The sequence below is a fragment of the Ruditapes philippinarum genome, unplaced genomic scaffold (genome assembly GCF_026571515.1).
Source record: "Ruditapes philippinarum isolate M1 unplaced genomic scaffold, ASM2657151v2 ctg5760_1_1_1_1, whole genome shotgun sequence".
Lineage (NCBI taxonomy): Eukaryota > Metazoa > Mollusca > Bivalvia > Venerida > Veneridae > Ruditapes > Ruditapes philippinarum.
Window position 1 is genome coordinate 115,765 of NW_026860347.1, and position 72,089 is coordinate 187,853.

At 29.3% G+C, this 72,089-nt stretch overlaps 1 protein-coding gene across 1 annotated transcript; it reads left to right on the forward strand.

Moving 5' to 3' along the window:
• The first annotated feature begins 1,130 nt into the window (after nucleotides 1-1,130).
• Nucleotides 1,131-12,459, forward strand: LOC132759731 (uncharacterized). The gene is made up of 3 exons (XM_060751551.1): nucleotides 1,131-1,254; nucleotides 10,870-11,071; nucleotides 11,452-12,459. Exons 1-3 carry the CDS (start codon nucleotides 1,249-1,251, stop codon nucleotides 11,655-11,657), a joined length of 414 nt encoding a protein of 137 aa, XP_060607534.1. The 5' UTR covers nucleotides 1,131-1,248; the 3' UTR covers nucleotides 11,658-12,459.
• The last annotated feature ends 59,630 nt before the right edge of the window (nucleotides 12,460-72,089 follow it).

The window sequence follows — 72,089 nt, forward strand, 5'->3', positions numbered from 1 at the left end:
TTATAAAACCATGCCTTGCCAATCGAATTCCTAGAAAATGTTCAAAGCTACTTCCAATTTTGGCAGTCATATCTGTCCATCTCTTTGGATCATTAAAGCAGGACGCCTCCAGATTAATGCTTATTTTCATAAAAATTTTGAAAATGAAATTAAATGTATATCATTGTATAGTAACCGAAAGGAATCATTTTACACATTATCAATGGCACTTACATACCACGCTTATTACAAAAAGGCAAACATATGCAAGAAATGCCCTTACTCAGTTAGTAACGCAGTAGAGATATAGTTACACAAAATGAAAAATTCACCATTAATCTATCATAACATGTTAATTATTACTAGAATCTTTAATATTTTTACTTTGCCTAAAATCTTAACTCATTTTTCACAAATTTTGATTTATTGAAATATTTTCGCTCATCTGGAGGCATGCTGTTTTTACTACCTAGCGGTTGGAGACATGAATGTTGTACATTCTAGCTTTACTGTCTGTCTTTTAAGATGACCGGAGCAGTTTAAAAATCTTTTGTAAAGATTATTCATGTAAATATCAATAGAATTGGCTACAGAGTACAGAGTACAGCCACACGGTACACCGTCATCCAAATACCATATATCATATTTTTTGCGAGTATCTAATTTTCGCTTTATTTGCATGCAATGAATATCGCAAAAAATAACTTCGCTAAATTTTCCTTCTATTTAATATGGGGAATTCGCGAGTTTCTTTTATGTTTTAGATATGCAACACAGTTTAATTTTAGTTTCATACAAATCAATTTATCAAATACCAATCTGCGATATTCATGGCTGTTTAGAGTTCAATGTTTTTTGGGTTTTTTTATCGTTTGTTTTAAATATTCAATGACATTTTCTTATTATAAAAATTCTTAAGTGACGGGCTCATGAAGGGTATTTGTCTTAACGCCTTTTTTATTCAGCAAAAGATACACGCCCTTGCTTATGAAAGGTAACACCAAAAATGATGGTCACATACAAACTTTCGACATGTTTAACGTCTGTCCAATCTTCAATTCGTTTTATCCAACATAATATCATTGTATTACAATCATTGAATTAAATATTTTACCGTTACTTTGATACGTTATCAAATATGAGATAATACATAACTGATTACGTCAATGAGGCAAGAAACGGGTTAACATTGTTATTGATAGTTCATCATTGTTATCAGTTATTAAATTTTATTCCACATCTGAACATTGTTTCGGAAACACAGCGAAAATGGACGTAAGTTTATTGTTACAAGAACTTCTGTCTGTTTACATTTTAATCATTTGTAGGTAAAACTTTTCATTTTAATTTAAATTCATAATTCTATTTGCACTTAAGATACTGTTAGTCGTAATTAAGGGTGTATGAAACACTTAAGTGAACATTATCTTATATATGTATATAATTATTCTTCTAAAACTATTTTCAAAACATTTAAGAATATTTTTGATATGTACTGCACACGTTCATGCGTATTATAAGTAATTATTAAAATATGTGCATTCATTTCTGATTGAAAAATTTGGCTTAGCCTTAATAGAAAATAAATTTCTTATTATCTCATTTATTTATATGAAATGTTAATTCGGTAATATCTTTACAAATAATGCTTTTTGGAACTTACAATATTGATAAATCTTCATTTTATTATCAAATTTATTATATAAAACCATAAATAAATTTGAGTTACAGGATCTTTAATTGAAACCGTTGCTAGACAAAATAACAATTTTGCAAAATAACATGATGTTATCAATACAAATACGAAAAGTTAAGTAAAGTTGCCGGGCTCTGTATTATGCATATGCATGAAACAAATATCTTGAAATTTTTGCAACTTTCGACTATTACCTCAACATTCTTTGTATAAAGCGAATTATGTTATAAATATATCATAATTGTTTACATAGAATCATTTAAACTGAATTTAAAACTTAGTTCTGAGAACATCTTTCATTGATTTTTATTAATTTCCTGTTGTTAAGAGGGGCCCGTAAAGTGAGCGGATGATAAAAAAGTCTTGTTTAATTTATTGAGCAACAAGAAAAAGGAAAACGTTGACATTTGCAGACTCGGTTCACGTGAATTGAATTGCCTGTTGATCTTCATGTTGATTTTCGTATCTCCTGTTTTCTATCTTTACTATTTTAAAAGATGTGTAATTAAATTGTACAATTATTTTAAATTTTAAAATGTTAATGTTTTATATGATTTTTTTCCATGAACTATTAACTTTAACAAAGATTTTCCCTTAATTTTGTTTTGAAGTACCTTTTTCGACAGGGTAAAATTGTATTTTCATAAAGAATGGAATGTATAAAAACTTTATATTAAGATTTCTTATATACCTATATAATTTCTCCCCAAAATACACACAAATCTTGAAGCACGATTACGCTTAAACGGATAGAAAATTTCGTATTATGTAAGTGACAAATACGCTACCATATAGGGAAGTGCCGGACTATTTTTAACGTTGGTGGCGATTTTAGCTGTGAATCACGTAGCATTTGGAAACGGGAACCAAAATAATCAAAGGCGTGGCCGATTTTGCAAAAGTGACGTATTCATCCGTCATTCATGAATATATTACTTTATTTTCTGAAATAAATAATAGAAGTGAAGTTTATTAAAACTCATTTTTACTTAAAATAGGTATATAATAAAAGGGAAATTATGTTGTAGCAGCTTTCAGAGGCTATGTATTTTACTACTCAAAACGCTGGAAAATTAATGTCTCACTCGACCTTCGGTCTCGCAAGTTACCAATTAACCAACGCTGCTCGTAGCAAACTACAAAGCCTCAGAAACCTACCATAACATAATATTCCGTATATATTACGGCAATAATACTTGTAAATCTTGTAATCTACTGTATCAGAATTCCCTCGTCTCGAATAATTTTGATTTGGACTTTCATTTATTTTCATTTGCTTTTATTGAAAGAAGAACAGTTACCGAAAGTATTGATAAAAATAAGTACGCATACGCTTTAAATGTTATATTTTAAATTTTACAGATTAGGGTTTTTATGACTACAATGAGATAATGCCAGACAATTGTCAAGTATAATCTAAAATTCTATTTTAAACTATTTGTCGGCAATAAATGTCTGATAAGGTTATCTTTACAAACTTCACGTTGAGCATTTATATCTATTTTAAATGATTAAGCGATACATTGTAATATTTTAGGAACCAAAAATGTCCTCTTGTTAAATCAGAAAACTATCACACTATCTACGACGATCTTATTAATAGTAGTGATTGGTTATCATACGCATCGCTGGATGATATCAAATAAAGCGGTTTTTAAGGGATGATTGACCTGTTTGTACCCGTTTGTTCCCTATATGTCGTGGGTACTTTGAAGCATGTGGCAGCTATTGTGTAGCAGGCAATACAAAAATCATTAATATACTAACAAGCCATCTTTAATATAACTCAATAAAAAGTCAGCCACTGAAAAACCAACTAATTATGCCCATGATCAATCCTGTAGAGTTTCACTAAAATTGTCTAATTGTCTATGTCTAATATTGATTAAGTGAAAGTATAAACTATGTTTGGGAAGCTGTATTCTCTATTACTTGTCATATTTATTTTGTCTTTTCTCTTCTTTTTCTCTGGACCTACTTCTTTTAAAAATAACATTTTTAATCATAATTAGATTATCTGTAGTGTGTAGAGTTATCAACGTTTCATGTTTTTTCTGTGTGTATTCGAAACATTTTTATTTTATATTAAAAAAGACAAGAAACTATTGTTGTCTTCGTTAAAAATAAATACACGTGCAAGCAAGGTCTATATTTACAAACAAATAATATGAATAACCAAGATAAAGATATTGGAACTAAAACGTTTTTCTATAGGGATTGGTATGAAAAAGGAGTAAAGAATTTTGAACATTTTTTTGATTTCAGAACAAAATCTTCTTACCAATTTTTGGATTTCAAATATTTGTATTTAAATATTACAATCTTATTTCAAGTATACCATTCAGCATTAAAATCTCACTTGCACAGTATGGCATTATCTTTACATACAAAGAAAATGTTAATGATAAAATGTTTAAGTAAAAACCACCAAATAAACTACTTAATTTATGATATACAGCTGAGCAATCAACCAATCCCCAAAAAATCAAGTCGGAAAAATTAATGGCAATCTTTTTTTTATAAAAATACACCAGCAGTCAGGTCAGTTATATACTCACAATTAAGAAAAATGACAATAGATACAAAACTAAGAAAATTCCAATATAAATATCTGATGCAAATTTTTCCAACAATCTATTGCAGTTCCAAAGTAAAAAATAGCAAAATCTAATTTGTTTTATCTTTGCCATATGCACATTAAAAAACTAGAAAAAAACTAAAACACATGTTCTGGGAATGAAGTGTAGGTCAGCATTTGTGGAATAAACTAGGTAATTATTTACCTGAAAAACATATAAAAATCAAACTAAATTTACAGGTGGCTAGTTTTGCTATTACTGAGATAAATGTAAAAATTCAGAATGTCATTATTTTTATAATATTCCTTAAGAAATTTTATATTATGCCCTCAGAAATGCCAACATTTTTATTTTTCAAAGACTTTCTCATTTTTGCTTTTTTTTAATCAATCATCAATTATTAAAACATTATTTAACCATCATATTTTCGTTTATCTATAATGTAATTGGAAACGATTATAATCCCTCATGTTCGAAATAATATTTTCTTTTTTTCTTTTCATATTTAAAAACATATTATTTTCTCTTCACAAAAAACCCACTTATATAATAGAACGAAATAATAATTTAATGATACATATATTTCATTATGTTATATGTATTATGAAATTGTAAATTCATTGTATCTTAATATTTGAATTATGTGATAAAAGGAAGTAAATAATTAAAAAAAGGAATATCAACAATCAGAAATGAATTTCGGAAATAAACAATTAAATACATAATTAATTATTTTGAAACTGGGGTTGGGAAATGTCCGACTTTTTTATTGTCTTTATTGTAATTTACGAATCGAAATCTCTTGAAAGCAGAAAACCATGCCTATTTCTGTCCATGGACCTTTAACTTCTATACAACTCATACATATTTTTGCAATCTGCCATACTTTATTGAGTTCTTCAAGTGTCAGAGGAGTTATCTTAGGTTGTCGCAAATTCACTGACTCTTGTGATAAAATGAAATTTTTATTTGTAATAACTGTTCAATTCTAAAAACTAAATATCATATTTAAAATTCTTTACTTCAGAACTTAAAATAAATCATTTAATATTAAAATTATCATCAAATTATCTAAATAAATACATGTATAAATTGTCTTTCGAATATTGAAATAAAGACTGATTTTTTTGACAATCCCAAAATAAATGCAACAGAGTTTCCTCTTTGGCAATTGCAAAAAGAGTACACATTTTACTATAACCAATTTTTATTTTAAACAAAAGTGATTTAGTTGCTTAATTTTTATAAATATTTATTGTCCTTAACTACGGCGCCCCTTAACTGATATCCGTGACACTTTTTTTATTTCGTAAAAAAAAACGTAATGATATTTCGTGACGAGAACTGCCAGTACGACAGCGCTCCATACTATTCTGAGTCAATTTTTTTCGAAAAAATATAGGAATTTATAAAAAGGAAGTATTCAATTAAAATACATGATAAAGTTCAGTATTTTGGAAAATAATTGTTTATGGTTCAAAAAGGGTCTACGTCCATATACGAGTTATACGAACTTTGTAAATGGAAGTGAGTGATGACAAAGAATAATTAATAAAAAGAGTAGAGTAGATTAGTCCAGTCAATTTGTGAAAAATTACTTCAGAAAATGGAAAAAGCGCCAAACGTGGTACAACTTTGGGCTATATAGGAAAATAAATGTTTTGTTTACAATGTCAATTTATCAGAAAGATATATTTACTTAAACAGATGGAACGAATTAAATAAAAATTCTAGTTCATAATGTTACTTCAAAAATGTGTATTTTAATGGTTACATTGGGACATGTAGGCGGAAATCAATAGGCACATTATCTTATCTGTCCCTCTATAAATGGGCACGTTGTTGATCTTGTTGACCGTTGTGAAAAGGTATAAGGAAAATAAAATATATGAATCAGAGATATAAAAGCTAACTGGCGGAAGATTTTAACAGTTTTTAAGTACTTGAATTGTCATATCATAATAATATAAAATTTATCATTACAATACTTTTTATAGAATGTGCAAGAAAAAAACGATTTTCCCCATTGAACATAGAAAAACGGAAAGTGTGTGTTATTATGCAATAAAATCACAGTTTGACGTTCTATATTTAGACATGTGACGTAATCATTATACACGTGACGTAACCACTATAAATGTGACGTGCTGAAAATAAGTACGGAAACAAACAGGCACAATTTCAAACTCCACGCACCGGTTACGCTACGGCCAGTACACAAATCATGTGATGATAGTCTTATCACATGATCGTGTAAAAATGGCGTATACGCCGATGAAATCGTTGAAAAAATGTTTTATCTGTAATAAACAGCGACATTAAAACTTGAACTCTGGTCTCAAATATGTCGATATGATTGAAAAAAAAATCATTTTTGTAAAGCGTAGAGTCGAAATTAATAATTACTTGAATGATTTCTCTTTCGAGAGGGGCCATTGTTTTGGAAATAAACGGTGCGGTATTAAAATTTTTAAAAATTATTTTCATAATATTTATGTTTCCAAAATTATTTTTTATTTTAGTTCACATCTAACACCTAACGGTCTTGAAACATTAGCAAAACCGTGTTTACTTTTTAAAATAAATATTAAAATTGAAAAAATTCATATCGTCAAAAATCTTGACGAAAATGTTGTGATGGCCGAGATCTAATCCTGTAATCCGAGATCACTGCGGAGGAGATTGGCACAATTTAGGTTAATATCAGGTACGGCAGCATTTATTTTGTATATGTCGTGTTAGAATCGAAATTATATATCCAAATCGGTGATTTTATCGCTTGATAACATCACTGTTTGTCGTACAGCTGCGCATTATAATACACCCTCGTGATATAATTCCTCGCATCCGAACTCCAATATTTTCAATTATTCCGTGTTGGGCTTTCTGTAGGGATTATTTTTTTTTCTATTTGATTATTTAATAGAAATAATTGGTTTACAGATTTTGATTCAAACACACCTCTGATGAAATAACTAATTCTAAACATTACATATCGATTTTCGATTGATAAACTGCCAATATGACACCAAATTTCAAGACTAATTAGTTTGTAGTTGTTTACCCGTACATAATATTATGTCAAAAATTACATTATCTCATTATTGTGAATATGAAAACCCGACGTTACATTCTCAATGTATCCAAAATTTATTACGTACCTCCTCTTCCTTCGTTAACGCCACCGTCACCCTTAATTCTATGTCAAATTCCAAGTCGGTGCCCCATAGTGTGCCCTGTGCCACAAATAATTATATTTGGTTGCTGTGTTTCTCGACCGTTCCAAAAGGCATGTTCAGGCCACCCTGATAAGTTTTTATTTTAGAACATCAGCCATTAGCCTGTTTTATGAAAACTGGGCATTTTCACTTCATTACTAGATCAAATGAAAGAAAACAATGGACGGTCGTGCTTAATAATTTGCCGTCCCTTGACACCGTTTTTCTTCTGAGGACCTCAAAGTCAAGAACGCCACCAAATCAAATGCAGGGATGGAATTCGACATTGGAAATTATATAACTAGGCCTTACTGTCCTTAAACATCAGGTACATCGGGTATATCTCTTAATCCTGCAAGCTCTCGATCATGCAAATGAGCAAAAAACAACACCCGGGCCAATGTGTGATGTGTTGACTTGTCAACAAATTCCAAATTATCGTTAGCAGGTTTGAACAGAACTAGAGTAAAACGTTTATGATATGTAATGTGATTACGAATAATTCAATACAAAGATATTGCCAATGAGGGTATGGTTAAGACTTATTACAGTTTCGAAGCAAGAAACATGATAAATAGAACAGAACCTCTTTGCAGTAAGAAATGTCTTAAAAAGAAACTCTATGAAGATAAAGAGCAAATATGCTAAGGCTTGAATATTATGTTTTCCGTATTATATAAGTGACAGGTACACGCTGACAAACATGCTGAGCCTACCTATCCCAGTTCAGTTATTTTGTTTTAGAACAAGGTATAATTCTTTTCCTGTCTTGAGTTTTATTCGTAAGCAAACTTATATAACTGAACGTTGTTGATACTATATTACGTGAACGTTGTTCTCCGCGGTAGATCGTTGTCTTCATATTTTTGTTTCTTGTGTTTGATGGTGCATTGTTAGGGTTGTTATTGTAATTAAAGTTTTGTCTTAAGGCTGTCATTCCGACAATGTTCAACATAAACTTAATATAAAACCTTTACTTCAATAGCCTTTTGTCATATAGAAAGATATTTGATATCATTATATCATGTTATAAATACCAATGATGCATTGCACTGTCATAAAACATCTCATCGCGCAAAAAATTATTATTTTTAATTATCTATTTTTATTTTATGCTTTTTAGTGGATTACTGATTTATCCGTGAAAATTATACATGTATTTGATAATTTCACAGTGAAAATTATCAAAATATAATTTCACACTTTTCAATGACGAAACTACTTTTTTAAGATTTTCCCCATGTGGTACCTCAATTTTAATTTTGCTGACTATTCCGACAATGTCAGGCTGCTTAAAGAAAAGCAAAGCTGAAATTGATAAACAACTTACATATCAAAATTAAGAAAAAGAAGAAAACTTACAGTATGTCTCTTCTATTCATTCAAATTACCAATCACCAAATATCGTCTCTTTAATTTTTTGTTTAATTTCTACAGTCTGAAAAATACATCCCTTCAACATGCAAAACTGCTCTTGATGACATTTGGGAATATTTAAGTATCCTACGAGCAATAACTGCCGTATGCTTTATGAAAACTTGAAAAGCAATGGCAGCTTTTACTCGAAGAATATGTAAACAACCCAGCGTTCGTAAGGCTTCCAAGTTTTCCAATTTTCTATCCACTTTTTGAATGTTTACACATCTGTCAACACTTATTTATTGTCTGTTACAATCCTCCAATAAGTTTCTTTCTTTTAAAAAAGGTGTATCACTAACAAATCCAAATGATATCCCTCTGAATCAAACACAATTATTTTCCTCCAGTGAAATACACAACTTTAAAAATGGCGGCCGTTTACATTTAACAAAGCCAGGTCGAATATAAATTCGCAGTCAGTAACAGAAATATGGATGGATGGTTGGACTTTTTCTCCTACTAGAACTGTTTGTTTTTATTATTAAAACAAGCGATCAGACATATTTTTTTAATAAAATGAATACTATCACTACATTTTAACATTGATTGTTGAACTTATTTTTCAGCCCATGACTTCTTGTATTTAATGAGAATTCGACTTTTTTGAAACTCTCAATGGGGAAAACAGATTTTAATATTAACGTAAATATTAAGGAAATTTCGTTTTAACCTGTTTTTAAGCATAAAATAAAAAAAAAATGTTTGTTTGTTTGTTGTGTAAGATGTAATTTTATTTCATCTCGTCAACTTTAAAAACAGTATTCTCACTCGTGGCTACGCCACTCGTGAGAATACTGTTTTTAAAGCCCACTCGATGAAATAAAATTTCATCTTGCACACAAACAAACAAATATCCTCTATATCCTCTTCTTTTTTCTTTTTTTTAAGAAAAAGGAAAGAAGAAGAAGAAGAAGAAAGATTTACATTTTCCATAAAATAAGTCGGTTGATCGGTAAACCGAAAGATATAAAAATATCTGCATTAGTCACGCAGTTGAACAGATATATAGTTATATAATTATATTTTTAAAACGAACCATTATCACAGAGTTATAATTATATGTAAACTTCCAAAGGCACATTTCAAATATCCAAATCTTGTTTTTCTGTAAAAATAAGTCATACGAAAACAAATTAAGTGTTACGGACATTTATATGAAATAACATTTCTAAACATTTTTGGTCGTTTTCTTCTGATTTTGTACATCAAAAAATATGTTTGAATAAAACAGATACTAAAACTGAATTTTACACACGCTACGAAAATAAAAAAAGGAATGTAAGGAAAAGTTTTGTCTTCCGAAATAGATAATAAAAATGTATTTAATTTAATAATTTTCATATAACTGGCGCCCATCTAATGTCATATTGCATTTCTCAGCGAAACCTTTTAGCTTACCCTACGCACATCAAAATAATGTTATTTTAGCCAATACTAATCATTGCAAACATTATAAGTGAAACTAAAACAAAATTATAAGCTTTCAGAAAATTTAAAGATCCTGTATGTTTTGTGATTGATATTGTTACTGTGTGTATACCACACTTGCAAAAAGTTATTTATGTATATAATTATGCAAATAAAACAATTTTCAAACAGTGAAGAAAATTTAAAATGTGTACTGCAAATATGTGTGCACATTATATTTAATCCATAAATTACATGCATTCATTTCTTATTGGAAAAATTTGACTTAAAATTGATAGAAAATACATTTCTAATTACCTCCCTTTATTTACATGAAATGTTAAATTGGGAAATATCTTTATAAATAATGCTTATTGGAACTTACAATATTGACAAATCTTAATTTGAGCATCATATTTATGAAATAAAACCATGAAAAAATTGTGTTACAGGATCTTTAAGTTTAAATTCTGTGCAAGTATTGTCCGGGTATACTGAAGCAAAGACAATAAAGTATGACAAAGATTTACAAGTCATCAATAATATGTTTGCATTGTCCAATTATTTACAGGTACGCATTGACGATCAAATAAGACATTTAGATGAGGAAATCTTTGAAAAGGAGGAACAGGCTAATAAATTGGAAAGATGTGCGGACCAGCTTGATGAAAGAGCAAGAAATCTCCGGCAATTAGCGCACACACAGAGAGGCAATGGCATACTTTGGGGATTTTTTTCTACAGCTGCTGGACTAGCTTTAACACCATTTACAGGTATCAAAACATTTAGAATTTAGATTTTTCTGACCACTGTCTATTAATTATGAAGCTTATATTTACGTTTGAAATGAGTCACAGAAATATTTGACTTTAATGGATGGAAAGGCAGAGAAAATATATTAGCACCAGACGAACATCCTCAGTTAAAAATATTTACATAATATCCTGTCTGTAAGGTACCCTTTACGCTTTCTTTTCAATTGTTTGCTTTAGTCATATTTGAATCAAATTTTATCTTATTGATCGCTTATGCAATTACGGTTTGGGTTTACGATTAATTCCAGGAAGATTAACAAATGATTCATCTCGACATTCGTGTCATTATATTAGTGTTACAAAATACTATAGCATTTTATCCTTATTATTTTTTACAGGTGGTGCATCTCTCGTTGTAGGACTTGCGTCAGCTGGAATTGGTGCAAAAATCAGTTATGACTCATCTGAAGATTGTGAAAGAGCATCGGAAAAATTAAGGGAGAATGCAAAGACATTTCGACATGATGTAGCTGTGCTATCGGGGAAAAGAGATGAGCTTAAATTAAAAAAGAAAAATCTTAGTTCTTCTTTTTCTTTGTTTTAAACAAATGAGAACAAATATCATCAAGGCAAATGCAACGTTCACAGGACGCAGCCTATTGGAATGTCATGATTCGTCTTCTATCTTGAGGGTCTTAAATATAACTTTTAGTTTCTTACATTGTTCTTCTTTCTTAAGATTTAGCGACTGATATTTATGTGTTTCCAAATCTAACAGCATTTAAATGTTTTCGTTGATAACTTCCATTGCCAATGTATTATGCAAACCTTTTTTTCATGCAACAAGTTCTATCATAATTGCACCGACACAGACTTTATTTCCCTTTTTGATGTCTAATATATACATTTGTTTTACATAATCGAATATTTCTCTCTATTTCAATTTACATCTGAAACCACGTGGTAGAACTACTTTCTATTACAGACTGGTCCCATGCGCACTTCTAAACATATTTTCTTCCTCTTGTACCATTTAAAACGATTTACGTTTTGTTTTGTATATCTACAGAAAGATGGAGGGAAATCAGGGAACTGACAAATATATTGAGGTACAGTTAGCCTAGAAGAATAAAGTGCATTTTTATGTAAAAACAATTGAATATTGCCTCTGTATTTGTGTGTTTTGTTTGTTCGTTTTCTTTCGTTGTGTGAGTGGGTTTGTTGTCGTGTTATTCTTGTTATTTGACTTTCGTTTGAAAAGACATTATAATTTCCATACAACAGAAAAGTAAAGTAGATAAAAAGTATTTGTTCAATTGTTATTTTATTAGTACATTGTATAACCTCTCAGTTGATTGTGCAAACGTATTTATTCCGTGAATCTAAATAAAAACAACGCAATTGAAGTTACTTTTTCTTGTAAATATGTTCACAATAATGTGACCATTGAACTTATGTAGATGATGTTTATAATAATGTTTCTTTTTGTATTTTATTTACGAATATTTGCGATTCGTGGCATGTTTTTGATAATAATATTTGTTTTAACACGGCCTATAATTGAGATGAAATTATTGTGTTATAATACGACCAACATAATTGTATTCAGAAAAATCTGGCAGGCTTGTTTTCTCGTTTAGGGCACACGCATTTTTTTACTTGGGGACCATATGCCGCTTTTCATGGAATGGCACTAACGTGTCACATTGAAGGTTCCATGATAACCGCCATATGAACACATCTGCGGATGTTCCAAAATTCTAAATTTTACCAGTTCATCTTAAATGTTGAATTCTGCTTAACCCGGTGCTAGGGGGCGTGGACGGTAACTTGCACTTTCCAGTACCGTCCATGAATAGGCTCAATCAAACCGAGCCTGCAATATTTTCAATTTTGCCGTGTTGGGCTTTCTATAGGGATTCTGTATTTTATCTATTTTTTGGTAATAGGTATGGACAAATAGTTTTGAAGCAATCAAGTAATCGAAGTAGTAAATTCATTTGACTATTATGGTGTGGTATTCACGAGCGACAAATCTTACATTCAAGCTTGCAAATTCGTGACTACAAAGTACCAGTTCATAATTATTATCTAAAGTTTAATCTTTTTAACGCCTATGTTTACCGATTTTAATCTATGGCTATGAAGTATGGGGGTTAATAAATGCAGAAGTTTTTAAACGAGTGCATACAACTTTTTGTAGGTTTATTTCAAGTCTTTAACAGTTAAAAGATAATTGTATATACTGAGAACAATATTGTGTAGACAGAAATATGATGTTGATCATGATGCGGTACATTGTTCAACAAATTGGGCTTCGAAAGTGCAGAAACATTCTTCAGTCAACAGGATTTAAGAAATTCTGGTTATACAAAGTATCCCGATTCTGTAAATGTAAAGATATTTGTACGGGATATTTATATATATTGTTAGAATGGTGGTATTCAATCTTCATCATTGTTAGATGAAATAGGAATTCTAACACTCCTCGTGATTTTGTCACTATAGACAAAAAGAAGAAAAAACCCGTTGTGAAACTGCCAATAAATACTGGTAAGGGACTTCTTGTATATGCGGCTGTTATATTTTCTACGTGGATTATGTAGTTTACAAAGCCTTTTTAAAGCAACAATAAAAAAGCATTTTATTGATATTTTCAGTTCTTATTATGCGTTCTTTTCATACAATACCGAAATAATATCTCACATACACTAACGCCAAAGATTTGATCCATATCAGTTAATAAACATTTTGACAAAACGGCGCCAATCCGTAAGCAGCGTAATGACGTCATCCTAAGTATACAACTCATTCATAAACGCTGACGTCATTTCAAACATACAAGAATGATAAATTTGGCACTGATGTAACACAATACAATCCATTCTAAGAGTAAGTTTTTTATTGTTGAAAACTTGATAAAATAACTATTTTTCTTATTATTTCTTTTGTTTAATATATACTTTCAATATCTTAGCACCAGTAGGGTGCGAAATCGAACAGCGTTAAACGAAAATCGGCACCGGATGTAATTTCCGCTTGAAAAAATAACATTAGTGATCTTCCCTATTTTATCTTGTTAGAATCGAAATAATATCGGTCTGATCGGTGTTTATCGGCTATCACCGGTTTTGTTGTTTTCATGATAAAAAATAACCACTTAAATTTGGCCTACGGCCTTCGTGGTCAATTCCTACGCATCAAAACTCCGAACCGGTGTTAAATAGGCGATAAACACCGGTAAGACCGATATTATTTCTTAAATATATCATCACATTTGAAAACTCGTTATATATGAAATATAATGAACTGTAAAATATTGAAATATCTGAGTCAAAAACAAAAAGACTTTTTTCACCGAGTTAGGAAGACATAATTATTTACAAAATAATGAACGGAAGTGCACTCAATATTATATGAATGATAAAGAAGACGAATTTCAATTTATCCATAAATGTCCAAAATATTCTGAGCTAAGAACAAATACATTCCAATATACTATTTTGCAACACGAGTATGTGTAAAATAATTTCATTAATGCAAACCTATCGTAAGAAACAGCTTAAATATTGTGCTGTATTCTTTAATAAAACTTTTTTAATTTTATAAAATACTGACGAGTACATTTTTTTCTCTCTCTCTTTAGATAACTAACAGTAAGTAGTAACAGTTTTGTATAAATTAAGTTTATTAAAAAAACAAAGAAGTGAAAAAAATCAGTAAATCAAGCCATCTAACGTATTTCATTTATCATGAAGAAATGAATTTATTTATTGCTATTGTTATCGACCATAAATTATTAAAGGGAAGTAAATAAAACTGAAATATTTGTTATGTAAAGTAAATGAGTTGTTTCCCTTCATTTCTCACACTCCCTAATTTGCATTAAAACTGCAGTTTTCTTTTTATGGGTTCTATCCATAGGCTTTATCAAATTTCAAACAAAAAACAAAACTTATTGTAGCTTAATTTGAATATTAAGTAAAGATATACGAATTAACGCGCGTTATACATGTAATACATATTCAAATGCTTTTAAGACATTTCGTGTCTCATTAAACATCCCCAAATTTTCTTAAACCATTATTTGTCAGTAATATATGTTCATTGTTATGTATAATTTTTGTATTACATGTTGTATTTGTATATGTAATATGGTGATGAGCTTGTTATGCTTTAAACAAGTAATACAATTTCTGTTATGTTATGTTCTGTTATTAACACTAATTGATAGCACGTAAAATACAACGTTTGTTTCATCATATGACTAAACAAAATATGTTAAGAATGATTGTCATGTATTTTCCCAATTTGAATTACATCTAAGCAATTAAGAAGACGCAATGCTATGCTCGAATTATGTTTTAATTGTATTAAACATGAATATAAACATTTCAAGGTCAAAGAATGGGATTGACAGAAAATACTGTATAGAAACGCTCACATTATAACAATCAAAAATATATATAGTAACAAAATCTAGGGTACTTCACGGCCATTATGGCTAGATCTAGGTCATTATGCAAAGTTTAAATGACATAATTAATCACAATCAGCAAAACTTATCATTGAAGATTTATAAACTCAAGACAATACATGACCCTCAGAAATTCCAAAAGTGATTTTAGATTGACTGTACAAAACGGTCGGAGCCTAAACAGTCTCAACAGTCTCAGAAGCACAAAACTTTATAAAAAAAAAACCAGCACTAGATCTAAATGTAATTCTCATAAAAAAATGTCAAGAGTAGGGTTCTGTATTATCGATAGAAACAACAATAAAACAACATTGTCTTATATTTATTTTGTGTTGTCTTGTTTTTTAAGTTAAAATGAGTGTTAAACTGTACAGTATGACAGATATTTGTTTACATTGACAACTGTCCGTTTCTAAGAAAGGGCGACAACCAAGATTAGCGGCGATGTCTAAACGCCGTATTTCGGACATAGGTATTAAATACGTTAATTCTTGGTTGCTGCTCGACAGTATGCGATAATGGCCCTCAGGCCATTATGCACATCTTCGGACCATTATCGCATAATGGCGAGCAGCAACCAAGTATTAACCGCTAAGTAATTTGAATTGTATGCTGGCTTGTATTTACGTACGAGTAAATCGTAATGCTGAAGGCTCATTCAGCCTAAAACATTTCTTTCGACAGGGCAAACATGTTTCATAATGTAGTAATGATGAATTTTAAATACATTAGAAGCTTGTCAACTAATAGAAATAGCGCTTACTATGAATTTTTTTTCAGACTTCCGTACAAAATTATAAATCACTATACAACTACTAACGTATTATGAGAGTAAACAACAAGTGATTTTAGCATTATTTTATCATGTTATATCATAGTTTTAAGTCATTTAATATTTTATGTTCTGACCAAAAAAAAAAACTCGAAAAAAATCTTCAAAGACATAACATTTTTGTAAACAATTTAGTTAAAATTTACCTTGATGCTCATTATACTTGTCCATTTATAACAGAGTTGTGGAAATTCATGACATATTACGTCATTAACTTTTTAGCGTCATTTTTAAGGTCAATTATAAATAACTGAACATGTCGTTTTGGTCATTTGTGTTGTTTTGTTCAAATATGAATAAACTTCATATCAAATGACAGTAATGACAATTTAGGCAAAATTCAATAAGTTTAGCTTGACAGTCAATGAGATTATTTTACATTAAAGCTACATTAAATATTTTTCCGTCGGCTTAAAAACCAAGCATTCCATAGTTTCGTGAACGCTTTTAACAGTATTGTTGTAAATTTTATTCAATATTATTCTTAAGTTTTGATTTCAAAAGGAAAATCACGAGGTTACACTAAAGTTCGTATACGAACTTTAATATGCAAATGAAGACTATAATTAGCTCGTATATGCGCTACGTCACAGTGGTAAAATCAATTAGTACTATGTTGATCACAGGAAATATGAGATATTGTTGTGCAAATAAACTTTACCGTTTTAGTTTCACGGTGAATTAACCTTGTCGTTCACAAAAATTAATCATTTCATAAAAAAGAAAACATCCGTAATATAATGCGGAAGTATACCGTTAAATATCCTGTACGTTGTGATTAAGGTTGTTACCACATTTTATTAAAACTTTGTATATAATCATGCTTCTAAAACAATTTTCAAACATCGAAGAATATGTAAAATATGTACAGAAAATAATTGTCCACAGTATATGTAATCATAAAAATATATGCATTCATTTCTTATTGAAAATTTTGACTAAGACTTTATACAAAAAAAATTTCTTATTACTTCTTTTTATCAACATGAAATGTAAATTCGTTATTATCTTAGCAAATAATGCTTTTTGGAACTTACAATATTGATAAATCTTCATTTGAGCATCATATTTGTGATATTAAACCATATGAGCATCATATCTATGATATTAAACCATACAAATTGAGTTACAGGATCTTTAAAGATGATGTAATTGAGATTGTATACCAAACTTAAGCGAACTTATATATATGTATATAATTACGCTTATAAAACAATTTTCAAACATTGAAGAATATGTAAAATATGTAAAATATGTACTGCAAATATTTGTACATATTATATGTAATCATTAAAATATATGCATTCATTTCTTATTGAACAATTTGATTTAGACTTTATGGAATTTTTTATTACCTCCCTTTATTTACATGAAATGTTAAATATGGTAATATCTTTATAAATAATGCTTTTTGAACTAACAAAATTAATAAATCTTCATTTGAGCATTATATTTATGATATAAAATCATAAATAAATTGTGTTATAGGATCTTTAAATTTGGACTGCTAATTAAGAATGTTTGTTGATTTTCTATTGATGTACGGATGACTAAAAGGCAGTGTTTCTCATGCAAACAAAAATTGTACTTCCGATTTCGGCACAATGATGTTGGCTTATTTTGGTTGTCTGGACATCACAATAAGAGTGGTAGTCGATATGATTTTAATTAACGCAATGTAGCTATTTCTTTTTTTATGAAATTTATTTAATGCAGTTTTAAGTGATATTTCAACTTTCCTTTTTTAATTTGCTGCACTTGTTTACAACATGCATGTTATCATATAATAATTGTTTGTGAATTATTTACAACCTTTTGAAGATAATCTTTTATTCATTTCTTTAAAAAAAATTCGTGAAAATTGTTAATACTTATGCATTGCATCTTTATAGATCTTTGCAAGTATTTGAATTTCAATTGCAAATGATCATCATTTCATCTAAAGTCATTTTAATGTTTATGAATTATGGCCCGTTTTCAGAAATGATCCTTAATCTCAATCTCAACTCAAACTCAAGAAAGGTCAGCTTTAGTAACACTGGAGTATTTCTTTCTTTTACATTAAGATATTTAATAATTATTCTTTGAATTCTTTTGTCCGATTTCGATGAAATACACACATAGTTACCTATTTGCAATGTATATTGAGTGATGTTATGCAATAAAACCGATCGGTCAACTTTTGAAGTCTCTCTTACAAGAGTAAAGGCTGAGTACCACTCTGCACAATGTGAGTTACTTTCTCACCGATGAGACGATTATGAATTTGAAATGCCATTATAATTCACATGCGTATTGTTGACTTTTTTGTTGTTGCTGAATGACAGACTGTTTGTTAACAAAATATCTTTGAATAGAAAATACTTCACTTTAACGTGTGTGCATAAGTTTTCATCAACATGTGATATTCTTCTCTCTCCCCCCTCTCGGTTTTCAATGTTGACCGCCTACCGATCCAATATCCTTTGCTCAAACACCCTTTTCTCCATTTAACTCCTGTTGCTGCACTTTCATTTCTAATAACTGTGCATGTTCTCATTTTATTCCAATGATTTTTCTAATTTAATTGTTAATTAATTGTTTTTTTTATATATATTTAAGTCCAATCCTTGCATTTCTCTTGTGTCCACCTTTTGTTTTTGTTGCCTTTATGTTTTGCTTACCGATGGTCCTGTTAGGTGATAAATAAAGTGAATGTCGCTATCTATTGTTGATCATTTCTTTCATATTCCACTTTAATATATAAATATCAATACATTCCTTTGCCCCAATCAATCACCGTCTTCCCCTGACGGCACCTTTTTGTTGAAGACAACAAAAACTATTGTCGACAATATGTAAATGTGAAAGCTAGTCACTTTTCCTGCCAAGTGTTCTTGGCATTTCCTGATTAAATAAAGTAATCAAAGAAATTAAGTATTTATCAAAAGATGTAATAAATAATAATGCAGACTGACAAATGCATTGACAGGGAGTTTTCTAGTTCACATACTGTACAAATGTTCACTTTGATATGGATATTTGCTTTATGAAATATACTCAGTACATTCTATAGGCAAAATATTATACCTTTCCATTCTTGTCACCCGTATACATTTTTGTAATTATCCTGTGTATAAATGTATGGATAATATTCAACATATTTGACATCACCAAATGACAAGTACAAGACTTCATTTTTTGTAGGGACAAGTTAAAACATCGAATTTATCATCCATGGTTCAATACTCGGGCGAGGCGAACATGCTCTCGAAATTTTCATTTGTGTACGAGATCGAACGCGTTTTAATACAACAAAGCCGATATGTTAATAAAAGATAAGAAAACTAGAATTAATTTAATATTATTCAAATTTTATGTAAATGTAGTCAATGCTAGCAAAGATAAAAGCTTCATGTTTGACAATCTTATAGTTGAGTTAACAAATAACGAACGATATTAGGGAAATCTTTACTTGTTTGCAGTAGAGCGCCGTCCATGCAATATGTGTTGTTCTTTTCATAATACAATAACATATTACATTGAAGAAATCTAAAATGCTTTTTTTATCTAATGTGTTTTATTGATCTTATATATATATACGCACTAATAATCGACACATCACTTATTTGACTGAATATATGGGTTATGATTTATCATATTAAAATGTTGAATTCTACTTAAATAAGAGAAATTAAGAATCCATAAAGAAAGTCCAAAACGGCAAAGTTGAAAATTGAAAATTTTGCAGGCTCGATTTTATTGAGCTCGTTCATTAAACCCTTGCTAGGGCAGTTGACAGTAGGTTGCAGTTACCACTACCGTCCATTTTGAAAAAAAAAACACATACAAAGAATGTATATTTTCTTTACATAAAATTTCTTGTATTGAATATAGTTAAAGTTTCTTAGACTAAACTGCCGCAAAATAACAGTAATAAAGCAATAATTAACGAAATCCTATATTGGTATTGCAACTTTTTAAGCTTAATTTCACAATTTCATTTTGGTTTTGATTATGGTATGAAACGATGCTTGTATTTAATTCAATTAGTCGTACTTACTAAGTCATATTTCTTTTTCAATATCTTTGGATATTTTATATATTAATAGTATCAATTTCTGTACGTTGTGTTTAGACCTATCTATGAGTAGAATATTCAGATAAACACATTTTTATTGATGCTATAATTATAGTGATCAATTGCTCTGATACCTGGATATTTTATCAAACTCTACACTTCTCCAGTTTTTTTCCAGCTTGTTCGTTGCATTATTACATTTTGAGATAACATTTAGTCTGCAGAAAATAATATTTTTTAACGAGTTTGATAATTTATTCTGATCTTTATATTTATTTAACGTACAGGAGATTGATTATGCGAACCTTGCTGAATAATAAATTATCAGCAATGTTTGAACAAATCCTTTTAATACAGGTGAACTAATTGACAAAAATATCGGTAAAAGTGCATGTTTTTATAATTCATATAGATTCTTATGACGAAAAAAGCTTATTTTAAGTTGTTTTTTTTTCTTATTTCTTTGACTGCATTCCAATTTTCCCGATGAATATCGTCCACGATGATCCTTGATAAAATGCACTAAGGAGCTCATAAGATCTTCCTATATCAATACATTCTTTCATTAATTATTCATAAGATAATGATAAAATTAAAAATATGAGCATTTAATCCTTTGTTTAGATGCCGGTCATATGAATGGCGTCGAAAATTTCTTTTGGAATAATTAATAAGCAAATCCGAATTAATTTGTCTCTGACAAAATTTAGATTTTAGTCGTTTGAGAACGGGCATATATATCTGAAGATGAATATATACATACGTATCTGTTTTATTCGAACAGAAGGTTTTGTTATCTATAAGCAATTGACAGAGAAAGTTTTCTATATCATGTGCATTTTATTTTAAATTTCATGAGAGTGTAGATAAATATTGATGTTATGACTTTCATATCTAAAAAATCATTTACCTATTAAAATACTTAAAACAGCTAAAACATGAAAACGAAAAAGAAAAAGATTCTTAAAATTTTCAAAAATTAAAATGAACAAGGCACAATATTCGACTCGGGGTTGATTGTTTTGCATCTAAGGTTCAGCATTGATTTAATACACTTAGGCCTATTACGTCAACATTACACTTAAAAAAGGCCCTCCCTACGTATATATAAAAAATATTATAAAACAATCCCGATTCGCCATCATTTTACTTATAAAAGTTTATATGATGAATTTTAAAATAAAACTGGTGTCTGTATTCATTGTTTTATGAAAGACGACGTTATACAATAATATTGTTCAGAAATTGATTCAAACCTATTTGTATACATACTGAAACATCTATATAGCGTTTCAACCGCTACGAGCCACTGTCCATCAATATTTATTACACTTTCTTTTGAACGACATATTTTCCCATGCTTTTGGTCATTTTCTTTATATGCGTAAAATGATTGATTAACCTTGCTACTTACACTGGTAGTGATGAATGTTTAAGTTACTACTTATAAATATAGTTTGCCTCAAAGCGACAATTACCTGTAATTTGTCCTCGAAATAAGAAACACCATTACGTTTAGCCGATAGCTGTATTTTCTATTTCATCATCGCTGTGTTAATGTCACCAAATTATCTTCATATCTAAATACCTTTGTGTCCCGAGGATAACAGGATTGTCTCTAATAATCTTTCAATCCTCGTGTCTTTTCTTTATAAAATGTAAAACAATAAACATCATAAACATTTTTTAGTACTGATTTGTATTTAAATGTACCATCACTACTTTATAAACAAGAGCCAATCGAACCAGGTGATGCTCCACGAATAGGTTTAGGACACAGAGAAAAAGTTATTTTATTACATCTTTTGTAGTTTCAGAATAATGTCTCGGACGATGTTTAAAGTGTAAAAATGAAAAAGGCAATTACCCCAAAATTAGACAAGGCAGAGTTACTATTCTTCCGCAAATTAAGATCTATCTAGACGTAATAATATTCTTGTTGAAACTTCTTGAAGTTTCGGAGTTATGTCCGGACAAAGTTCAAAGTGTAAACATGAACAAAGGACAAAAACTTCAAAATTAGGCAATTTAGCATTATGGGTCTTTGGCCCAGCATTTCTATTTAATGAGATGTATTTTACTATTTTTTACAAGTTTTTTTTTGTTGATACCTCTTGTAGTTTCAGAGTTATGTCCCGGATAAAGTTCAAAAGTTAAAAATGAAAAAAGGGTAATTTTTCCAGAATGAGGCAAAGCAGAGTGATTGTTCTTTTGCACTGCATCATTACTTAATGAGATCTTTACCTAAAATTTTTTTGAAATTTTTTAGGTTCGGGTTATGTGAAGCAAAGTTAAAATTTCCCAACAAAAAAAAGGGAAAAATTTTTAAAAAATTAGGCAAGGAAAATTACTATTCTTGGGCACTACAGTTTCTAAATGAGATCTATCTACATACTAAGTTTCTTGTTGATACCTCTGGTAGTTTCAGAGTTATGTCCCGGACAATGTTCAAAGTGTAAAAATGGACAAAGGGCAGTAACTCCGAAATAAGTTACGGTTCTATTTTTTGACCGATAAGTCGATCATCTAGATGTTTTACAGCACATTACACATTTATAGCTATATTGAGTGATCGTGAAGTTGTAATTGTCTACTTAACAATTAAATCAACATATAACTAACTTAATTTATAAAACAAATTTTTATAAAGTCAGAATCTACTATGCTTCTGGGTATAAAATTTACTTGTTTTATTCTAGTTTTTTTTCGAAGTGACAATCTTGTTTTTATAATTAATTATTTGTCAAGATAAAGTTGCAACAATAATATGAATTTTTAAGCTTAAAAGAATTTTCTAAAAAACCTAATTGCTCTGTTATTTAAGAATTAAGAGTCGCACAGTTAGTAAAGCACAGATAAAATGCTCCATTGACAATTGTTTCATTTTTATGCCATTTTAAAAATATACGATACAAATTATATAAGACATGATACTTATTCAATTTAAGCATTAAGAAGTATAATAAATAGATATGAAAAACTGCCTTTGTGTTTCCAACAACCATTGTTTTTATTTCTAAAATGAAATTGTTTAAGAATAAAGAAATCACGTCTATAAATAATATTTTTAAAAACATGTGCCAGCAAAATATTTTGTCCAGGATTTTAATAACAAATAACATACATGTGCATTTAAATGTCAAAGGACGCTGGTAGATCACACAGCAATAAAGATAATGGTGATTTCCATTTAGCATATACATGTATAAAGAAATGACAATTTATCAAGATTATTAGTTCTGAATAATGAATATCTTATCAGCCAAGAATTGGTGCTATCAAAAAACCATCAATCCCATTATCTATCTCTTACTGAAATTGGACTATAGAAAATTTGGCCTTGTGTGTAATTTAGAGATAAATGTACCAGATGTTTCAGTCGAAATCAGTATTAGCGTTACACTGGAAAATATCACTCAAACGACCAAGATTTAAAAAAAAAATCGAAAACAAATTGGGAATGGCATAGCTTGCTAATTTACAAGTTAAACATAAATCGTTTTCAAAACAAGAAGATATGTTTTATAATATTTGTTGAATGAATTGAGACGTTTCGATTTGTCTTCTCAATTTGATTTATTTGAAAGATATTCTATATTTATAATTATTATACCAAACATTTTGTTATATCCTAAAATTATATTTTAGTTTTGATATGCATTATAATTAATAAAGTTTGAATTGCAAATCTTAATGAATACATATAAAATAATCGTTTACTACAAATAATGCATCGTTTGTTTCTTTAAGTTCATACTTTTTACTCTCCTCTGTTTGACTATATTGCTGTTGATAATTTGCTTACATTTCTCTAACATCTGCTTAATTACTACTTTATTAGGGAATAACAGTATAGTTACATTGTATATATAGTTGCCGTGTATGAGGCTGCAGTGGAATGACAATGAATACAAGAAAGTGGGTGAAATAATCAAAAGTGTCCTCTTTTCCATTTTGCCGTCATTTATTTATGTACTTCAATTCAACGTGTCGTTTTATGAGGTGCTGTGAAATTCTTCTTATTCATGTAAATCTATTTAAATATATTCTGACAGAATATTAGCGAAGGAAGCATGCCTGAGCTATTTGCGTATCTTTATTTGCAAGGACACTATGTATGTAGTTGAGCACTGTATTTCCCTTAAAACATGACGGTAGTTCATACCTGTTTAAGACAAGGGAAATTATAAGGCTCAGTCAACGAAAACATTTGTGTGGTTTTAAATAGACAACAACAACAACTACAACATTACACCCCCCCCCCCCCAACCAAGCAACAAATCAAAGAAACGAGGCATGTTATGTTTTATAATATATAACTTGTTTTGTCTTTTTCGAAAGAATTGTTAGATGTTATCAAACATTTGCAAATCATAAATTGATATTCATGTTTCGTTACCAAGTAATTCTATATGCGGATAAGTTTGCTATAATATATGGTTTATGATTCATCTAAGATTGTGATTACACATAGTTATCATATATAATATAACCGATATAACACATGAAATATAAACAAGAGAAGGAACAACACGCCATCACCAAAGTAATATGGACAAGACGTTTTTAGTTGATCTGCTTATTGATCTACTAGTGCAATGGTAGTACTACGTCATCGCGCACCTGCTGAATGCTCCAGCTCCCACTTGGACCACTTTTTCGTCGACTCGAAGGTAAAATACAATTTTATCATAAGAAAACGTAAGAGTATCAAATATCATGTAGCGTACCAAAGAATTGCTATAGTACTTGAGATAATTGTAAAAAAAAGTTTATAGATTCATTGCCTGGTTTAGGCCTGAAAACGGGATAAGTGTTGTTCTTCTCTGAATGCTCCCACTCGGACTTTACCTGAAACATATATGAAATAAGGTTAAAAACCTTTTTGAAAATTATTTTTAACGTACAGGAAAATTAACCGAGTCATGTTTACACATTTTTCTAAATTAGTTTCAAATATTTCTATACAAAAGTCAGTTTTTAAAAAAAAAATATAAAAAAAGGGAAAATGCTCCCACTCGGACTCAATTTCAGAGATGCTCCCACTCGGACCCAAATATATACATTTTGAAAGCACATTGCTGTGTTAAGCTTTTATGGATTATTCTCACAATTTTTACACCATTTTGTCAATAACTACAGTGTTTGACGACACCAACCTTTTCCTTCTCTTTACAGAGATCACTTCTTTGGGCAAGAACAAGGTGCCATGGCAAAGTTTCAACTGACAGGATCACTTTACAAAAAGGTGCACTTGACTTGTGTTGGATCCGAAGGGATGATTCAAAATCATTGCCAACAACAAAGCTAGGACTATAAGACTTTAAATGGACAGTTTGGATCTCAAGAATAAAGTTAAATGTTGAGATGTTTAAAAAATGGTGGTGTTTTGTAAAGAAGTCATTATACATTGTTTAGTACCATACTGGATTAAGATTCTGTTAGCTCGTACACATATTAGAGGCCTGCATTTATTTAATAATTGCTGACCTTAATACAATGATGTTGGCTTATTCAATTCATTTTGGTTGTCTGTCAATAAGAGCGGTAGTCGATATAATTTTAATTAACGCAATGTAGCTATTTCTTTTTTTATGAAATTTATTTAATGCAATTTTAAGTGATATTTCAACTTTCCCTTTTTAATTTGCTGCACTTGTTTACAACAGGCATGTTAGCATATAATAATTGTTTGTGAATTATTTACAACCTTTTGAAGACAAGCTTTTATTCATTTCTTTATATTTTTTTCGTGGAAATTGTTAATACTGAGGCATTGCATCTTTATAGATCTTTGCAAGTTTTTGAATTTCAATTGCAAATGATGAACATTTCATCTAAAGTTATTTTTATGTTTATGAATTATGGCACGTATTCAGAAACGATCCTTAATCTCAATCTCAACTCAAAATATGAAAAACAAGATCAACAAGGAAAGGCGGCGTTCAATGAACGCAACAACCCCTCCCCCACGAGACAGAAGCAACAAGAACCAATGGCAAGGAGCCCAGGCGGACCCCAAACATAAAAAGGACAGGGCAACGACACGTTAATCATTCAATGACCCACGAAAGGTCACCTCAAGTAACGCTGGTGTATTTTTTTCTTTTACATTAAGATATTAAATAATTACTCTTTGAACAATTTTTTCCCATTTCGATGAAATACACTCTTTTACACGGCAAAGTTACCTATTTGCAATGTATATTGAGTAATTTTATGCAACTTTTGAAGTCCTTACGAGAGGAAAGGTTGAGTGCCACTCTGCACAATGTGAGTTACTTACTCACAGATGAGACGATTATGAATCTGAAATGCCATCATAATTCACATGCGTATTGTTGACTTTTTTGTTGTTGTTGAATGACTGACTGTTTATTAACAAAATATCTTTGAATAGAAAAATAATTCACTTTAACGCATGTGCATAAGCTTTCATCAACATGTAATATTCTTCTCCCCCCCCCCCGTCGGTTTTCAATTCTGATTCCTTTGCTCAAACACCCCCTTCTTTTTGGTGCACTTTTATTTCTAATAACTGTGCATGTTCTCATTTAATTCCAATGATTTTTCTAATTTAATTGTCAATTAATTGTTGTTTTTTTATATATTTAAGTCCCGTCCTTGCATTTCTCTTGTGTCCACCTTTTTGTTTTTGTTGTCTTTCTGTCTTGCTTACCGATGGTCCTGTTTGACTGGGTACTGTTAGGTGATAAATAAAGTGAATGTCGCTATCTATTGTTGATCATTTCTTTCATATTCCACTTTAATATATCAATACATTCCTTTGTCCCAATCAATCACCCTGACGGCACCTTTTTGTTGAAGACAACAAAAACTATTGTCGACAATATGTAAATGTGAAAGCTAGTCACTTTTCCTGCCAAGTGTTCTTGGCATTTCCTGATTAAATAAAGTAATCAAAGAAATTTAGTATTTATCAAAAGATGTAATAAATAATAATGCAACAACTGACAAATGCATTGACAGGGAGTTTTCTAGTTCACATACTGTACAAATTGTCACTTTGATATGGATATTTGCTTTATGAAATATACTCAGTACATTCTATAGGCAAAATATGATACCTTTCTCTCTCAATGTTCCATTCATGTCACCCGTATACATTTTTGTAATTACTCTATGTATAAATGTATTGATAACATTCAAAATATTTGACATCACCAAATGACAAGTACAAGATTTCATTTTGAGTAAGGACAAGTTCGTTTTTAACCATTTTAATATAAAGGAGAAACATCCATGGTTCATTCCTCGGGCGAGGCGAAATAACATGCTCTCGAAAATTTCAATTGTGTACAAGATCGAACGCGTTTTAATACAACAAAGCCGATATGTTAATAAAATATAGGAAAACTATAATTAATTTAATATTATTCAATTTTTATGTAAATGTAGTCAATGCTAGCAAAGATAAAAGCTTCATGCTTGACAATCTTATAGTTAAGTTAACAAATAACGAACGATATTGGGGAAATCTTTACTTGTTTTCAGTAGAACGCCGTCCATGCAATATGTGTCGTTCTTTTCATAATACAACAGCATATTACATTGAAGAAATCTAAAATGCTTTTTAAATATAATGTGTTTTATTGATTCACAAGAGTATTGCCGAATTTTCATTTTTTTATATATTTAATATATACGCACTAATAATCGACACATCACTTATTTGACTGAATATATGGGCTATGATTCATCATATTTAAATGTTGAATTCTACTTAAAAAAGAGAAATTAAGAATCCATAAAGAAAGTCCAAAACGGAAAAGTTGAAAATTGAAAATTTTGCAGGCTCGATTTTATTGAGCCCGTTCATTAAACCCGTGCTAGGGGAGTTGACAGTAGATTGCAATTACAACTACCGTCCATTTTGAGAAAAAAAACACATACAAAGAATGTATATTTTCTTTACATAAAATTTCTTGTATTGAATATAGTTAAAGTTTCATAGACTAAACTGCCGCAAAATAACAGTAATAATTAACGAAATCCTATATTGGTATTGCAAAGGCTTAGTTTCACAAGTTCATTCTGGTTTTGAGTATGGTATGAAACGATGTTTGTATTGAATTTAATTCGTCGTACTTACCCAGTCATACTTCTTATTCCAATATCTTTGGACATTTATGTATTTTATATATCAATAGTGTCAATTTCTGTACGTTGTGTTTCTGACCTACCCATGAGTAGAATATTCAGATAAATAAATTTTTCTTGATGCTATAATTATACTGATCAATTGCTCTGATACCTGGATATTTTATCAAACTCTACATTTCTCCAGTTTTTTTCCAGCTTGTTCGTTGCATTATTTGAAAATACATTTTAAGATAACATTTAGTCTGCAGAAAATAATATTTTTTAACGAGTTTGATAATTTATTCTGACCTTTATATTTATTTAACGTACAGGAGATTTATTATGCGAACCTTGCTGAATGATAAATTATCAGCAATGTTTGAACAAATCCTTTTAATACAGGTGAACTAATTGACAAAAATATCGGTAAAAGTGCATGTTTTTATAATTCATATAGAATGACGAAAAAAGCTTATTTTAAGTTTTTTTCCTAATTTCTTTGACTGCATTCCAATTTTCCCGATGAATATCGTCCACGATGATCCTTGATAAAATGCACGAAGGAGCTCATAAGATCTTCCTATATCAATACATTCTTTTAATAATTATTCGTAAGATAATGATTACATTAAAAAATATGAGCATTTAATCCTTTGTTTAGATGCCAGTCAAATGAATGGCGTCGAGAATATGAGTTTGAATAATTAATAAGCAAATCCGAATTAATTTGTCTCTGACGAAATTTAGATCTTAGTCGTTTGAGATGTAACTCTGTTGTGAGAAATGTATACATGTATATCTGCATACGAATTTGTTTTATTCGAACAGAAAGTTTTGTTATCTATAAGCAATTATCAGAGAAAGTTAGTTTTATATATCATGTGCATTTTATTTCAAATTTCATGAGAGTGTAGATAAATATTGATGTTATGACTTTCATATCTAAAAAATCATTTACCTAACAAAATACTTAAAACAGCTAAAACATGAAAACGAAAAAGAAAAAGATTCTTAAAATTTTCAAAAATTAAAATGAACAAGGCACAATATTCAACTCGGGGTTGATTGTTTTGCATCTAAGGTTCAGCATTGATTTAATACACTTAGGCCTATTACGTCAACATTACACTTAAAAAAAGCCCTCCCTACGTATATATAAAAAATATTATAAAACAATCCCGATTCGCCATCATTTTACTTATAAAAGTTTATATGATGAATTATAAAATAAAACTGGTGTCTGTATTTAATTTTGTATGAAAGACAACGTTATACAATCATATTGATCAGAATTGTTTCAAACCTATTTGTATACATACTGAAACATCTATAAAGCTTTTCAACCGCTACGAGCCACTGTCCATTAATAGTTATTACACTTGTACTTTCTTTTGAACGACATTTTTCCCATGCTTTTGGTCATTTTCCTTATATGCGTAAAATGATTGATGTTTTGAATAGCCTCACTACTTACACTTGCAGTGATCAATGTTTAAGCTACTACTTATAAAAATATTTTTGTCTCAAAGCGACAATTACCTGTAATTTGTCCTAGATATTAGATACACCACTACGTTTAGCCGATAGCTATATTTTCCATTTCCTCATCGCTGCGTTAATGTCACCAAATTATCTTCATATCTAAATACCTTTGTGTCCCGAGGAAAACAAGATTGTCTAATATAATCTTTCAATCCTCGTGTCTTTTCGTTATAAAATGTAAAACAATAAACACCATAAACATTTTTTGGGGTACTGATTTGTATTTAAATGTACCATCACTACTTTATAAACTAGAGCCGATCGAACCAGGTGATGCTCCCCACACAGAGAAGTAGTTTTTTATTACATCTTTGTAGTTTCAGAATTCTGTCTCGGACGATGTTCAAAATGTAAAAATGAAAAAGGGCAATTACCCTAAAATTAGACAAGGCAGAGTTACTATTCTTCCGCACATCAAGATCTATCTACGTATTAAGATTCTTGTTGAAACTTCTTGTAGTTTCGGAGTTATGTCCGGACAAAGTTCAATCTGTAAACTTGAACAAAGGACAAAAACTTCAAAATAAGGCAATTAAGCATTATGGGTCTTTTGCCCAGCATTTCTATTTAATGAGATGTATTTTACTACCAAGTTTTTCTTGTTGATACCTCTTGTATTTTCAGAGTTATGTCCCGGACAAAAATCAAAAGTTAAAAATAAAAATAGGGTAATTACTCCATTATTACTGCATCATTACTTAATGAGATCTTTCTACCAACAAATTTTCTTGTTGATACCTTTTAGGTTTCAGAGTTATATTTTAGACAAAGCTCAAATTGCACACAAGAAAAGGGCAAAACTTTCAAAATTAGGCAAGGAAGAATTACTATTCTTGGGCACTACAGTTTCTAAATGAGATCTATCTACATACTAAGGTTCTTGTTGATACCTCTTGTAGTTACAGAGTTATAACCCGGACATTGTTCAAAGCGTAAAAATGAACAAAGGGCAATAAGTTACGGTTCTACTTTTTAACCGATAAGTCGATCATCTAGATTTTTAAAGCACATTTTACATTAAAAGCTACACTGAGTGATCGTGAAGGTGTAATTGTCTACTTAACAATTAAATCAACATATAACTAACTTAATTTATAAAACAAAGTTTTGTAAAGTCATAATCTACTATGCTTCTGGGTATAAAATGTACTTGTTTTATTCTAATTTTTTTCGAAGTGACAATCTTGTTTTTATAATCAATTTTTTGTCAGAATAAAAATGCAACAATTAATAAGATTTTTTAAGCTTAAAAGAATTGTCAAAAAAAACCTAATTGCTTTGTAATTTAAGAATTAAGTGTCGTACAGTTAGTAAAGCACAGATAAAACGCTCCTTTGACAATTGTTTCATTTTTATGCCATTTTACAAATATATGATACACATTATATAAGACAGGATACTTATTCAATTTAAGCATTAAGAAGTATAATAACTGCCTTTGTGTTTCCAACAACCATATTTTTCATTTCTAAAATGAAGTTGTAGAAGAATAAAGAAATCACGTGTAACAATATTTTCCAGTGTAACGCTAATACTGATTTCGACTGAAACATCTGGTACATTTATCTCTAAATTACACACAAGGCCAAATTTTCTATAGTCCAATTTCGGTAAGAGATAGATAATGGGATTGATGTTTTTTTGATAGCACCCAATTCTTGGCTGATAAGATATTCATTATTCAGATCTAATTATCTTGGTAAATTTTCATTTCTTTATACATATATGCTGAATGGAAACTCACATTATCGTTATTGCTGTGCGATCTCCCAGCGTCCTTTAATATTTAAATACACATGTATGTTATTTGTTCATTAAATCCTGGACAAAATATTTTGTTGGCACATGCTTTAAGAAAATATTATTTACAAAAGACCGAGATTGTTATTAAAACCAAAACAAATTGTGAATAGCATAGCTTGCTAATTTACAAGTTAAACATGAATCGTTTTCAGAACAAGAAGATATGTGTTAGAATATTTGTTGAATGAGTTGAGACGTATCGATTTGTCTTCTAAACTTGATTTATTTAAAAGTTATGCTTTATTTATAATTATTATACCAAACATTTTGTTATATTTAAAAATTATTTTTTAGTTTTGATATATGCATTATAATTAATTAAGTTTGAATTGCTAATCTTAATCAATACATATCAAACATTACAAATAATGCATCGTTTGTTTTTCAAGTTAATTTCTTTTCCTATCCTCTGATTATATTGCTGTTGATAATGTGCTTACATTTCTTTAACAACTGCTTATTTACTACTTTATTAGGAAAGAACAGTACATTTTACATATATTATCCGTGTATGAGGCTACAGAGAAATGAAAATGAATACAAGAAGTGGGTGAATTAATCAAGTATCCTGTTTTGCATTTTGCCGCCATTTATTTAAGTACTTTAATTCAACGTGTCGTTTTATGAGACGGTGTAAAATTCTTCTTATTCATGTATTCATATTTAAATATATTCTAACAGTATATTAGCGAATGAAATACGCCTGTGCTATTTGCATTTCATTTATTGCAAGGGCACGATGTATGTAGTAGAGCACTGTCTTTCCCTTATATCATGTTTTGAAATCCGTGTATAATCATTATTGTTCACAAAACAACAATTATTTTACGAATTCATACCTGTTTAAGACAAGGGGATTCAGAAGGCTCAGTCAACTTAAACATTTGTTTGGTTTTGAATAGACAACAACAACAACTACAACATTACCCCTTCCCCTCAAAAGCAACAAAGCAAAGAAACGAGACATGTTATGTTTTATAATATATAACTTGTTGTGTCTTTTTCAAATAATTGTAAAATGTCATCAAACATTTGCAAATTATAAATTCATTTTCATGTTTCGTTACCAAGAAATTCTATATGCGGATTAGTTTGCTATAATATATAACATGTATAATATAACCGATATAACATATAAAATATAAACAGGAGAAGGAACAACACTTCATCACCAAGGTAATATGGACAACATGTTTTTAGATGATCTACTTATTGATCTACTAGTTCGGTCTCACAATTAACCCTTCATCAAGAGATGTTTAACACAAGATTAGATGGTGTTTCATCATCAAGTAAAACCGTGTGCGACATAAGTGATTTGGCTAGCGGATTCCCTGTTTTGTGGTGATGCTTAAACTATCATATCCAATAATACTTTATAAATCTTTTTATGTATACTTAACAGAAAAACTAACTTCCTTATAACACTGACACAGACCAACAGAACATCAGATGCATTGTTAGATAAATCAAACGTTTCGATCAAGCTAACTCATAACATATTAATTTGCTAACAAATTGTTCATTTAATCTTATTATTTGCAATTACGCAAATGCTTAACGTCCCATTAATGGTAATTTGCTTCACATAGTTTTATAACTTGTTTAGCCAAGTATGACATAAGGACTTTGTAATCTTATAATTTATAACACACATCATTTCTTCTACACTTAAATTAATGTGATTGTTCATGCAACATTACAGCGCCAGTTGTAAGAGCATTGTTATAATGTGGAGTTTTATCTCAACTTTAATTGAAGGGATATCAGAAATATATCTAAGTCTAAGCAAAGGTGAACAAGAAGCATACTAACAGGGTTAAATCAATACGCCTATATTAAATTGAGATTTTGTAGTTGACTTTTCAAATATGGTAAATTGCTGTTACATGTTGCAAAAGTTTTGTAAGATGAATAATAACTGTTTAGATTGCCATCAATGGCTTTCTTGCAAAAAGTATTATGATAAGATAGAAATGAAAGTGTATATAAATAGTATAGATTAAGCAAAAGCATAGATGTCATACTTATCTTTGAGAACAAATGTTAAGATTGTGATTCAGAGTCATTTCTAGTATAGAATGTTCATTTGAGGTTCATATAATTTTGCACATTGAACGAAAACACCAAAGAAACTCATGTATTCTATGATATTTAATTCAAATTTTGATTTGTTAATTATTAGTAATTAAATAGAGAAATACAGAATCCCTAAAGAAAGCCCAACACGACAAAATTGAAAATGTTGCAGGCTCGAGATTCCGACAAATTGTAACTCTTTGTTCTTTTTTTTATTGCAACTGATTTGGATTGCTTTTATGCTGTCAGTTAATTATAATCTCTCCTAGTTTTGGAATCGTCTTTAGTACAGAAAAATATCACTTTGTATAACCGCGTTATACAAAATGTAGCAGGATGTTTAAGATTGATTCGATCATTTATTCATATGCCCCTCTTTTAAAACTAAACCACGGCCTTATTCATTCATAATGTTGACATAAATTTAGGACAGAAGAAATACTATGCAATTACAAAACTGAAAATTATTTTCTTAAGATGTGAGTCTGCTGAAGTGTCTACCTTAAAACAATTTATTCAAGAAAAAGAATAGTTTAGCGTTGACAGCTATTATATTGTCTTAAATTGAACTTAGTAATTTTGTCTGGCTGTAAAAAACATTTTAACATTATATCTTAAAGGCTTTTGTATCCAAGAAAAGTGAGCTGAATATTTTTGAACCTGCTAATTGCTTAATTGCAACCTGGTTTTACATTGCAGACAAATGATAATTGACCATTCAAATGTCTCAAGGAAGAAAATCTAATCAACCAATATTACAAATTAGTGTATAATCACTAGCGACACTTAATTTTAAAATGAGAGCGATATATTAACATTATTTAATATTTTTAATTATTTGAAAGAGAAACAAAAAAACGTCATAAAAAGGAAACAAACAATGATAATATAAATGATACAGCATCAATAAGAAGAACGTGATGATGATAGTATAAACACTGATGTAAATGACTAATGTTTTCAATGATTAATTAGTATAAACAAAATCATTGTTGTAAGTGAAAAAAATTAAATTAAATTAATAAGCAAAGATTAAAAGATAAAAATTACTAAGTGGTAAATCGTAAATTGTCTTATCTCTTGTGACAAAGGGGGTTGCGTTCATTGAACGCCGCCTTTCCTTGTTGATCTTGTTTATCATATTTTAACAGAATTTAATGAATTATCCTGAAAATGGTATTCAGTATGTCATTCATTTTCGTCATTGGTATTTATTACCTAATTCATATTAAATAGTACTTTCATTTATATCAAATTACACTTTTTTCTGTCAATATAATTACTTGATGTTTATCACTAGATGATGCACTGTTCAGCGTAGAATTTTTCATTTCTTCAATTCTAAAAATTCTAGCAAATAAGAACATTTCTTATGCTGAAAACAAGGTAGACATATTATATATAAATTAAACTTTCAATAATTTAATACAAATAAGGTCTATAGTTTTCCCTTTTAAAGCCACTCGCCTCTAGAAGATAACAGAAAATGAATCGTCGTAGTAATATTTTAAATCTCTGTTCAGATACAGAAAGCAGTTGAAAGAAATCGAAATATCGTTTTAAATATCAATATTTGTTCTTTTTGCTTCGAAAACGGACATTCTGATCTTCCGCCACGGAATAAATCGTCTTTTTAATCATTCTATGGATTCTTTTCATCCTGGTCATTTCTAGTACCACGTGAAATTTGGATAAGTGATATCATTAAGGTGTTTACATGCCTAATGGAAGTTTCAATATATCTAACATGCATACCATCCTTTCGAATTAAGATTTCAACATGTCTTAACGCAGCCTTGTTTGAATATGGTGTTGAATTATCTTTAAATTGTCTTATTATGTGAAACAGTAGTGTTATATTGTCGAAACTTGATGTCATCTTGTCCAAATGTTATCCTGGTTTGTTATGAGAGTTTTATATTATGTAATAGTGTCACTTTGTCTTGTCCAAATGTGGTATTGACTTGTCTTAACACTGTCAAATTTTGTCAGACTGCCATGTCATTGTGTTCAACTTCGGAAGAATGGATTTATATAGCTTTTGTGTACCGTTCAAAATTAAGACATTTTACAAAGGTCATACTTATTTGTGGCGTGTCTGTTGTAATAAAACAATGTTTCACATTTAAGAGAACAGTTAAAGAAAATAGAAAAAACACTGTCGTTTTAAATTTCTGAAAAATAACTTTATGAAAGGTCTAACAGGAAGAGAAAAAGAAATGCTTTTATATCGACCTATTAAGAAGAAGGGGATTTACTATGTCGTAGTGTATAATAAGATGTCTACAATTTAAACATCTTCCTCCGAAGAGTTAACACAAACAATATCAGACAAATATTTCAAGAAATCATATTCAAATGGACATAACATAAAGCTTGCTTTGGCGGTTGAATATCAGATGTCGTTATATAATTGAAACATATCCTCGAGAAAACGATTGGTACGTTTACAACGAATGTGATCAATACATGGAATCTAATTATTTCCTGTTGACGATTAATATAATTCATTTCAAATCAAATATAAAAGCCCAAAATTGTTATATCATACTGTGATTACGTATTACATAACTTTCATTAATTTAACTCAATACAGATTTCTAAGCAAAGAGATCACTTTGCACAAAAATTATGAAAAACAATATTTTGATGGTATGGAGCAAGTTTCTGTTGATCGAATATTATTGTTAACACCAACACTATTTAACGTCTCCTCAATAAATCTCTACGAAACAAAATGTCTTATTGCTTTGATTGATATCTTTATTTTATACACTAATCCGACCGTATTCGAGTGTTATATCTGAAGATAACTTTAACATAAGCAAAATTGATTTCCATTGACTCCACCTAAATGGGAAGCTTTGTACAAATGAGTGGCACTTGATTTAGATCTATGTAGAAATATTTGAGTTGATTTGATATTCTATGAGTAACAGATTATTGTATAAACCTAAACTTTACTTTAACGACAATACATCAACTGTAATATTTGCTTATTGTGATTTATTGGTAGCTAATATTTCAACGTCATAAAATCTATTACATAACTCATTATCATTCACAATAGGTACATTTAAACAATTAGGCAATTCGCTGTCTAAGCACCATTGCTTTGTTATTCATTCGTCTATTCATAAACCCCCAGTACTACATGATTTTTTTAAATCGATGAAATTGGCAGCACAAAGTAAAGCAATTTTATTTTGCCATTTTTGTTCATAAATATGTATTACTCCCTACGTTCCCATCACACACTTGAATAAACAATTATCAAGTCATCTGAATATATAAAAGAAGTAAGATGAAATGTACTATCGACCAGGTAGTATTATCTAATTATTCATCATATTTGCATATTCATCCCAGTGCCCCGGATCAATATTTCATAACGTAACGCTTCGATGTACAAGGGTTCCTCTTACATTTGCGTAATTGATTGTAAACAAAACCCTTATAATTAATAATAAATGAGCCTATAAAATTACTTCATTTCATTCTAAGTTTTGCTGTTAGATATTTTAAAACAGATGACAATGTTTGTTGATCTGAAATTGGAATATATCTGTATATTATCATTCTATTTTATTCAAAATTGGCTCATACCAACCTTTAATAATAATATTCTAAGTATTGATACTAAATATCCTGAATGACAAAGGAATTTTGTGAAGATTTTTTATCAATTCTAATTCAATTTTATTTGTTAACATGAATATTCATTATTTTATGATGAATAAGAGTAACGTTCAGATGGTTTCGAGACCATAAATTGAAACGTCCTATTAGTAATTAAAGAAGTAACTGTATAAAGCATGAAAGTGTTTATCTTTAATCTGGTTTCCAGGTCCTTGTCAGAACGGAAGATGCTTTTGTAAAGCAATGAAATGAATCTATTAAGCACGGTTTTATAATACACGATAATAAATGCCAGCTAGTTACATACCTAGATTGATTATTTTTTTACTATTATGTGATTGATATCGTATGGGTCTTTCAAATAGTGTTTTGTTCAGTAATTGACCCGATTGTCTTTTTTTGTATTAATTCTAGATTGTAATTGTCTAAATTTTACTATTATCATTAAGTTATACTCAGCTGTAATCACAACTAAAAACTGATAATTTGCTACAAAAAAAGATTGCCATTGGAAGACATATTGAGTTTTTACAGAATTATTAAAGCTTGATACTGTAGGACACTAGAAGCAAGCTAAGAAAAACACACTTGAATTTTTTTTCTTGGACCAGCCAGTACTAAACAATGAGTGAAACTTTCTTGCTGGTGATGATACCGGTATTGTCGCTAACCCTAGCAGCCAGGAACCCTTAGATTACCAGACTCGCACACGCCGGCGTTTTATTCATTATAATATCAAATTAAATTTTACACAAGATGTTTGTTTTTTAAATGAGTGCTTTTGTCGCGAGCGACAGTTTTCAAAGTTTGTGAAACGAGACAAATAGTTTGATTTTGATTTTACGCAATCGGGTGTTTTCGTAATTTTTATATTAAAAATTGCCATAAAGTTTTTCTTAAACATCGTTTTGCTTAAGAAAAAGATTTTTTCTTTCAAAGTGTAGAGGTATAATAACATTTTTTCACAAACATTTGTCCGGCATGATTATCCCCGACTCTATTTTATGTGATTCTGGTAGTTCAGCGATTAATTAAAAAAACAAAGAAGAACAAAAATACAATAAATACAAAAAGTTAGGTATTTTTGGAGAGAAAAAAACCATTATGTTATTTTTTTGTCTTTTCCGAAACAATCGTAAATACTATCAAAAGTTTGAAAAATACAGTTTTGAATAATCTGCGGATGGTTCTAGATATAAAATTATACCATTTTCATGTATGAATGTTGAATTATGCATAACCTGTTGCTAGGTGTGGTCGGTAGTTTGCACTTTACAGTACCGTCCATGAACAGACTAATTAGACCGAGCATGCAACATTTTCAATTTTGTTTTTTGGGACTTAATTTAGGAAATCTTATTTTCTCTATTTTAGTATGAAAATCCGGAATCGCCAATCATTTAATGTGCATACTTTTATGTGTATATTGTATCCAAGAAAAATGATATGCGGAATAAATGTGTTTATTATGATGCATGGTATATGGTGCACGGTAGGAAACATAGTAAGATCGATTTAACTAATGGTCAGGAACAACACGTCAACTCTGGGGTTATATTGACTAGACGTTTATATAGCCGTTTGAACACAGAATCCTCTGCATATTCATTTCATCGTCAGTGGGACTCGTTGATGACAATAGTGGTATCTGTTAGCAGATTTTTTGTCTCATGAATCAGGTGATGCCTTAGTTATCATATAAAACATACCAGTTATTTTGTATATTTTAACTTACCAGAAAAAAGGACCCTCATTAAAACATTCTTAAATAAATCTTACGTTTCTTTCAATCGTTTCATTTGCTGTAAGTTTGCTACCAAATTTCAAAATTTTTATTTATCTTTAGCAATATTTCAAAAGCTTTACGCTGTTATAATGTAAATTACCTCATAAAATCTTATCATATATTGTATGCTGAAGATTTTGCTCATTCCTGTAATTAGCGGACATAAATTCATTAATAAAAATGAAATTTAGATCTTAGTCGTTTGAGATATATTTATTTCCATGGAAGTATACCAAAAGGAATATTTTACATTCTAACGGCTTAAGTCAAAATTCTTTAAATATACTAATAAGAATGAAATATGCTTAGAATGTTACAACAATTCCTTTATTGATATAAAGTTTTGTACTTTGCTTAAATACGATATGTATCACTTTGCATGATTTTTATGATTTTAAATTTTAACAACCAAGTCTAACATTAAACAATATTATAACATGTTTTTCTCATAAGCTAAATAATAGAAAATACACTATGCATATGTTTCATGTTCCTTATTACAATTGTTATTTTATAATATATAGATTGAAATGCAAACTATAATGTCATATTTCCCAGAATTACCTATTATCTTTTATGAGATAAAACATTAAATAGAATGTCTTGTTTTTATTTTTCTCGGACATGATTAATAATGCACATATGTTTTAAATGCAGTTAAACGCAAAACATCAGATAATCACTGTTACCCGTGATATTTTTACAAGTACGAAAAGAACATCACGAGAGGGAGAAAACATATATTTTTTCAGGGATGGAAATAGATTGCATGTCATTACCTATTTTTGGCATAGCAATTTGACAAATGTTTATTTTTGTCACTCCTTGCTTGCGCATTACACTGAATAGCATGTCACAATATTATATGTTTAGAAGAATAAAGTTGCATTATAATAATCTCCAATATTCTCAAATGTAACTCTGATACTGACTTTCTTCTGAAACATACGGTGCTTTAATAGCCTAAATTACACACAAGGTCAATTGTCTAATAGCCCCATTTCGGTAAGATCTAAATAATAGGATTGATGATTATTTAATAGCACCGGGGCTTTACTGATAAGGTATTGAGTATTCGAATCAAATTATTCTTTGCTTGGTAAATTGTCATTTCTTTATTCATTTACATGCAAAAAGAAGACTCACTATTATTTTGTATATTTCAGGAGCGCCGATCTCAGCATCCTTTGATACACATGTTTCTTGTTTGTTCTATTAAAAAATCTAAAGAATTTATCAAACAAATATCTAAAATACTTCATTTAAAAGCAACACGAGGCTTTGTCAGTCTGAAAGGGTAACAATTCAAAACAAATAGAAGAACATTCTGTCTTGTTATTTGGAAATCTGTTTTATGAGATAACTTAAGCACCACTTAAACAAATAATGTAGCAAGTCTTTTGAAAAGGGTTTGCGATTATCTAAAGACTTGGATATTTGAAATAACACATTTTACACAGAGAAATGGTCAATAAGTGTTTAAAGTGTGTGGGTAAGCGTTACATTTTTACATTGTGACCTGAATGTCATTATTTGGTTCTTAACAAGGACCAATAGGAAAAACATTTTTCATTATGATGATATCATAAAGTTTCCTTATCTCTGAAAAAAAACACCTTCTAATGGCAAAGTTTCAGTTCAGAAACATGTCCATAACTAATAAACCACATGGTAAATTTTATTTAAAGGTTGCATACAGGTGACATTTAAGGCATATAACTGTCCTATGTTGTCAATTTTACAGTTTCTTATAGTGCCCATTAGATGTGTTTTACCTTAATAACATTTGATAATAACCCATTGTTAAAAGCACATAAAAAAGGTTATTCAATTATTGTATAGAAGTTCTTGTTTCAAGAACGTATGATGCAGAAATGAGCTGCGACATTCAGTTTGTGTTTGTTATATTTTACGAGATGTTGAGCTTAATAGATGTACAAGTATATTTCGTGTGATATTAATTGTTTTACTTCTTGAAAAGAATGCTTGCTTGAAATTGTTAATATATGAAAACTTAATTAAAAATATCATATTTCATCTACATATGTGACGTGTACGAATTTAAGTATGGATTTATTTAGTCGTATTGAGACTTTTTTTTTCAGTCAAATATTTCCTAAATACAATGGTTTACATTAAACAATCAAGCTGATGAAATAAAGATACTCTTATCTATAATGTCTGAAAATAGCTTAAAGTTTATGAAAAGTTTAACAAATGAATTAAACTATCAAGAAGGGGAACATCAATTGCATCGCATTGTATTACCTTCGAACAAGATGTCTTCATTTAATCAAACTCGGAACAGTAACGCATACAAGACAAGGCTAATGGACATGTATATGGATCTTACTTAAAGCTGACTTACGTTACATGTCGTTATATAAACTAAAACATATTTATCCTTTTTATAATTGTTAAGCTCAATTGTATTGTGATCAATGCATGGAATCTTATTATTTTCTGTGGACGAACGATATAACTGATTTCAAATTGAATATAATAGCACAACGATTAGTTTAATGTTCATTTGAAATAAATATACAGTTGCTATATCATACTGTGATTCTAATAAAGCTTCCATAAGCTCAATTCATCATTCTTTCAAGAGACGCAAGAGATTATAACTATGGGTAAATGTATTATAATAGTATTGAGCTGTGTCCATATTGTTAATGCCCAATATGTATAGCGTCACCGCAATGAATCTACGAGTACGCATGCCTTATTGCTTTGATAGGTGTCTATTTATTTAATGTAGCAAAACGAAAACCTGATCGTTTTCTCTGTAAATATGTATATCAAGCGAAAGTGCAGCAATATTGCAATAACGCTTTATTCAAAAATGGAAGCCCTTACACACAAAAGTGACATTTGTAGCATACAATGTAACAAATGGCCATTTTTGTCACCCTTTGCTTGCGCATTACACTGAAAAGCATGTCATAATATAATGAGTTTAGAAGAATAAAGTTGCATTACAATAGTCTCCAATATTTTCCAATGTAACGCTTATACTAAATTTCTTCTGAATCATTCGGTGCTTTTATCGCCTAAATTACACACAAGATCAATTTTCTTATATTCCAATTTCAGTAAGATCTAAATAATGGGATTGATGATTATTTGATAGCACCAATGCTTGACTGATAAGGTATTGATTATTTAAATCAAATTATAGCTCGCTTGGTATATTGTCATTTATACATGTTATGGACAAGGGAGACTCACCATTATTTTCTTTTTTGCAGGGGCTCCTATCTCTCAGCATCCTTTGATATTAAAATACACACATGTATGTTGTTTGTTCATGAAACACTACTAAACAAAATTTGAGCTGGCTCAGGCTTCTGAAAATAATGATTGAAAAATAGACCGAGGTCTTTAAAAAAAGAACAGAAAAAAAACAACAACAAAAAACAAACTACAAAATAACAACAACAACAGCAACGAAATGTATATGGTATAACGTGATTTCTTACAAGTTAAACATAAACCGTTGAAGATATTTCAATGAATATTTGTTTTATCACTTGTGACGTATTGATTTATTATCTAAACTTGATTTCTTTAATCGATTTTCATCATGTATAATTATGTTAAGTTATATTTTAAAACTAAGTATTATAATAAATAAAGTTTGACTTGCTGGTATGAACCAATATATATGAAACAATCGTTTATTACAATGTATCCCTTGTTTTTCTAGTTCATACCTTTTACTATATTTTGCTAGACTGTTTTGCTGTTGATAATATGCTGATAATTCTGTTATATTACCTAAAGTAGTAATACTTATTGTAACATTTTAAGTTTTAAACTGTTTGTTAAATGGTATTTGATATTATTTTTAATAATCCTACATCAAGACGTAGCTAATTCGGAGACACGCAATGTTTCCGTAATATTAACGTGAGCAATTCCTTGTCATGGAGAATCCTGCACAATCTTCATCCTGAAAATCTGTTTTACAACTCTTGATTAAGTCTGATAATTCCCGCTGGATCAGAAAAATATTGTTGCATTGTAGATGTATTACACTCAGATAAATCGTATGTGTATGAGACTAAAGTGGAATGAAATTGAAAACAAGAAGTTGATGAAATAATCTAGTGGTCTGATTCCCTTTTGCCACAATTTATTAATGTATTTAATGCAGCCCGCCGTTCTATTAGGTGGTGTAAAATCCGCCTTACTTATGCAAATCTATTTAAATATATTCTGACGGTATATCAGCGGATGAATTAAGCATTGGCCTTTTGCATATCATTTATTACAAGTTCATTTTTGTACAAATAATTGGTATACGTGCTTTTCCTTGAGTAGAGCTCTGTCTTTTTCTGACATTATGTTTTGAAATTGATGCACAATGGTAACCTGTTACATGTGTCTAATTGATTTTAGTCAAGCGTCTGAATATAAATTGATTCTATGAATTGAATCCATTTCTTCTTTACACTTTGATCTAATATATTTAAAAATACATGACAAGTTTTGTTGATCTGACAGTAGATTATAGCAATAAATCGTAACAACATTTAATTCAAAACACAAATTTCGGTTATACCAACCACTAAGTTATACAATTTGGTAGAACATATTTTGAAAAAGAAAAAAAAATAATGACAAATGAATATTGTACATGTACTCTAAAAATACTAATTCAATTTGATTTGTTAACGCGAATATGTGCAATTAGAGATAGTAGAAACTGAAAATTAACTGAAAACTCCGTTTTCTACTGACAGGATTAATTGTGTAAAACATGAAAACATTTAAATATCGTCTTGTTTTCAGGTCCTTATCGGAGCGGAAGATGGTTTTGTTTAGCACTTAAGTGAATGTATTCAGCACGGTTTTATATTACACGAAAATGAATGCCAATCACGTTCAGACTTAGACTGATTATTGTATTTTACAATGATATGATTGATTATTAATCTTTCAAATTGTTTTTTGTTCAATAATTGATTCGACTGTTCTTATTTGGTATTTATTTAAGGGTCGTTACTGTTTTTATTGTACAATTATCCTTATGATGATTTCAGCAGTAATCTCAACTAAAACTTGATATTGCCATTGGCAGATTGATTAGAGCTACCTTTTTAAGTCTCTTACATAATTTATTTAAGCTTGATTTTGTACGACATAAAAGCAAGCTTAGAAAAACACACTCGGATTCGTTTATTGGATCAACCAGTACTTAACAATTAGTGAAAATGTATTGATGGTGGGAATACAGGTATTGTCGCTGATGCCGTTTGAACCCACGCAGCCAGAAATCCTGGGGTTACCAGATCGTCCCACCACATAGTCATGTAATATCAGTATAATATCATAATAAACATTACACAAGATGTTTCTTTTTTTTTCATGGGTGCTTTTGTCGCGATGACAGTGTTTACACTTAATGGAAGGAGAACAATAATTTGATTTAAAGCAATCCAATATTATTGAAATATTGATATCAAAACGTCTTTATCGTATGTCGAAACATCGTTTAGCTTAAGAAAAAAACGTCTTTTACCTAAAAGTGTACAAATATATTCATAATAAAATTTTTAACATCATCAATATGTAATGCGATAATTGAAGTTACAGTTGTCAACAAAAAATGCCCAGCATGAATATCTCCGAGTGTGTTTAATATGATCCTGGTAGTTCAGCATTTTTATACGATACCGAGAATAACTAAAGTATAATCAATGTCGATCAGTATGGCTTAATAAAAGTCAAATGAAAAAATATTATTTTAGTATAATGATATCTTACTCCAAAAAAACTTTAGAATACTATCAAAAGTTTGAAAGTTCGCCAACTATTTAATGTGTATACTTTAATGTGTATATCGTATCAAAGAAATGTAATACGCGGAACCAATTTGTTTACTATAACATATGGTATATAACGCATTTTAGATTTATATAAATGTATAGCAAACGTACATGATAAGACCGATATCACATGAGGAGAAGGAACAAAACGCAAAATACTGAGGTAATAAAGACAAGGCGTTTTTTATGTACTCATTTTTCTTCTGGTTTCTACAAAACAGATCTTCACCAAGATATTTAGATAGGGGTGTAAACATAGTATGTTTCATCCCATATGGGACACGTTGATGACACTGGCATTTCTGCTAGCGGATTTCTTGTACCATGGCTCAGATGCTTAAGTTATCATAGTTATCATATTAAACAGTACAAGTATATTTATATTTTGACTTAACAGAAAAAAGACTCCCATATAACCTAACGTCTTTATAACACAATAACATGAAATACGTTCTCGAATAAATTTTACGTTACTTTTAAATCGTCTCATTGGATATAAATTTGCTAACAAATTCTACAATTATAGTTCATATTTATCATTTGCAATAATGAAAAATCATAAAGCTGATATAATGTTAATTTACCTTATTGAGTCTTATCAGATATTGTTTGCTAAAGATTTTACCGATTCCTGTAATTAGAGGACATAAGTTCATGATTGAAACACAATTATTGTTATCGTGTATCTTATAATCTTACAATTTATAGGACAGGTCACTACACATACACTTAAATGAATGTGATCTGTCAATGTACCATTCAAGTAGAAAAATATAAAACCAGTGCTATATTGAAGGCGATACAAATGATACTCCTTATGTTGCCTAGGTAGCTTTGTAAATTGAAAGGAAACGAGATACCAGTGTGTACCAATGGTAATAAAAGGAAGCCCACAACCAGCTTGAAATTAATACGCATATAGAAAGTTGGAATGGATTTTAAAAAACAAATATATGTACTTAATTATAATATTTCACTCTCTTCTAAATACATATCAGTTTTGAATATGTTTTCATAGTTTCATATACATGTATAGATGCAAGAAATTAAGAGGTAATGATTATATTGTAAATATGATCATTTATTCGTCTTATTCAAAAAGTGAGTCATAATGGGCTTTTAACAGCCAAGTCTAAAATTAAACAATATTCAAACATTTTCTTCACATAAGCAAAATGATGGGAGATAAACGCTGCATACGTTTCATGTTTCCATAGATTGAAATTAAAACTAACAATGTTACAAAGAATTTCTAGTTGTCTTTCATGAGAAAAAACATTAAGCAGAAAATTTTGTTTTATCTTTCTCGAGCATTATTTATAAATAAATGCACATATCTTTTAAAGTCAGCCAAATGCAAACCATCAGATTGCTATCCCATAAAATGTACAAAGCACAAAAGAATATCGGGGGAGGAACAATTCATACATTTTTCTGAGATGGAAATAAAGTACCCGTCTTTACCATTTGTAGCATAGAAATGTAACAAATGTTTTAATTGTCACTCCTAGCTTGCGCATTACACTTTATAACATGTAACAATATAATGTGTTTAGAAGAATAAAAGTGCATTACTTCACTTTTAAATGAAATTTCGTTTATAATTTATAATATTCTTCAATGTAACGCTGATACTGACTTTCGTCTGAATTATTTGGTGCTTTTATCGCCTTAATTATACACAGGGCCAATTTTCTTAAATTCCCATTTCAGTAAGAAATGGATAATGGAATTGATGGTTATTTGATAGCACCAATGCTTGACTGATAAGGTATTGATTATTCAAATCAAATTATAGCTTGCTTGGTTAATTGTCATTTCTTTATACATGTACATACAAAAAGAAGACTCACTATTTTTATATATTTCAGAAGCTCTGATCTCTCAGCATCCTTTGATATTAAAATAAACATATGTATGTTGTTTGTTCGTAATACCAAAACTAATAATTGCTGGCTCATGTTTCTACTTATAATTATTGAAAAAAAAGCCCGAGGCCTGTTTTTAAAAACTTAACAGGACCAACAAGAAAATGGGTATGGAATAACTTGCCTACTTACAAGTTAAACATAAACCGTAGAAGGTATTTTATAGAATATTTGTTTAATTACTTGTGACCTACCGATCGAATCAATTTTTTTACTTCTATATTTATGATATAAAATGTTTAGTTATATTGTAAAATTAAGTATTAAAATTGATTAAGAGTTACTTGCTGATTGGATCAATACATATGAAATAATCATCTATTACAATGTATCCATTGTTTTTCTTGTTCATACCTTTAAATATCTTCTGCTTGCCTGTTTGGCTGTTGGTTATATGCTAACATTTTATTATATTTGCTTAATTACTGCCTTGCAAACATTTTAAGATTTAAACTGTTTGTTAAAGGGACTTTATTTGTTCTTATTTTCTGTATTTTTATACTACTTTTTTAATTCTTCATAAAAACCTTGATATGTCGGAGACAAGCAATGTTTCTTTAAAATGAATGGAAGATTTCACATAGAATCATGCACCATCTTCATCTTTAATATCCGGTTTACAAATCATGATAATTCCTGCCGGATCAGAACGGTATTGTTACATTGTAAGTGTTTTATAGACAAATCTTCCATGTATGAGACTGTATTAGAATGACAACAAATCCAAGAGAGTGGTGAATTAATCCAGTGATCTGTTTCCCTTTTGTTACAATTTATTATGTACTTTACTTCGGCGTGTCGTTTAAAACCCCCCTTACCTATTTATATATATTCTGACAGTCTATAAGTTGTTGAATTAGGCATAGACTCTTTGCATATCTCTTATTGGAAGGCCGTTTTTGTACACATGATTGGAATACATGCGTTTTCCTTTGTAGAGGTCTGCCTTTCACTGACATCATCTTTTGAAATTCATGAATAATCATTAATGTTCACAATAAAACAAATGTTGTATGCTTGTGTCAGACAAAGATATTCAAAATGAGCGATTAGTTGGTTTTGAAAAATATTTAAACTCGCAACAAACAAAATCAACAAGAATAACAACAAAAAGCAAATAAACAAAGAAACAACCAAATAAATAAAAACATATTGCACCAAACAAAACCTCTGCACGGCAAAACAGTCCACAAAAATGCATTTTCATTTGAAATATGTGTATGGTCAAACATAACAATATCATTTTATGTATATTTGCAATACTAACCGTTTACGTTAATCTTGTGTTACTGTGCTGCATTTTACCATCAAATTGATCTACGTAGACAAATGTATCATTACATTATATATTTCATATATATTGACAAAAACAAAATTTATTCAATAAAAATCCGTTTTTATTTATCATCGGTCGGAACCGTTGTTGACATAAGTGATTTCTGCTAGTAGATTTCCTGTCTCAGAACTCATATTTAATAATTATTTACAAGTCGCTTTGTATACGTGAGCTTAAATATTTACAAGTCGCTTTGTATACATGAGCTTAAATATTTTTAAGTCGCTTTGTATACGTGAGCTTTACAGAAAAATAAACTAACTTCCTTTTAACACTGACATAGAGCAACAAACTGTCAAATAATTTTAACGTTTCGATCAAACTGACTCATAACATATAAATTTGCTAAAACATCCTACATCTTATCGTTATTATTTGCAATAACGCAACGGCTTAACGACAATAATATAATGTTAATGTACTTTTCGTTATCTTATCATGTAGTATTATTCAAAGATTTTACCGATTTCTTTAATTAGGGAACATAAATTCATGATTGAATCACCACTGAATTGACTTCATATATTTTGTTATCTTACAATTTACTGCACACACCGCTTTCACTTTTCATACACTTAAAGCGATGTGACCTGTTAATGCAGCAATCTATCAACATTTGTAAGAGTAGTGCTATATTTAAGGCAATGTAAAAAATACTCTTTATCATGATTATGTAGCTTTATACAGATAGCAACATAACTAATTCCTTAATCGAAATGATAAGAGATATACGTTTAGGCTTGGCAAAGGTAATAAAAGGAATCATACAAATTAGGGTCAAATGACGCTTGTTAAATTTGGATTGATCTGATATTTTATGTTGACTCATAAGATCTTATGATATTGCTATTTTTAATACCCATCATCTATAATTACTATAAAACCTTCACAATACGCAATTTTATTTTATTTCATGTGATACTATTGTTGAACAGTTTTCCAATGCCAAATATTTTGTTACATCATAATGTTGATGAATGGTTTTGTTACATATCTCACTTCTCCATTAAGTTATGAAACAATAAGGGAAAAGTGTATTTCCATATTGTTTTTATTAACTTAACATCCCTATTAAACTGTCACACTGAGTCAAAACGTTGAGATAAACTGAACTCAGAAATATGTTATTGACAAAACCAGAACTATTATTTATATTTTTCAATTAAATATCTAAGTCCCTTTTGATTCGAGTCATTCTAACATTTTTTAAAAGCTCTGAAGATTTAAATCAATCAAAAATCTAAAATTGTTCACTTAAAAGCATCAAGATGCTTTTGGCATTCTGAAAGGGTAGCAATTCAAAACAAATAGTAGAGCATCTTTGTCTTGTTATGTGTAATCCTGTTCTATGAGACCACTTAAGCAGATAAGACAAACAAGTGTTATGGCAGGTCTTTTGATAAGGGTTTGTGATTAGTTTGAAAAGCCTTGGCCTGACTGTAACCAAGCTAAAAGGAAATAACATGAAACATTTTATATTTGCTTTTGTGCTTTTTTGAAATAAGAGCTCAATTATTTACATATCTTACCATTTTTTAACAATTCACAAGCTTTCCTCTTCAAATGGAATCACAATATCCAACATTTTAATCATCCTGACTTTTTATAACAAGTATCTTTTGACAAGGTTCTGTTATATTCACTAAATAACTGAACTAAACTAATCTGTGCTGTATTTTGCATATAAGCTTTATACCATATATAATTAGGTAGATACTGATTGAACTCCTGGTGTATAACATAGCTGTTCACAAAATGATGTAACATGCAATAATATTTAATTATGAGGATTGACATAAGACCTTGATGTCCTTTCCTTTGTTATACTTTGTAATAATAAGTTTACAAAATCTGATTTAATTTTCAATAGATGTCATTTAAAAAAAATTGAAATAAATGATTATTAATAAATTGGACAGCGTCTATGTACAAATGATATATGAGTTGTATTTTTGGCTATTTATAATAATGTGTTTTTTTAACAAATGTCTTTGCCATCATTCCTTAATAAAACTTTGTTAAAAGTCCTTTGTGTATAAGAAGGTTTAATAGAATTTCTAGTTTCAAGAACGTATGATGGAGAAATGAGCCGTCACTTGATCTAAATAGATGTACAAGTATATTTCGTTTGTTATTAATTATCCATGAAAACAATTCTTGTCCTTGTCAGCATTGTTTGTTATATGAAATGAAACTTATACTTAATTGAGACATTTTTAAAAGAGACAAATATTTCAGTCATCAACCTGAAAAAATAAAGATACTCCCATTTATAATGTCTGAAAATAGCTTAACGTTTATGAAAGGTCTAACGGAAAGAGATGCCTCGAGAAGGGGAACATAAATGGTATTGTATTGAATTTCTTTTGAATAAGATGACAAAATTTCATCAAACTCGATTAGGTACACCAACAAGACAAGGCTAATGGACATATATATGGACATTACATCAAGCTTACATTCGTGACATGTCGTTATATAAACTAAAACATATTCATCCTTTTAATAATTGTCATGTATAATAACGTCTCCTCAATGAATATCCTAGTCAGCATGCATTATTGCTTTAATAGATGTCTCTTTTTTAATGTAGCAAGACGAATGTTTGAACTATAATGCATGCTTATTGTGATATATTGGTATCTTAAATGTTAAATATAAAAAATCAATGCAATACATTGTGTTCATATTTAAACAATTAGGTTATTTGCTATTTAAGAATCTTTGTTTATTTTTTCCCATTATATTCATAAAACAGTACTGTACAGTTTTTTATAACCGATAACATTGGTAGGACAAAGTAAAAGAACTGTTCGTTTGTCATTGTTTGTTTATTTACAAGCATTACTTAAATGTCAGTCATTATATGTCTTTCACAGTACCCGCTCGAACAAATAATGGTCAATCCGTCTGAATATAGAAAAGCAATACGATAAAATTTACAATTATTGATCAGACACTAGAATCGGATTATTCATTACATTTGCATATTCATCTGAATTTCAAGGATCAAAATAATTCATAACGTAACGTTTCGATGCACAATGGTTACCTGTTCTGTATGTCTAATTGATTTTAATCAAGCGTCTTAATATAAATTGATTATAGCATTTAATCCTTACAACATTTAATACAAAATACAAATTTCGGTTAAACCACCCACTAAGTTATACACTTTAGTAGAAAATATTAAAAACAATAAAAGTACTATTTAACATGTTTAATGACAAAGGAATCTTGTACATGTATTCTGAAAATTTCAATTCAATTTGATTTCTTCATACGAATATTGATTATCTTATGATGAAATTGGAGATGGTAGGACTGAAAAAACAGTTTGCTACTGACAGAAATAATTGTACTAAACATGAAATTGTAACATATAATGTGGTGTCAAGGTTTTTGTCGGAGCGGAAGATGCTTTTGTTAAGTAATAAAATGAGTGTATTAAGCACGGTTTTATTTTACACGTTAATGAATGCCAGCTAGTTGATAATTGTATTAGAGATTGATATCGTTTTGATCTTTCAAATTTTGTTTTTGTTCAGTACTTTACCCGACTGTTCTTTTTTTAATTATTTTCAGACTGTAGTTGTCTAAATTATATTTGTTTTATTTCAGCTGTTATCTCTACTAAAGACTGATATTTTACTAGTACTACAAAAGAGATTGCCATTGGCAGGCATATTTTAGCAAAAATATAAAGATTATCGTTTCAACATAATTAATTTAAGCTTGATTGTTAAGAACGCTGAAAGCAAGTTTAGAAAAACACTCTATCGTTTCTTGGACCAACCAGTACTAGACAATATTAAGTGAAAATTTCTTGCTGACGGGGTTAAAACACACGCGGCCAGCAATCTTCAAATTAACCTTCCCGAAGTGTTATTCAGTATTTTTTTTCGTATGTGCTTTTGTCGCGAGGGACAGTTATTATAATACTTAGTATGTGACACGAGAGGAATATTTTATTTTTTATCTAATTCAAGTCAATATTTTTCAAAATCTAGATATTAAATAGTTCTTTAACGTTATACGAAACATCGTTCTGCTTAAGATAAAAAAACATCTTGAGTGTTTCCCGTGAAAGGTATAATTGTTAATAACATCTTAACATCATCAATATGTGATGCTATTGTTGTAGTTAAAGTTGTCCACAACAATTTGCCCAGCATGAATACCTCCGACTCTCTTAAACTTTTTAATGTGATGGTAGTTCAGCAGGTTTTTCTTATATTTAAAATATCGATAACAACAATAATATAATACATGACGATCCGTACAGCTTAACTTGTTTCGTCTTTTTCAAAATAATTGTAGATTACATTTGAAAATTTAGAGATTTAGTTTGGAAAGTCCAAAGTCGAAAAACATTTAATTGGTATACTTCCAATGTGTTGTATGCAAGAAATGTGATATCCGGAATCAATTTGTTTACTGTGTTATGTATGGTATAATAAACATTATCATTTTTTTAAGTGTTATAAATCATCATTTGCAATAATGTAAAAGCTTAATGCTGATAATGATGATATAATGTTAATTTACCTTATGAAGTCTTATCCGACATTGTTAGCTAAAGATTTTACCGATTACTGTAATTAGAGGACATAAATCCATGATTGAAATACAATAATTGTTATCGTGTCTCTTGTTTTTTAACAATGTATAGATGTGTTAATGCAACATTCTATCAACAATTGTATTACCAGTGCTATATTAAAAGCGATACAAATGATACTTTTTATGATGCCTGGTTGTCTCTCTTAAATTGAAAGGAAAAGAAATATTAACACAGGTATTATAATGAAGCATTTAATTTTTTTTTCATTTATTATTTATTTTTTGTTGACTTAATTGTAATATTCCAGTCTTGTCTTAATACCAGTTTAAAATATGTTTTCTTAGTTTCATATAGATGCAATAAGTTAAGAGGTAATGATATCATAAAGATATGGTCGATCAATCGTCTTAGAAAATGACGTCAAAAGAGAAAAGAGAATAACGGGAATAATTCATATGTAAGTCGGAATAAAACTGGCACTGAATAAAAAAAGAAATTGAGAGCTTAGGCATCTGAGATATATTTATATTCGTGGTAGTATACCAAAAAAGTATTTTTTACATTTTAATGACTCAAGTCAATATCTTTAAAATATACTATAATAACGCAGCTGGGTGAATATAATTAAAACTTAATGGGCTTACCAAGGTCTATCATTTCTCAGTATGCTTTATATGTGCAATAACAGTTTTGACAGAACAATTTGCTTATCTATAATGTTACAACCTACAATTCTGTTAATTCTATATATTATACAGATTTACTTAACAGCTATGCATTACAACCAACTTCTATTGTAAGAAATAGACGTTAAAATGTTTTTAACTTTGCTTAAATGCAATATATATTACATTGCATGATTTGTATTGGTTTTCATCCTTAAAAACCAAGTCTAAAATTAGACAATATTTAAACATGTTCTGCACATAGGCAAAAATTATGGAAGATAAAAGCTGCTTACGTTAAATGTTTCTTATTACATTTGTGTTTTTACAACATATAGATTGAAATTCAAACATACAATCTTATATTTCACAGAATTGCTAATCGTCTTTCATGAGATAAAATTTTATACAGAAGATTATGTTTTATTTTATTCGAACATTATTTATAAATGCACATATGTTTTGAAGTAAGTTAAATACAAAACATCGGATTATCACTGTTATCCCATTAGGTGTACACGGATTTTTAAAAACGCGAAAACAATATCTTGAGAGAGGGGGGAATCATTCATACATTTTTTGGTATAGAAATAGATTGTTTGTTATTACCATTTGTAGCATAGCCATGTCAAATTTCTGTCAGTCCTTGCTTGCGCATTTCACTGAATAACAATCCACCAATATAATGTGTCTAGAAGAATAAGGTATTTTTTATTTTTATCAATGTAACTGATACTGACTTTCTTCTTCTAAAAGAAATGGGTGCTTTTATCGCCCAAATTATACACAAGGCCAATTTTCCTATAGCCCCAATTTAGTAAGAGATAGATAACGAGATTGATGGTTATTTGATAGAACCAATGCTTGCCTGATAAGGTATTGATTATTCAACAGCAAAAAGAAAATGGGTATGGCATAATCTTGATTACTTACATGTTAAACATAAACCGTAGAAGGTATTTTATAGAAGATTTGTTTAATTGTTTGTGACGTATCGATTTACTTTCGATTTTTATTGAATTGATTTTCTACATCTATAATTATGATATAAAATGTGTTGATATATTTTAAAACTAAGTATTATAATTGATTAAGCGTAATTTGCTGATCTGAACTAATACATATGAAATAATTTTTTATTACAATGTAGCCATTGTTTTCTAGTTTTTCTAGTTCATACCTTTAAATATCTTCTGCTTGACTGTTTTGCTTTTGATAATATGCTGAAATATTTTTTAAAAGTTGCTTAATTAGTACCTTTCTAACATTTCAAGTTTTAAACTGTTTGTTACAGGGACTTTGATGCTATTTTTAACAATCCATCATATCATTAAATCGTTATTTCGGAGACACGCAATTTGTTTTTAATATAAATGTGATCTCAGAGAATCATGCACTGTCTTCATCCTGAATATCCATTTTACAAATCTTGATAAAGTCAGATAATTCATGTTGGATCAGAACGGTATCGTTACATTGTAAATGTATTAGTATAGATAAATCTTACGTGTTTGAAACTGCAGTGGAATGACAAAAGATACGAGAAGTTGGTGAAATAGTCCAGTGATCAGTTTCCCCTTTGCCACAATTTATTTATGTACTTTAATTTAGCGTGTCGTTCTATGCAAATCTATTTAAATATATTCTAACAGTATTTAACCGGATAATAAGCCTCTTTGCATATCCCTTATTGCAAGGCCATTTTAACTTCCATTTTTACACTGACATTGAGCAAAAACATTGTCAAATAAATTTATAATTTCGCTCAAACTGACTCATTACATATTAATTTGCTACAAAATCCTACATTTAATATTTATTATTTGCAATTACGCAAAGGCTTAACAGCAATATAATGTTAATTTACTTCTCGTATTCTTATCATGTAGTATAAGTCAAAGATTTTACCGATTTCTTTAATTAGAGAACATTAATGCATTATGGAATCACCACTGATTTGACATCATATATATTGTTATCTTACAATTTATTGCACACACCACTTTCACGTTTCATACACGTAAAGCAATTAGACAAGTTAATGCAGCAATCCATCAACACTTGTAAGAGCAGTGAAAAATGATTCTCTTTATCTTGCTGATGTAGCTTTATATAGATCACAATTTATCAACTCCTTAATAGAATGGATTAGAGATAAAATTATATTAAAAGCTTAGCAAAGGTAATGAAGAAAGCATGCAATCAGGGTCAATTGATCGGATATTCTTATGTGTTCAATAAACCCATAATTTATTTAATAAATATAAATCCTTCACAAATGGATAAGAGATAAAATTATATTAAAAGCTTAGCAAAGGTAATAAAAAAGCATGCAATCAGGGTCAACTGACTTCACCTGTATCATTAAGATTGATCGGATATTCTTATGTGTTAAATAAACCCATAATTTATTTAATAAATATGAAACATTCACAAAACACAATTATATTTTATGTGATGATATTGTTGAACAATTGTCTAATTCTAATTATTTTCTTACATCATAAGTTTGATGTATGATTTTGTTTCATATCTAACTCGTCCATTAAAGATCCTGTAACACATTTTTTATGGGTTTATATCATACATATGATGCTCAAATTAAGATTCACCAATATTGTAAGTACCAAGAAGCATAATTTATATTTATTTTTAATAAAGTGTAAGTCAAAATTTTCAATAAGAAATGAATACATATATTTTAATGATTACATATAATGTGCACAAATGTTAGCAGTAAATATTTTACATACTCTTCTATGTTCGAATTTATTAGCATAATTATTTACATATATAATATTTCAACCTCAATTACAACATACAGGATCTTTAAGTTATGAAACAATAAGAGAAAAGTGTATTTCCATATTATTGTTACTAACATCCCAATGAAACTGTCACGCTGTGTCAAAACAATGAGATAAACTGAACTCAGAAATATGTAATTGACAAAACCAGAAATGCTTTTTTTAAATTTTACAATAAAATATCTAAGTCCCATTTGATTCGAGTCATTCTAATAATTTTTAAAAGCTCTGAAGATTTAAATCAAACAAAAATCTAAAATTGTTCACTTAAAACATCAAGATGCTTTTTACAGTCTAAAATGGTAGCAATTCAAAACAAATAGCAGAGTATTTTTGTCTTGTTATTTGGAATCCTGTTTTATGAGATCACTTAAACAGATATGACAAACAAGGGTTATAGCAGGGTTTGTGATTATCTAATGCCTTGGTCTGAATGTAACAAAGCTAAAAGAAATGTATTGAAACATTTTATATTTACTTTAACTTGTGCTTCCTTGAAATAAGAACTCTTTTGACAAGGTGCTGTTATATTCACTATATAATATACTATCATTTTGGTTTTACGCCAATCTTTGCTGTTCTCTGCATATAAGCTTTATATCATATAGGAATAAGCAGGTACAGATTTGACTCTATGTATATCTAATATCTATTCACAAAACATATAAAATGAATTCATATTTAATCGTAGGGATCGAAAAAAGACTTTGATATAGTTTTCCTTCTTAAACGTTGTAACAACAGTTGTACGAAATCTGATTCATTTTTCAATAAATGTGATTCAAAAATATAACGTATCCTCAGTTTGAATAATTTATTAACCTAAAGAAAAATTAAATAAATTGAGACATAAAAGTTTAAATTAATATGTGCAAGTGAATAATGAGTTACTGGTGATTTGTTGTGTTTTTAGTTTTTTTTTTTTTTTTTGTTTTTGGCTATTTATTTAGATGGTGTTTTTTCTTAACAAATGTCTAAGCCTTTATTTGTTAATGACATCTGATAAACGCCCTTTGTTAAAAGTCCTTTTGGGCATAAGAAATGTTATTCAATTATGATATAGAAGTTCCAGTTTCAAGAACGTATTGTGCAGAAATGAGCTGACACTTTCAGTTTGTGTTTGTTATATTTTATTAGAGGTTGAGCTAAATAGAAGTACAAGTATATTTCGTTTGTTTTTGATAATTATACTTCTTGAAAAAAATGCTTGACCTTGTCAGAATTGTTTGATATATATGAAAACCATCTTATCATATTATATCTACATATGTGACGTTGAGCTCTGCCTTTCTCTGATATCATGTATTGAAATTCTTGAATAATCATTACTGTTTACAATAAAACAAAGATTATATCCCTGTTTCAGACAAAGTTATTCCAAAGGAGGAATTAAGAATAAAAAGCTGGTTGGTTTTGAAAAAGATTTTTAAAAATCCTAACAAACAAAAGCAACAAAAATAACAACGAGAAACAAGCAAAAACAAAAAAGGAACAACAAAAAGTAATAAAAAAATACATGTTGTATCAAACAAAACAACTGCACGACAAAAGACAGCAAAAAATGCATTTTCATTCGAAATTGTTGTATGGTCAAACATCAGAAAATCATTTGAAGCATATTTGCAATACTAAACGTTCACACAAATCTTTACCGTAGACAAATGTATCATTACGTTATAAAATTCTAATATATTGACAATTGAGAAATATATTTTTAAATGTATTTCTTTATCACCGTTGATAACATAATTGATTTCTTTTAGTGGATTTCTTGTCTCAGAACTCATATTTGATAATTATCATATTTGATAATTATTTTTGAACACGTATGCTTAAACAGAAAAAAAACTAACTAACTTCTTTTTTACAGTGACATCGAGCAACAACATTGTGAAATTTGTGAAATAAATCAAACGTTTCGATCAAACTGACTTTGTTTATACAAAGAATCCTACATCTAATCTTTATTATTTGTAATTACGCAAAGACTTAACGCCATTTACTTCACGTAATCTTATCATATAGTATTAGCCAAATATTGTACCGATTCACGAACCCTGAATTGACATCATCAGTTTTGTTAGCTTTCAATTTATTGCACATACCAGTTTTCTTTCATACACTTAAAGCAATGTGATTTGTTAATGCAACAGTCTAGTAACAATTGTAAGAGCATTGCTTTATTGAAGGCAATGTAAAATGATACTTTCTATCTTGCTTATGTAGCTTTATATAGATCACAATATATACAACTGCTTGAAGTGAAAGATATAGTATTTTTTAAGGCTTAGCTAAGCCCATATACCCAGATATGCTAGCTAATATGCCAAAGAGTATTAGTAATATATACTTTTATCAGAGTATTTAGGCCACTTTAAATAGTTAGTTATTAGCATGTTGTTTCTTCGATTTCATTCGCGATAATTGTAGGTAGAAGAGTGTTTGGTAGAAAACGATTGGGCGATAATATACATATGTTTGTAGCTTGGAATATATTTGTGTTCAGGAACAGACTAGTTTGTTTTATTTCAAGGTTCTCATATACTAACTGTTTGTTCCTTTTCCATGACTACTGATTAGGATTTAGCATTTTTCCCATGTTGTTACAAAGTACCAAATTATTTACCATCTCTTAAAAGATTAAAACAATGGTAAAGCATAACCTGAAAGTTCTAACTTCATAATATTTTCAAATAAATGACACAAAGTGTAGGTTATAATTCAGTCATTTATTTATGTATATGTCCTTCCACGGCCTTATTCATATATAATGTCGACATAAATTCTCTTAGGACTGAAGAATAACTATGCAATTACAAAACTGAAGTTTCCTTCTACTGACTTTTATTTTTACTAAAGAACAGAGCATGGAACATCTATCTTATAGAAGTTCACCCTAACTGTAGACAGTTTTTCTATTGTCTTGAAGTTTATTTAAAATACTGTCTGGAAGTAATAGCCTTGTAACATAGACACATTTCTAAGATTGTAGGTATGACACAGTTTGTCGTATATTTTAACTGTTGCTGTGTCTGTGTATATTGGGCTGAATATTTTAAACCTGTTTAATACAGCCTAATTCAACAATTCAAACGTATGGTTACTGACCATTAGTATAATCATAAAACCAACAACAAAAAATCAATTCAATTCGATATACAAACAAAGATAAATATGTATAAGCATTGTAGAAACGCTAAAGTGACTTAACTTTTGTAACAAAACGCTACAGAATGAATGATTCTCAAAATAGAATAAACTAATGTATTGCTATACATGTCCGTCATTGATTTTTAAGATTCAATCCAAATTAAATAGTACTTCCATTATATATTCAGCCTAACAACTCATTAGAAATGCGTCGATGCACATATTTGCGTAATTGACTGAATACATTCCTTTAAAATATGCAATGACGATATAGCTGAAAGGAGAAACCCAGATGATAAAAATACTTGCTGCAAATCAATACATAATATACCGCTTGAGATGCCTTAAAGCACAGACATTTTCATCCGTTAAATTCTCAACATTTGGATCCCGGAGACCGGGCGTGCCTGATCCCGGAGATTTTTCCAACCATTATTGCAACATGTGACTATGCTAATAAATTATCGTTTTTATTATAAATTTAGGCCGTGGAATTAATAATGCAGTAGATTATGGTAAAAAAAACCGTTTAACTTATGATGTTATCAACTTTCTACTTTCTTTCTTGATCTAAATAAATGATCATTAATAATTGATTAACTCATTTGTTTAACCTCACAAATACAGTATTAACCTTAAACTTTATTTGTCTTATTTCAATGCTTTAATTTTACAATCAGGAGATGAATGGCTGTAATCAGAAAGGACAATGTCTTTAATGTCTTGCAATATGATTTTTTAGAATATCAAAGGCTATGTCTTATCTCTCTGAAGCTTTAGCCTATAATATATAAAATAATAGAAAAATTATGCATACTCTATCACAGACAATTAATGCTTTTGAATTATTTAAATTCTGTCTAGCTTATCTTGACAAGACAACAAATGTTATTTATATTTTTCTTATTTTCGGCCTTTTTTTTGGATTTCCATTCTTTTTTCAAAAATAAAGTTTGTTTTAGGAAAATTTTAAAAAAGTTTTAATTGTTTCAAAAGCTTAAAGATTTTGGGAAGTTTGAAATTTTTGGGAATTCAAAATTTTAAATACATTTTTTTTTTTCCCCCTTATTTTGGTTGTTATTTTTTTTGGTTAAAAAGGAACCGGCTGGGCCCGGTGTCTTTTTATTGGTTAAAAAAAAATTTTTTTTGGTTTAAAATTTGGGTTTTTTTGGGTTTTTTTAATTGTAATTTCTTTTTTTGGGGGTTAAAAAAATTCGGGGCTTTTTAAATAAGATTGAGTGAAAAATAAAAAATCCTTTTTAAAAAAATTTATTTAATAAAAAAAGCGGCCAAGGGGAAAATTTTCCCTTTATTTGTATTTTATCGTCTGCAAATTTCCCATTTTTGACCTTTAACTCCTTTGATTTGACTGTTAAGAAAAAATTGCCCCTTTTTGAAGCATTTCTTTTGATAATGGTTTATGAATTAAATTAATTTTTTTTATTTGCTATTGTGCTTCTCTGAGAAAAAAAACTTCGTTATGTACGTGTCTATATCATTTTCGGTAACTTTCTGTTTTAAAAGGAAAACAATATCCAATAAAACATTTGAATCAACCTGACTGTAATATGAAGTAGCTCTTGACAACAAGATAATGTTAATGCAATAATACACTATCATTTTGGTTTTACTCGACTCATTGATTATGCCGCATATACGCTTTATATCATATAGGAATATGCAGGTAGTGATTTGACTCATTGTATATGGAAAATATCTGTTTATTAAGTAATGTAAAATGTAATAATATTTAATCATGACATGTTTCTTTGTTATAATTTGTTGCACTAGTTAATTTAATTTTGGAAGATGTCATCCAAAAATATAACTTGCGCGCTTTTTAAATTTACATATTTTATTTACAAACCGAAAGATAGGGAAAAGTTGAAATAAACTGAGACATGAGAAAGCATCTAGGTATAAATGATAAATGAATTACAAGTGTTTTCATGTATTTTCGGCTGTTTATTGCGATGTCATTCTTTTTTCTAAACCAATATCATACCCTTCATTTGTTAATAACATCTGATAAAAGACCTTGGGGCTTAGGAAGGTTATTTAACGAAGTTTCAGTTTTTAGACAGTATACTGCAGAAATAAGCTGTCAGTTTCAGTTTGTGTTTGCTTTATTTTTCTAGAGTTTTAGCTAAATAGAAGTACATTTAGTTTGTTATTGATAATTTTACTTTATGAGAGAAAAAGTTTGTCCATGTCAAAATTATTTGATATATGAGGTGTGTTCATTAAGTATTATAAGTGATATATGAAGAGTTTTTATGAAATATTATATCTGATATATGAAGAGTTTTTATTAAATATTATATCTGATATATGAAGAGTTTTATTAAGTATAATAACTGATTTATGAGGAGTTTTTAAAAGAAATTTATATCTGATATATGAGGAGTATTTTAATCAAATATTACATCTGACTTATGAGGAGTTTCATAAAGTATTATATCTGAAATATGAGGAGTTTTACTAAGTATTATATCTGGTATATGAGGAGTTTTTTTATGTATATTATGTGGTATATGAGGAGTTTTTTTAAGTATTATATCTAATGTATGATGAGTTTTTTATTAAGTATTTTAACAGATATATGAGGAGTTTTATTAAGTATTGAAAACAGTCATGTAAATTACAAACCTACGGTTGCATATTGCATCCCAATATATAAATTGAGACATACCATTTTAATAATTGTGTAGATCATGAGATTGTGAACAATAAATGGAAACTGATTATTATTTTCTACTGACGAACAATATAATTTATTACAAATCAAATGTAGAAGCACATCATTTAGTTTAACGTTCATTGAAACGTATATACAATATGCACTGTGATTACAACAACCTTTTATTAGCTCAATGCAGATTCTAAGCAAAGAGATTTCTTTGCAAAGAGATTATAACTATGGAAAACAATTTTTGACGGAATTGAGCATTTGCCAGTTGATAGGATATAATTTTTAACGCCCAGTTTGTTTATTGTCCCCTCAATTTATCGTTGCGAAACAGATGTCTCTGAGTTATACAAAACAGATTTCTCTGTGTTATACACAACAGCATATATATGATGTCAATCAAAAAGTATGTCCGTTTTCGGGTGGTATGTACACGATGTATGCAAAAACATGTAATTATATTAAAGCAAAATTGAGAAGCTTTGCACACATACGTGTATTTGTCAGATGCCAATTGACAGTTTATTTAGGAATCTCATTGTTATCAAGTGTCTAAAATACTATGTAATTCTGTTAAATAATAACTTGTATAACATTTCAAAATGTTTTTTTTTTCAAACTATTTTGAATTAAATAAAATATTGTAACTACTTGAAAGAAATATTATATATTGCTTTATAATTATAATATACAGATTATTATATGCACCTATAATTTAGTTTAACGACAATTAATCATGTAAATGATGTAAGCTTAATGGTGATTTTTTATCTAATATTTTAAATGAATGAAATAAGTTACTACACATACTTTCTGACTTTATGCTTTCATTTAAATAATAAGGATATTTGTTATTTAAGTACCATTGTATTGTTATTCATTTATTCAATTATAAATGCATGGTTCTATATTTAGTTTCTTAACCGATGGCATTGGCAGCACAGTGTAAAGCAATTTTACTTTTTCCATTCAATTTTTATTACCATTCATTACTTTAATGTTAATTATTTTATGCCCGTCACATCACACACTCGAATAAACAATTATCTATTCATCTGAATAAACAAAAGAAATAAGTTGAAATGAACAATTATTGATCAGGTACTAGGACTTTGTAATTCATCACATTTGCATATTCAGCCGAGTGTCCCAGCCCGGTATTTCATAACGCAAAAACGGTACTTCTTGCATTTGTGTAATTGATTGTGATTAAATTTTAGAATAATAAATGAGCCTATAGAAGGCATTCATTCCTTTCTTATTTTTTGCTCTCAGGAAATTTACCAAATAATACACATCTTTGTTTTATCTGACAGTAGAATATAGCTTTGCATTTTCTTCACATTTATTTCAAGATAAGCAACACAAATTATAATTATAACATAGAAGAAAAACGGAATCCCTAAAAAACACCCAAAACGATAAAATTAAAATGATGCTGGCTCGGTTTGATTGAGCCTGTTCATGGACGATATTGGAATGTGTAAGTTACCGTCCATGCCCCATAGCACCGGATGAAGCAAAATACAACATTTAAACACAAATTGATGAAATGTGGAATTTGAAAGTGTTCATACGGTGGTTATCACGGTTCTTCAATTTGATTTGTTTACACGTATATTTAATATTTAATGATGCAATAAGACGTAGTAGGAAAAAAAAAAAAAAAAAAAAAAAAAAAAAAAAAAAAAAAAAAAAAAAAAAAAAAAAAAAAAAAAAAAAAAAAAAAAAAAAAAAAAAAAAAAAAAAAAAAAAAAAAAAAAAAAAAAAAAAAAAAAAAAAAAAAAAAAAAAAAAAAAAAAAAAAAAAAAAAAAAAAAAAAAAAAAAAAAAAAAAAAAAAAAAAAAAAAAAAAAAAAAAAAAAAAAAAAAAAAAAACAATATTTCAAATAAAAACAACCTGGTAGGTTGGAGGGAATGTCTCATACGGGTTATTAAAACATAAACGGTAACGTCCTATTGAAAAAGAAAAGAATAACTGTTATAAAGCATGAAAGCGTTTATCTTTAATCTGGTTTCCAGGTCCTTGTCGAACGGAAGATGCTTTTGTAAAGCAATGAAATGAATCTCTGAAGCACGGTTTTATATTACACGATAATGAATGCCAGTCAGTTACATACCTACATTGATTTTTTAATTCTCCCACAATGTGATTGATATCGTATTGATCTTTAGAATAGTTTGTTGTTGAATAATTGATTCAACTGTTCTTTTTTGTATAAACTTCGGGCTGTAATTGTCTTTATTGTACTACTGTCCATAAGTTGAGTTCAGCGGTAACTTACTACAAATGGATATTGTACTACAATAGATATTGCATTTCAGAGGCATATCTTAATAATAATTATATATAAATTATCGTTTAAGTTTGTACAGAATTTATTTACGCTTGATTGTGTGTGACGCTAAAAGCTAAAACAAGTTATGTAAAGTCCGTTTTTTTAAATTTTAATCTTAAACAATGCCATTCTCTAAAACTATTGCTAAGTTAAAACCTTTTTGTTGTGTGTACTATATGTGTAGCATTTTTAATAATATAGCATGTATGCGCTAAAGCCTAGATGGCATAATGTCACAAAAAGAGCCGTAATATACTGTAATGAAATAAAGAAATATATAATTGTGTATAAAAATACCACTTAAAAAGGTTTTCTAATACCAGGTGTAGTAAAATGATTTCAAATTAATTTTTGCAAGTAAATTTATTAATAAAAAAAAATCATAACGTGGAATAGGTAAGGAATCGAACCAGAGACCCTTATATCGGTAGTCCGACATCTATACCAATACACCACACATCACTGACAAGTGCATTTAGCAAATATATCGGTATATTCAACAGATACTGCATGGTCAGTGTTTATTCAAATGACCTTTATGAAAGTTAATGAAGTGCCAGGTCAATATTGTTGGACTATATAATTTTACTTAAATGTGTTAAAAACATATTGTTGATAAACATTAACAGACCACTGACCAAAACTTTCTTTTTGTATAAAATCAGCGTATATCCCTATAGCGGCGCATTACATCTGTCTTAACGTGAGTTAAAATCCATTGTTTGATGAAGTGATACGTTTATCACCGTCCCGATCAATGTTAAGGAAACTAAAGTATAAATAACCTATTTAATTGATTTTGGAATCAGAATAATAATTGCAAATCAATTTGTTTGACGTTTATTTGAAAAGTCTCCTTTATTCGTGTCATTATATAAATAACACGTATGTGTGTGGATAATAGTAAAAATATTCTCCCTAACGCATCGGGTAACGGTGTTTTCCTAGGGGTAACTCACAAACTTTTGTGTGATATTTTATTACCCCGAACAAAAACTTCATGAGAACACTGTTTCTATAGGTTTTTATTTTTTACATATTTACTGTGAGACAGGCAACAGTACAAATGTTTTTGTCACTGGAATTAAAAATAAGAGTAACTTCCATTGACATATGGGTAATAAACATGATAAAATTAGTTAGGGTAATAAATTTTACTGACATTGAAAGATGGCTCCATCCAACGCATTATATTTATTTTAAGGCAAGTGATAGTATTATGACTAGTATTTCGATTGATTGAATATTATAGTTCTTCTCTAAATTTCTTTTTAACGACATTTTGTTTCAGCAGAAATTTTTTGTTTGTTTAGTTTTGTTGTTTGTTGTTTTCTATATTTCTCATATCATGTATACAATTTATTATATATTTGCCACCAAAACTCCAATAATAAAATTAGAATGATTTTCAAGCACCAAATAAAAAGTTCTCAGGGACAGCTTACTGAAAAATGAACTGTTCTGATGACTGAGTAAAGTGTTATTAATTCTGTGTGCGTCAGCATTGAAAAATTAATAACATGAAAACAAACATCAGAGTTATGTTAAAATAAAGTTTCCTATTAAAAGGAAAGGCTTGCTTAGTTGTGCCATCATCCCTTCCCTTTAAAATTGTTTTTTTGTTTGTTTCAATTTATTATCACATTTTTTGTCAATTACGGTATCTGTATATCCAGGGATTTACATTACATTATATATTATATATAAATCCGTGGTATATCTCTCGAAAAAAAAGTTTCACTTTTAAAGGGAAAGGTACGGTAAGCCCAAGACTGGACGAGCACCTGTGCCCATTTGTTTGAGCACCAGTGTTATGCGTGCAAATTTGGACCTAATAGGGACCAGAAGTCCACTGATAATAACTGAACGGGAACATGCAATAACTGAACGGGAACATGCTGACGATAACAGTAGAAACTTTTTTTTGTAAAAACAATATTTTTTTGTCCAAAACGATTCGAAATCTATTCTCTATTGTATAAAACTAATAAAAGAAAATAATCAATCGTAAAAATACTAACATTGACTCTCATGTTGAGATCAATCTATCATACTAAAGGGAAACAAGTTTGCACATTTCATTTCCACTTTTTTCGCAGAGAGTCATTCGTTTTGGCAGTTGCTAATTTATTTATATAGCAGCTTTAGAGACAAGTAAATGCACTTAAAGACTTCGTTACGTGGTACCAATTAATAAGCATGTATCAACTATGTTACACCTAAAATATATGTGATCACAGATATACCGACAACACAGGGAGATCAGCACGTGGTAAGGTTAATGATATGCATTGGCTATTTTTAGATTACCTCACCAAGACGTTTAAACTCTGTCTGTAGATCTAAATATAACTTGATCATGCACATATATTCTGCGTGATTCGGTCACGATCTTTTGGTAAGTAGGACCGCCCTTTGGAGACGGAATACTACTACAGTAACCATTCTCTATTGTATAAAACTAATAAAGACAAAAACCAATTATAAAAGAAACTTTTGCGTCTTGAAAAAGAATTGAAACGGAATCAAGTAAAACTAGAAATCCTATTTATATAAACAAACTGGGATTACCGAAGTATCTAAAATAGCTTAGATTTCCGTAATATTACTTCGTCTGATTCCGCAGTATGACAAAATCGCCCGAAATGTCACGATTGCAATCGGAACTACCTCGGCTATTATCATTAATCCGAAGAGTGACGGAAAGGGCCGAAAAGTTGCGATTGGCACGAATGCAGCTGGTTTCCCGTTCAATCATGCACTAAAAATTGTAAGCAGGAAACCACATAACCGGAACAACTTAACCAAAATAAATGGCTTGCAGCCGTGGCTGCAAGCCAATAATAGATCTCTAGATAGAATCTCTTTAAAAACATTAATGATGAAATATTTATATCTTTGCATTTTAATTTGCTGTTTATTTTGTTTTACAAAATCATTTTCAACAGGAGAAAAAATAATAGTGACGTTGAGAAAGGTTAACAAATAATTCATTACATTGAATCACAAGTTAACACAAGTTAAACTCGCTTTCAATTATCGTCTAATGAATGCATGAAAGCTATTATCTTTGATCTGGTTTCAAGGACCTCGTCGGTAAGGCAAAATGTTATTGTCAAGCAATAAAACGGTTCTTTCATACAATGTTTTATATTACATGATTATGAATGACAGCTAGTTAAAGGCCAACGGTGATTATTCAATTATATCAGGATGTGATTGATCAGTGTGAGAGTTTGTTGTTGAATAATTAATAATAATTGATTCGACTGTTAGATTTATTTAATCAACTTCAGGCAATTATTATACTTCTTCTACCTTTTTCTATTTAAGGAGATTTGTTAAAGTCTTATTAAAGTAATTAATTCCATACTTCTTTATATTTGTTTCGTACACTTTAGAGGAAAAGTGTAAAATCAGGGGTTAGAAAATGTTAGTAAAGCATGAGTGTTTTTCTTTTCAGTGTTTACATAAAATCCCTCAATATATTAGTAAAATATTATGTTTTTTCTTTGTTTCAAAATTCTGATATTGAACTTTCCTCGCTTGAAATATAATATTTCATTTCAAAGTAAAATAAGTTACTCAAGAAGGAAATGGTTTTCCCATATTGTACTAATCATATCGTAAATAAACGTGGTTGGATATTTTTAAAAAATGTACATTTATAAAGCAATCTACTTTGCTAATTGATCAATATTCAATTTTGTGACCAACAAGTTGAATAAATATACTGAATTATAAATTTCCTGTTACCATGGCAACGAGGGGACATCTCAAAATTGCCAAAATCACTAATTTGCGTTTATGTTTTTTGTCAAAGCGCTGCAACTTCTCAATGAACTGAGATAAAGTTAAAGGCTTGTCAGCGTTGGTTACACGTTACCTTAAGGTCGACCTGGGGCCAAATTTAGCCTCACATAAGTCTCCCTCACAAAGACGGGTTAAGCAAAATTAATGTATTATTCGTTATTTCAAATTGTGTAAACAGTATGCGAAAATTTAAAGACAATTTTACTATGCAATCTTTGTAATAAACAATTTATCTCATTTTTACTTTTCATTTTTTTCCTCTTTTTTTCCTCTTGTTTTTGAAAATTAAAAAAATAGCATTCATAGGTAATTTTCGGACTATTATTTTTCAATATAATTAACGACGCACCAATTTCCGTGACATCCTCATATAATTCAACACATGACAGCCTTTGAACAACGATTTGAATAATTAATTCACCTGTAGGACGTTTCAAATCGATTTTCGTCTGTGAAATCAATCGGTCTCCCTAAGTGAACGCTTGTATTGATTGTTTAAAAGATTTGAAGCAAACCAATTTGTTAAATGACTACCTTGAATAAGTCGACTAACAAAAATACTATACATTATTTTATTTTGTTCACACACCGATATTAATGGTTGAAATATTCCATCGTATAACAGTAAAGCCCCTTTTCATAACTTAGCCATAGGTCTAAAAATATCAATATAAGCATTTAATTAGTATTTGAAATATTGGACATTGAAAACGTTTTATATACAATTCATACTTTAGGTAAACAAAGTCTGAAGTATATAATTTACTTATTCATGATTTGTGGTTGTTCATTATAAATAGTACAATAATTAATTTTAATCAAAATCAATCATATCGCTTGCTCGTAGCTGTTTGTACAGCGGTCATTATTATAATCCTTTCAGAGAGCAAGGCAATGACAACTATGCCACTCATTGCAATATTTGATAAATGTTCGAACCCCATTCGACAGACAAAATGGTAGCCAGATATGCAATAACTATTGCATACTATTTTATGTGATATCCACCTTTCATTACTTCATCTTCTTTCAGAAGTTCGGCAAAAACCTGTTAGATAAAACGTTTGTGTTAGCTTCATGTAAAGTAACTTAAGGCGTCTAGAAGCATAAAACTTAATGCGTTGTATGTATGTAGAATTAATTCAATTTAATTTAAAACAATATTTGAATTAGTTAATATGTATTCATCCTTCCTCATCAATCAATTAAAATAAATCACCAGAGTAAATTAATCGTTTCGAATGAATGAAGAGAGAAAATAGTATAATGCTATTGTTGATTATTTTCATTTAAAACGATATTTGCATAACTTATAATTACTTCATCTCCCATCTTCCATCCAGCTTTCGATTAAATGTAATATTGGTTTTAACGCTTATCAATAAATAAAATGATTTGCTTTTGAAATACTTTAAATTATACTAATTAAATGAAATAAAAACCTTAAAAACGGTAAAAAAACTAGACGTATAATGTTATTCTTTATCATTTATTTCTATAGAAACGGACTAAATTTGTGTTTACGCGATCTCCTATTGCAATTTTTGTCCTTCAGCATATGATTAATCTGATACCTATAAAATGTTTTTAGAATTATCAATGGAATGCTTATTCATAACAGTGGGTAAAAATAATTTATTAATCAAGGTGCTGCAACATGTTTCTTTATTTCAAATATTTAGTTGCGATTCCAATTTTACTTGACTAAAGTCGAGCATGTTCTAAACGTATAATTATTCAATGTATAAAAAGCATTCTGCTTCAAACAGTCAGTATTATAGTGATGGGAAAAGTAATGAGTTAATATGTAAATATGCCATTTCCTGAACAAATACATATGTAGAATTTCCGTACGTATAATCAATTAATTTGTCCACATGAAGTAACTGTTTAATCTGTCAAAGCCAGCATTTTCATTGAGTATTAATAAATCCATATACATTGTGATTCAATAAATAAAACATTAGTTGTTGACTTCCATTTTCTAAGGTTGGAATATGATGCTGATTGTATTTAAGTAAAGCTTCTTTTAAAGTGACAAAGTAATATATTATTAAGGGAAAATACTTGATGTAATTTTATCACTTTCATTCTGTGTGAAAATACAAATCATCACTCAGAACCCTTCGAATATGTCCAAGCCCCGGGTGATAAGTGTTCGGGGTTTAATGACGATATATTCATTATATAACTCAAAAGAAAGTTACTGACACCATCTTATTTCATTACAAAATGATATCATGAAATACGTATTTTATAAGGAGCAAAGAATGTTTCCCCTAAACAAGATAACATCCAACACAAACATAAACTGAATGAATGTTAATATATTTAAATTGTATTTCTTCAATGTGAATAAAAGTGCATAAAAGACTGCAATTTGTATGTAATTTTGATGTGTCTAATGCTTGTGAGGGTTTATCCTTTCCCAACATATTTATATGATCATTTCTATGCCAAACGTGATAATGCAATTTTAAGGCAATGAAATGGTTTTTCCAAACGGATTTTAATATCCACTGATAATTAACGTCAGACATTTACTGGCATGAAATGATTATTTAATGATACAAGAGCGTGATTGATTTGATATTGATTATTCAAACCTTTAGTTGTTAAATAATTACTTATTTTTCGTTAGATACCTTAAGGATTTCACCTCTTCTACTTAAAAAAAAATAGGGATCCTTAAAGAACATCCAAAAAATTGAAAATGTTGCAGGCTCGGATTAATTTAGCCCGTTCACAGGCGGTACTGGAAAGTGCAAGCTAACGTCCACACCCTCTTAATCTGAAATAAAGACGAGTAACATAGAATTTTTGGACATAAGAAGACATCTTTTATTCGATTTAACTGAATTATTAACTGATAAAATGACAAAATATCACTTAACTGATAAAATGAAACAACATCACACACATTACAAGTTTTTCTTTTTTGGAGCTTAACTTGACAGTTATTTGGCAAATATAAGAGTAAGCTATTTTGTATATTCCTCAAACATTTGATATTGTAAATCTAACTTTCAAATCTAATATTTAACTTTGTTAGGCCATTCTTTGTTTTTGCTTTAAAAGATACAATTTTAGTTACTATACAATTATGTAAGAATATAGTTTTCTGTAAACATTTAAATATTCGGACATTCAGTTATCATTTTATAGATGTATTAAAGTTAAATTGTGTTTTTTTTAATGGTTTACAACACGGTAAGTCCAAGTGAATAGGTCCATATTGGAAGGTATGTAATAATATGCATAACTAAGTTGATAGTATTTAGTATAATAAACCACGAAATAGTAAAATATCGAGTGAGATAGTAACCCCACTGCAGACTTATTCACTGTAACTTACTAAGTGTCACTTTTAATACAAATATAAATAAAATATCTTAAAAATAAATTTTAATAGATGAACAAATATAAAATGCTTAAACGTTATACACTGAATTATCAAAATAATGGAGCAAGAAACAAGATGTCTCCCTTAAAAGAGGTAAACCTGTTTGTATATGCTTATGTTATTTCAGAGTGTTGTATCATGAAGAAAAGGTCAGCGTCTTTATAATAATGACAGTCATACCTTGTGAA

Bases quoted from the DNA above. Each gene is read 5' to 3' on its own strand.
- LOC132759731 (XM_060751551.1), top strand. The intron at 11,072-11,451 runs GTATCAAAACAT...TATTTTTTACAG, and splicing joins AGCTTTAACACCATTTACAG to GTGGTGCATCTCTCGTTGTA.